Below are 72,089 nucleotides of genomic sequence, written 5' to 3'. Positions count from 1 at the left end.
TTTTAGGGTATTATCTCAGGATTAGATGCTTCAGTACCTTTGACATATAAATGTGCCTTGTGAGCCTCTTCTGAGCCAGGGACTCAGGCAAGAACTGTCCAGAAAAGATGGAGAGAGAGACCTAAAATGAGTAAGATATAACTGGAATTTTAAGATAAGTACTGTAGAAATAAATTTATTTCCAGAGAAACTACACTGTAGTATTCCACTAAGGTGTTCTGGTCATTGGGTCATTAGCATATTAATAGATAAAAGGAGAAATACTTTCAAAGGAACTGCAATTATGCCTGATGATCAGTTATACATGGAGTAACTGAGAGGTTCTTTTAAAGGCACCTGGACCAGACAAGAAAAGGAGGAGGTTCTGTTTGCTGTTCTTGTTACCCAGTCTTGCTGCCAGACTCCCCTATCTCTTTTGTGCTAGTTCTCATATGCAGTGGGTGGTCTTCTCTGATTTTAAATATTTAACTTTTAACAAAAATAAGGATTTTGTCTGGGTTTTTTGGATAATCCTCTGTTGGTCTGATGGGCTCGGAAAACAGTTCATCAACTACGAAAGCAGGACAAGGATGTGAGATTAGAAAGAGGGAAAGGGAGGAAGAAAGGATGTAAAACTGGGTCATTCTGTCTTGTGAACCATCACTGTTGTTTGATTTACCCTGGAAATAAAAGGGGAGTCATCCTAATCTAGTAGCTTAATGGGAACACAGTTTTCAAGAGCAGGGGGCTCTTTGGCCAAGAGTTTCTAAGAACTGTTTGAGCTAGGAAATCTCTTAATTTAAGACATGTGCTGCTTCTGCTGTAGAGGGCATTTGCTTATCTCACCAATACAATCAAATAAAAAAAAAATAAATTGAAGCTTCAGCCTACCCTTATGCTGACAAAAGGTGTAGGTTTTTAATCTAGAAATACTTTAGTAAATTGTGTGGATAGTAGCATGCAGTATATCCAGGTGGTTGGTAGTAGGTGACCACTTCTGTCTTAAAAATAGCCTTCTTTCCACTATAGTGAACATTAGTTTCATATTTTGGATTTTTGTTTTTTTAATTTAGCACTTATATTTAGGTATAGAAAAAAAATATGCTTCTCTAAAGTTTTAAAGCAAATTCTAGCAGATAGAAGAGTGCAGTCTCTGAATCAGCATCTGGAGAGGATGCTGAACAGGTGTTTAAGGCAGCTTCATGAGCCCTGATAGCTGGTGGTTATATTTGGGTGGTTCTTCTAGTGTGCTGAAACTGAAAAAGTGTGACTGAGAGTTGATTTTTTGCCCTTTTCATTCCTTACTTCAGCTCCTCATCTTGACAGAATTGCAGTTTATCTTTTCCAGCTCACAACTGTCTGTATTTCAAAGTAATCCAACCTTTCATTGATCGGTACAATACAGTACAAATTCTAAATGCTAGCAGTGGTCATTTCAGATGATGCTTCTCTGCAGAATATGAACATTCACTTTTTCTTCTTTTAACCAGGAGAAAAAACAAAACAAAACAAAAAAAAACAAAAAAAAAACCAAAACAAAAAAACCAAGAGGATCTTGAAATGTAGTCTTGTTTCTTCCCCCCCCCCGTCCTTTTTTTTTTTCTTAGAAGAAATTTTAAGTGGCTCTTGAGCTGTTACAAATTCTAAGAATCATAGAATACTACTTTCATTTTGCCATTTTAGTGTCTCCCACCCTGCCCTTTGTTCTTGTACCCACTGGCATGATATTAGAGTGCTTGATTAAGATAGACATTGAAGTGCTGTCTATTCACAGATCTATCAAAGCCAATACACTAAAAATCCCTGCACAGACAGAGATGGTTTTGTTTCTTTTGGTCTCCAGTTACAGCAGTGATAAAAAGTTACAAAAAGTTTAATTGTAAGAGTTAAATGTAACAGCAGTAGTCTAGACTATTTCATTTTCCTTACTCATGTAAAGATAAAAATCTCAAGACCTCTAATAGTAGAAGACCATATTCAGTTTCAGAAAATGCAACTCTTTCCACAAGAGTAGAAAGTTGCATACTGTTTCCTCAAGAGGGTTAAGACTGAATTCCAGGTGAAGAAATGTGAAAATTATATTAGTTACAGTTATTTCTTTTTTCTTCGACAAGATACGGTTAAAGTTAACTTGTAAAAGTACATATTTTTACATAGGCAGTTCTTAAAGAGCTGTGTTCCCTATAAATGCTTAGCTGATATCAGTTAGGTAGCCTTACTTAGATAACTCAAATTATCATCTAATGAGGTCTCTATTTCCCCCTTTCAAAAAAAAAACCCAACCAGCCTGCATCTTGGAAGTGTGAGTCACAACTGACAATGAGGAATGCATTAGTTAAAAGGTATATATGATTTATATATTCATGGAAGCACCTCCCCAGAAGAGCAGATGAAGGAAGTGAATGTTTCCACACTGTCCAAGGATGGGGTCTTTTTAGGTTGTGGTGCATGTCGTTACCTCCCCAAAGTGTGCTGTGATCCCATGAAGAGCTGATAGAATCCTGTAGGCTGGACAAGATTGTTACCAGTCCCACCTGCTGAAGTCTGTGCTGTCTCTTGGCTTTTTAGAGACTGGAATCAGAGTGCAAAAAAACAGAGCAAAGAAAGTACAATATAGAAATAGGTACATTGATACAACTTTACATCATCTTGCCTGATACATTAATTCCCCACAGTAACCACACATTAAAAGCAGCAAATTAAAACAAACAAACAAAAAAATCAGAATTAAATGTACTTGAATGTATTTTGTAGACATCAAGCATCCCTTCAGTGTAAATGTGGTTTCAAAATGTTTAAATTAATAAGCAGAGACTGACTAATGAAGTCGGGAATATTACATTATCTTTGTGCCAAACTGTTCTTATGTTCCCTATACAACCAGTTAAGAACTGAGCTCTTCTGTTGGTGACTGAAAGCAGAAGTCCATTCAGGAGTCTGAAACCCATTCTTTCCTCCCTGTCTCTGTAAAGCAGGAGCATGTGAGAGAGGAGTGGGTGGGCCTAATCTCAGTAGCCCAGTGTCTAATTTGGATGCCTAAAATTAAGTAGTTGTAAATACCCTATTGTTGCATTCTTGGAATAAGGAATTGTACCAATCCATTACAATAGCTGCACACAGAATATGTTTTCCTTTTTTTTTTTCCTTCTCTCTATCTAGAATGTTGAGGGATTTTTTTTTATTTTAATAAAGCAAAGGAAGACAACCCGAGTTACAGTCCAGCCCTCAAACTTCTTAGCAAAATGTTGAGGTTCTGTCCTCAGGTAATGGTAACAGTGCATTAAACTTTTTGGTCAAAATAATCCCGTTTTCTTTCCCAGTTCTAGAAGTCATGGAAATGTTGTAACTCTTTTCTTCTTACATTCAAATTTGACACATTCCATTTATGATAAACATATGTGAGGATTGAGATACACTAGAATGAAATGCATGAAATTTGAGGTGGGAAAAATCCACATCAGAAGTCGTCCAGTTTTCTAACATACAGGGAGTGATACAGAGACCACAGGGTATACAAGGTGTCTTGAGTAACAGTTATATTGATGAAGATGGTAACTTGAAGTACTGCTTGGTTCTGCCTGAATGAAGGAAAGGAAGATGGGAGAGTAATGGAAAAAACCCGTTAATATCTATGTTTATATAGTAGTTCTTTTCAAATTAATTTTGTCTGGTTATGAACTTGAAGCACATTGAATGCATACGTATTTTACATAGTGCTGTGAATCAACATGTCCTGAAAATCTATACTGTAGTTATTTGATATGCTGTATAGAAAGCTATATATAAATCAGTATCTATAGATCCACAGGCTATAGAGACAATTATACTTGCAAGATAAAGATAAAAGCTGGTAATTAACTTTTCTTTTCTTGGCTGGGAGGACTACCTGTCATTATTTTTTGAGTTTAAAGATGTCTTGGTCATCTTAAATTCTCATCTATTTAGTAATTTAAGAACTTCATAATGTTTAAGACTATAGGAAGGTTTGTCTTCCATATGCATGTCTGTATCTTGTCTTTTTTTCCCAAGTTAGTGAGGTAATGCAAAAATAAAATCTATGTATGCAGTAATGTATGTAAATTTCTCAGGTTGTAAAGCAACTGTTATTTTATAATAGACCACAAAACCTTTTTATAAAAAGGTTAATAGTGGAAAGAGACAATACAGGAGCAATATCCACTTGTATTTTTAAAGACCTTCTACAGAAGCAGTAATATCAAGTGCCCTTTCATTTGAGTACTCTATATGTTTAACTTAGAGCACTGAATGTTTTTTGGAAACAAGCCCCAACTGTCAATTTGAAAATTATTAAAATGTGAAAATGAAATACCTATAAAGAAGGGGGAAAATATTGTATTATTAAAAAAAAAACAAAACAAAACAACAAAAAAAAAAAAAAAGAAGATTTTACCTCTTTATGTGGTTTTTTTTTTCAAAAGACTGTCAAAAATTATATTACTTTTTCTCAATTCCATTTGAACTGCTTCCCAGGAGCAATGGCTGTATTGCTTATCTTTCAGGAAATTGGTGATTCTTTGAAAGTACTTTTTTATGCTGTATGTTGAGCTTTTTAGGATCCATGTTTTAAAACTGCTTGCCTTTGATTGTTCTTCTGACAAACATGTCTCCAGTTCTTCAATTTGATGATGAATTCCATTTTGGAAGTTCTCAATCTTGCTTGTATTCCAAACATCAACGGGAAGGTTTTTGCTAAATAGTTGGAAGACCTGTTGAAGGAACTCATAGGTGATCCTTATCATGTTCTTCTGTGTGACCTTGGTAATCTCCATGGGGAATCTGAATTCAGTTGTTTCACTGAGACATTGCTGAGGAAAATAACCACCCATTTCCCACAGAAAGCTCATTATATGGTAGTTCACTTTGTTTCCTTGGAAAAGACAAACTGAATGTGAGATTTTGATATACAATGCCAATATAATGCAAGTTTGCAGTAAACTTCTCTGTGCCATGATGGTCATGCTGATGAAGCAGTCAGCACTATTTTCCTTTCGTTTTTGCAGATCTGTAAGCTTGCAGTTTCTTGGTTGTCTTGTCTTCTCACATGTTTCTCTTTCACATCTCTGAATTTGTTTCATCTGTACTGCACACTGGGTATTACTCACTGTGTGGGAGTTGCTCTTTCTAACAACTATGGTCCTGCCAAAGTTTACTGTTTATTTCAGTTTCACGCAGTTGCAAAGATTTTGCTCATTTTTGCTCTTGTGTATTTAATTGAAAAATGAGTAAGTCAGTCTATCTAGTGATTCAGAGGATATTGACAGATTAGCAGGGTAGAATGTGGTAAGAGCATTTCATATTCTTTCGTTCTTACTAGAATAGGCAGTCCTGCTTGGGAAATTTTGTTTTTATGCTAAGTTGACAAAGACTGAAAAATAATCACATCCCTGGCTAACAGATATGTGATCAAAGGAAGATGTAATTTTATTGATTTAAGAAAAAAAATCTTTTTAGTAGGATAAATTGTTTTGTTTGTGCAGTGGTTTAAATTTTATTAGCAAAATAACCTTGATAAAAGCATTGACTAACTAGGGGCATGTATTGGTATGACTGTGTTGGCAAAAAAAGAGCAGTATATATATATAGCTCTTAAGATGGGTGCCTTTTTCTCCAAAATCTCTGGTAGTTCACTGTTCAGAGAAGCTTTGTTCTACTCCATCACTTGATGAATCAGCCTCAGTTTTTAGATCTGTTAAGGAAAGCATGCTTTTATTTGGGGGGGGGGGGGGGGGGGGGTGTGGACTATTAATTCCTTCCATTTCAGAGTAAGAAAACTCTTGTTCTGGAGCCTCCTCCCTTTTTCCCCAAAGTGCGTACTTTCACCTGTTGTATGAGAGAGTCTGGCTCTGCTCATCCACTGAAATGCAAAAGAAATAGTCTTTTAAATCTAAACCAGTCAAATAAGTATTTGTCCACCATTATTTGGTTTATTGCTCGTAAATCCTGCACCTGACTCTTGTTCCTCTGAGGTCTGGGTCATTAGTAAACAGATTCGAGCCTTCTATGCCTTTTCTTGTGAGATATATAGAGCTTTCTGACTCAAGCATTTAACTTACATAATAAATCTCATCCTGCAAAGGACAGGGACATTCTGGCATATAGAAACTCATGAGTAAGTTTAGTGTCTCCAATTGGCCACTCTGTGAGTCTGCTCCAAAAATCAGTGCTGTAACTTTACTTAACAATACAGATAGATTTTACTATCTGTAATACTTAAAAAAATATATGAATATAAAAAAATACTGATTATATTAAAAAAAAACATTGCTTCTCTGGTTTTACTGGAACTAGAGGGTCTCCTGGGGATTCCTTGATATTTTCACCTGGTCCCCTCACTCGTAAAAAACTCTCCAGCATCATAATGTTTCCATCTTTTCAATGACCCTTACTGCCTATAAATATCACATTGATTCAGGCCAAAAGTGTCTCTGTGTGTTTGTGCTGGGCATATAGGGGCCTTTCAGGCCCCAGGCCCTCTGCTTGTTTCTTTCACCTGTGTAATGCCAGTCTCTTTTCTTCCCACAGTGACATGGTAATCAGTCTAGCCTAAGTATGCTCCCAGTTAGGGTAACCGAACTGTTACATTAACAGTTTCCAAAAGCTGATACATTCCTTCAGGATTCTCTCAGCACAAACCAGCAGATCACTTCCAATTCAAAAAATATGAAATATGAAAAAGGACATCCATAAAACCTGGCAGATCCCCTTTACCTGTTTTTTAGATGCCTGTATCACAGGTTGATTATTTCCCTGAGTCTGGCCAGCAACAACACTAAAATTTTTACTTCCCATATGCACTTTATTTCGATCCATATTCTCTTCATCCATCTCCACTCCTATGTTATAAGGTGCCAAAAGACCATATAACACACATCATCTGCCTCATCCCCTCTGCAACACAAGATCTTTGCCTTTTTCTCCTTAGTACATGACTCTCCTCCCAGTATACGGTTTTTCTGAATACTTGGGTCTCTATCTAATGTCATAGAAGCATCAACATAAACAAAACCTGATCCCATTTACCAAGACAGCAACACTGACTCCAAAATAAAACTGCAAAAATCCATTTTCCCCATTCTCCAATTTATAAGGTGTCTACCACTGCTTACAATATGTATTCATTTTATCTTCACTCATTGGATCTTCCCCAGCTTACTCCAGCTTTTCAAAATAAAACCCCAAGAGCTACAGGGGTTAATAATTGCAGACTAGTTCACCCATACTCAATTGCCCAATTATTTTATCCTTAGGTCCAGACCTCTATACAAATAACTTTTTACTTTCTGCTCCAACTCCTTGTTGTCAGAGAAAGGAAAAGGGCTCTCTTCCATTGCACAGTTTTATGTGTGAAATTTTAAAGCCTAGGCATCCATCTGTTTCCCAGTTCTGATCCCCTGTTGTTAGTTACGCATTGCTCTGACCTTGTGTCAGCAGAGATAGGAGGATACCTCCCCTCTTTCATGCACTGATTTTGTTGCGTATGGTGACAGTCACTGTCCTGAATTCTCCTTACCCAATTTACACAAAGCTTGAGCTGCTAATCCCACTGGTCAGCCCAGGACTGGTCACACTGATCAGTTACAACAAAATGAAATTTGATACTTACCATTACAGAAATTCACACAATTTTTGCCCTTGCTCAAATACCTCTGGAGTTTTACACCACTGAGTTGCTCACCACTTTAATGCTGGAGAGGATTTGATGGAGTCTCCAATCAAACTGGTCCGAATCCTATCTGATCTGGTTCTCCATTACTGGTGGAAGCAAGGTGATTCAGGCAAGGTTAGGCTTTATGGCTTCCATTTGGGTCTCCAAGATTGTTGTCCCAAAATGGATTCTTTCACTGGTTAATGCAAGAGGCTGATCCATGCACTGAGCTGAGGTATGATTTATTTAGTGTTCTGCACAGAAGGGGATGCTGGGTGGCAAACCCACAAACCCAGCACACAGACTATCAAAACTTTTACTATTTCTATGTTTTAGCAAATATAGACATTAATGTTAATTTGTTGCAAGTTATATAAGTCTGTTGCTAATTAGTATTATGTCTTCTCTTGGTTAAATTATTCCCTTGCTTCTTAGTCTGCTTGCTCAGTCTTTCTCTTCTTTGAGTTAGTAGGTTTCTTGAGTTTGTGGTCATTATTTTCCTTTGCTAGAATTACCCTTTTCTCAGTTGAAGTGTTGGCTTTTTTACTTCTTTATCTTGGGAGTTCTGCCAAATGACCTTGTAGTCTGTAAATTCTGCATTCTTTGTGTCCACTCTCGGTGTTGCATCCTTCTCCCCCAGCTCTGCTAACCTCCTGCCAGGCCTGTGATCACTGAAGCATGACAAGCCCTAAACCTTAACAAGACTATTCCACGGACAAGTAATTCATCTTTCTAATACCTGCACATCACTCCCATGAAAACAAGGTCTCAAGGGGACTGATTTCACTTGTATTGGTAGCAAAATGTCCTATCTTCAGGACAACTCCTGTTGGTGTAATGCTGAAATTTTTCTCCCAGGGTCTGGCTGATGTACTTCTCTTGACAATCAGGTCTTTGGGCCAGGTTGTAGTAGGACTGCTGGTAGTCACCACTGGATAAATTGTAAGTGTATGAATCAAACTGAGCCTTTGATAATGACAGTTCTAAAAAAGTGCCACATAAGCACTGTGGCCTGAAATTGAAGTGCTTGATTGGTTCCTGAATATACATTAACGAATGTTTCTATGTATTACTGACTTCCTCTAGTGTGGTACCAGCTTTTTGAACTGGCTCCTGTAATCACAATGTAGGAGGTCACTAGTAGTTGAAAAGGAAGATGGAGTTGAACATTAGGGTAAACAAAAATTACTAAGTATTTAGCAGGCAGATTTGCTTTTCTTCTTATGGGAATCTTTATATATTGCTAATTCTAAAAATGAACCGAAGTGATTTATGTTATTCAGTCTGCAGGACTGAATTACAGGAATATTTGAAAAAGAGTATGGAAAGTGTATAAGATCGAAAACATTTTATGTTGTCCTGATTTTGTCTGGAATGGGGTTAGTTTTTTCCTAATTGCATGCTGTGTTTTAGATTCAGCAGGAGGGTAGTGTTGATAAAACACTAATCACTTGTCTGTTGCGATCAGGACTGTTGTTTCTTGTGCTCTGCCAATGAGCAAGTTCACAAGAAGCTGGAAGGGAGCCCAGCCAGGACAGCTGACCTGAAATGGTCAAAGGGGTCTTCCACACCATAGAACATCATGCCCAGTATATAAACTGAGGGGAGGAGCAGGAGCTGTGGATCTGTCGCTGGCGAGTGTGTGATGAGCAATTGTGTTGTGCATCACTTTCCTTTCTTGGATTTTATTCCTCTTTATCACTATGTCCTAGTTTGAAAGACAGGTATTTGCTAAGAAAGGCAGAAGCCTCCCTTTGAAATGGAGAATGTAATCCCCTCTCCCTCTCAATTTTTATAATTTTGAAATTAAGGGAGCTCTCCGGCAAAGATATGGGGATAGGAATAACAGTTCTTTACTAGTATAACTAACAAGACAAACAAGAACAACAACAGCTATGAAATTACCCACAAACAGAACAGTAACTCAGTCCCAGTGTTTTTTGGCTGCAGGCACCTTTTCCCTGAGCTGCAGTTCCCGGTGCTGGGGGCGGGCAGGTCCCGCAGAGCTGCAGGAGGGCTGGGGGTGATGGCAGCGCTGTCCCAGGGGGAGAGAGAGATGGAGAGAGAGCCCTCTGCTCACGGTGTGGGTCCCGTTGCTCAGCAGAGTGCTGGATGGTGGCAGGTTACAGTGAGAAGGGAGCAGGGCAGGGTCTGACAGCAGTGAGGATGGCTCCCGACGCTGGGATGGCAGGGATGGATCAGAGGCAGCGATCGTCCTTCTCGTCCGAACTCCGTGGGGAAATGGGCCCGAGCCAGAGCCTTCCGTCTGCTCTTCTGGATGTTTGGATATCGAGGGGTTTCCCTCTTCTCTCCCCTCCCCCTTGTCACCAGGGCCCAGTCAACAGGTATCTTAGCATGACAATGGGGAAAATTCCACAGAGGGAAAAAGGGAAAACCAGCCCTCAACACAGTATTTTTGTGGTTGTAATTTATCGTTGTTATGATGATACTACATTTTGTGTCACTTACTAAACTGTTCTTATTTAAACCTATGTGTTTTACTTTTCTTTCAGATGTTCCTTCCCACTCGGGAAGGGGGAGGAGTGAACGGGTGGCTATGTGGTTCTTGGTTGCCAGCTGGGTTAAACCATGACAGATGCAAGCAATGGAGGAATTCCACAATGACCTTGAGATAAGAAAGTATTTCGTTAAAAGAAAAACCTGTTACAGTCTGACAGAGTGAAAGATTGCTATGCATAAGCAGTTTCTTTAGCAAACCAGTGAATGACTTCAGTGGTTGCACAGTAGTATCTTAGTAATATAGGAATTCTCCCATGATTAGTCTTTTTTTGCTTCTGCTGATGCTAAGGCTGTAGTTATATTGTGGTATTGTCACAAGTTATCTACATTCAGAGGTCTTCAGAGAAGTTAGTTTATGAATTAAATTTGTGGTGGGGATGGCTTTGTGTTTGATAGACTGGACAGAGAATCAGGAGGGCTGTGGTGAATTTAGTGCATTCATTTGCCACAGAAGTATTTTTAATTTTAATTTGATGTGCATGTCTATGGGTCTTCTGCATTAAATGGAACTTGATTTAAGTCAAGTAAGGGCCAGTCCTTTAATCTACTAAAGCAACATGAGAAACAACTTAGTGCTACATGGCAAGGTAGATCTGATTCACTGTTCATTGGTTGAGTTCTTTTTGTACACTGTCATCCCTCTTTTCATTCCATTGTCATTTTATAGGAGACCCATGAAATATTTGATAGTTGTGAAAAAAAAAAAATTTCAAGGGGAGATTAAGCAGTATGAAGTGATTGCAAGTAATGAAGGAGAGAATATACTGTGTAAGAGCCTTCAGGTCAGGGTTAGGAATCAGATACCTTTTGGCTCTGTGCATGTTATCTAGGGACAAGTCAGGACAGTTGCTTCTCAGAGTAGCTCAGTTGTGTGTACCTAATATTATGCATAACCCTCCTAATCTGATGACATCCTAGCACCCACATGGAGATTACCATCTCCTAAATCAGAACTCTTCTTCCCTGAAAACAGAAGAGATACACACATTCTACCTTGTAGTAGATGCAAGTAGATGCAAGCCATCTACCTTGTGACCATGCACCTCACACAGGCCCTTTTCTTATGTCTTCCTGTAAATAAAGAAATACTTTTCCTGTGGGAATAAGAAGAATGACTTGAATGAGTAAGGCAGAAGCTATGCATCTGTGCTTTGGTTTCAGTGCTTCAGGATTTTGCATTTCATTGTGTTTTTGCCTCCTAAACACTTCTCTGAAATCTGGTGGATGAACCAAGAGTTGCTGAAAGAACAATTTTTTTGCCTAGTGAGATAGAATATGGTAGTTTGGTTTGGGTTTTTTGGTTGTTTTCTTCTGTGGTTTGTTTTTCTCAACAGCAACAACATAATAATAATTTTTAAAATCTCTCTGTCAAAGGGTTTGTATGTGTGCAACAAATGCAAGCATCAAAATGTATTGTTGTTATGCTTACATAGCCTGTCATGTTTCAGTGAAAGCTAAAGAACTTTTGGACTGAGGATCCCATTTTTTGCCAAAGCAAATGTTGATATGAATGTTTTATGGCTCAGGTGGGAGTTGAAAAGAAAATACAGAGGATAAAGCTGAAGGTCTAGTACAAAGGACTAAGAGTTAGCTGAAGGGAACTTAGATCCCAGATCTGAATTCACCTAAATGAATTTGCCTAGGTTCAAATTTACTGCATGTCTTGGGAGTGTTACACAGTTTTACCCAGGCTATTTGTCAAGATTTTCTAGTGAAAGAAAGCATTTTAAAGAATGCTGAAAAAACAGGAGGAAAAAAATGGCTGAGGCATGAAAATAAGTTTTGATTTTGGACAACTCTAAATTCTGAGAGAGATGCTCCTTTAGCTTCTGTATTGTCTTTGTTTCCCTCAGCGTTGCCCTTTTTTCCTGCTTAAGAAATAATAGTGATAAAAACTTGCTTGTGCTCCACAAGGCAGTGCAGAGAAACATTGGCATGTGTGGAGGAGCTTAGTAATCCTTTCTGTTGCTACTCCCAGCCCCATCACTGGATCCTGTCCCCTCAAACCCAGAGCAGCACAAGGGACAGTGGCAGGCAGAGGCACAAGGTAAGGATTTTGAGGAAGGGCCCCTTCCAGCATTGTCCTGGGGCAGCCTCATCCCCATGGCATGGGAAAGAAAGGCATCAACATGAGTCAGTCCTGGAGCACCTCACAGACTTCCTGTTTTTGCTGCCCAGAGATAGAGGGCACACTGCAGCGCAGAGAGGAAGACTGTTTCAGCATTACATAGGACTTATGATGGGATGCTCAGAGGAGAAACCGAAGGCAGGGAAAGGAATAGAACTGGGTTGTTTGGGAAGGAAAAAAAACATGAAAATAAAGGGATTAAAAGGACGGATTATGTTTAAACAGCAGCTGGTCAAAACACTTCTCTGTTGTGACCTGAAGAGCATTATGCCCTCCCAATAAATTCAGTTTCTAAGTACTTTTCTGCGTGAGGGACTGTTTGACTTTCCAAAGGAATTTCCAACTGGCTGTATTGTCTGACTCTTTGGATTAGATTTTTGTGACTAATGTTCTCATCTGCTTGCAATCAATCGTAATAAACAGTTAGACTAATGTTATTGTTCATCTGTCTGTAAGAAGGTCATCTTGGCAACTAGTAAAAGGGTGGTTATGAAAACATACCCCAGTAATAGGAGATACAGTTCTTAATATTTTCTCACTTCACAAGATAGTGCTGGTTAAAGTTGAGGTGTCTGGTGGTTACATAAGAAACCAAAATGCTAGACTAGATTTGCTTGGTTTTCCTGCTGAACAGTGTTTTTGTTTCTGGGAAGAGTGCATACATCACTTCATTTTTCCTCTGGAAAACCCTTAGTCCTGAATCACAGAATCCAATCAGCATGTTAGGGAAAGTCCACTGACTTGTTTACCCCCAGCTGCAGAGGAAGTGTTTCACACTGAATGTATTTTTAAGAGATCTCAATCAGCCAAATTACTCCTGGGAGCAAGCCTCTCTCAGGACATGAGTGATCCCAAGTTTAAGGTGAAGTTTTACTGCATGCAGCCAAATTGATCTAATGGTTAATTCCTACCCAGAGATCTGGTCCTTTTTCTCTCCTGTTTGGCCTTAATACTGTTTCAACTTGGAAAAATAGTGAAAGCTAATCGCCTTTCCTTTCTCTGGGCAGGAATGATGGTAATGACAACAATTTTTTTGCCTGTTTTTCTACACTGAACTGGCTAATCAGAATAAAGCTCATATGTGGTATGAGGGGATGATCAGTAGAAAATGTCTTGTTAGTATGGGAGCAGGATCTGTTTTTAAAGGAGACTTGACACTAAGAAGCTGGAAACCTGGAATTCTGAGTTGAGGAGCCTGTGCTGTGTAGAAGGCAACTTGAAGTAATCACGTGGTCTTGTCTTAATCGTGGCATCCACAGAGGGAAGTGTTAGCTGTATTGCAAAGTGTCTCAGTGCTTCATCTCTACTGTTTGGATATGAGACTGGTGACAGAAAGTAGATCAGATCAAATCCTTTTAAAATCAAACTAATGAATAGCTAAAAAGCATAACAATCTAACCTGAGATTCCTGGCTACTGTATATGTACTACAGACCTCTTTCTTAAAGAGTTGATGGCAGTTTATGTTGTACGTTAGCCTGTATGACTCTTACAGACTAGAAATATGCATCAATATTATTATATATGATTCCATATTAGCATCATTAACACAGCTTTATTCCACAATACATGTATGCAGTGATTCCATTTTATAGTCCTCATAATAAAAATTGCCAATCATTTCTAGTCACTCAGGTTGGGTGGACAGCAAATACTATACTGATATGATGAGAACATCTTTGTATTGCTGAAAAATCTTTTTTTATGACAGTTTTCTTGTGAGAAATGTTTTAATGCAGCATGGCTGTAAGAAAACCACTAACTAGTGATGCAGAATTGCTCTGTCATAATGAGGTGAAGACTCCATGATATGTGCCAGGTGTGTTTATAGATTTTAAAATTTTATTTTATGAACTAATGAAGCTTGGTTCCTGACCTCTTTCACTTTATTCTTCCAACATGTTTTCCTTGTGCATTGCCTCAAAGAAGGTAGGGCAGAGGACATAGTGTAACAAATTTCCTACTCCACATCCTTCTGTGGTGTTACAGCAGTGATGGATGAGAGAAAAGCAACAGACATCACCTCCCTGGGCTTGTGCAGAGCATTTCAGAGAAAGGTCATCCTTTTCTCTAAACTACAGAGACATGGATTTGACCCTGAGATTAGGTCAGTTGAGTAGAGCATGGTGCTAATAACTCCAAGGTCATGGTCCAGTCGCTGTGGGTCATTCACCTAAGAGCTGGATTTGATGATCCTTGTGGGTCACTTCCATCTCATAATATTCTGAGGTTCTGTGATTTCATGGATAGACCACTTGGTGGATAAAAAATTGGCTGTATAGGTCCTCTTAAAGAGTTGTGGTCAACAGCTCATGGTTCAAGTTGAAAGCGATGAAAGACATTCCTCAGAGTTTGTTATTGGGACAGCCACTTAATAATATTTTTGTTGGTTAGTCAAGAATGTGGGGTCAAGGGCACCCTCAGCATGTTTACTGACAAGCTGAGTGGTGCAGTTGACACACTGAAGGGAAGGGATATCATCCAGAGGGACCTTGATGGGGGTGGGGTGCTGCTTCAACCTTGTGAAGTTCCACAGGGACAAATGCAAGGTCCTGCACCCGAGTCAGGGCAGTCCCAAGCACAAATACAAGCTGGATGGAGAATGGATTGAATCTCCCTAGAGAGAAGGACTAAAAGGTGTTTGTTCCTAAAAAGCTCAACATGACCTGGCAATGTGCAAGTCATCAAATACATCTCAGAAAGCCAAATGTGTGTTGTGCTGAATCCAGAGCAGCATAGCCAGTAGGGTGAAGGGGTCAGTTCTGCCCTTCTTCTCTGGTGAGACCCCACCTGGAACACTGCATCCAGCTCTGGGGGCCTCAACACAAGGAAGGTGTGGACCTGTTGGAGCAAGTCAGGGGAAGAGCCACTAAGTCAATCAGACGGCTGGAGCACCTCTGCTATGAAGACAGGCTGAGACAGTTGGGGCTGTTCATTCTGGAGGGAAGAAGGCTCCATGGAGACCTTACACCTTCTAGTACCTAGAGGGGCCTTGCACAAAAGCATGTGGTGATAGGACAAGGGGGAACACCCTTAAGCTAGACAAAGGCTGGTTTAGACTAGATACTGAAAAAAACCTGTTTACTGTGAAGGTAGAACAGGTTGCCCAGAGATGTTATAGACTCCCCGTCCTTAGAGGTGTTCAAGACCAGGCTGGATGGGGCTCTTATGATCTAGTGGAAAGTTTCCTGCCCATAGAAGGAGGATTTGAACTGAATGGTCTGTAAGATCCCTCCCAATCCAAGCTATTCTATAATTCTGTGTGCTGAGTGATTCGGTTTTTCCTTTGATGTTCAGTAGGCTTGTTTTCAACCTCAGTCAGCTGCCAATTTTGTGTGCTCTGGAGGACTGAGTTTACTTTGATGGGATTTTTTTGAGGGGTTTTTGAGGCTCTTTCTAAGAAATTTGTAAAAAAATTGTAATAGATAATTAAATATTTCCCTTAAAAAGTTCTTAAAGTTAATAACATGCACAGAGAACTAAGCAAGTCTAAGCAATTCTCATCAAGTGTTGTTGTGGCTGTGGACATTTTGTGAAAAACTGTAAAATAAGATGGGAACCAAGAATATTTACATTGGCTTGGTTTGACAACAGGCATAATAACTGCCAAATTCCACTTATTTTTGGGGTTTTTTAGTTGCTGTTTTGTTTGTTTGGGGCTTTTGCATTTGATTGCTTTTTTCTTTCTTGTGTACTCATCTCATTGTATCATTTGCATCTGTGTCCTGCCCCTGCCTCAAATGTTATTGTTTCAGATTAGCTTTGTTTACCCTGGGGAACAGGTCACATATGGAAACGGATATTACCAGCAATTCTAAAAGCCTGCCTTGCTAATGATTTTGGCTAAAGGATGCTAAATGGTTGCAGTAACACTTCTCTCTGTGGTTGATTTATTACCAAGTAACAAAGTTGTTCTGAAGGCTCTCATAAACCTTGCCCAGAATGTGTGATCATATAGGTTCCTGTAACAGGATGCCTTCCAGGTTGGGAATAGCTCATGTAGCCCCATGAAAATATAACTGTATCTGTTCTCCCATGTTCAGAGAGGTGCCTACAGTGCCACCCATAATCTCGCAGGATCACAGAATGGATAGAGCTGGAAGGGACCACATGGGGTCCAACTTCCCCTTCACACTCTGTCAGAAACAGTTCGAATTTCCTGTTTGAGGACCCTCAGTGAACCCAGTGATATTCAGTTCATTTGCTGTGTAGATTGTAACTCCAGAGTGAGAACCACTAGTACTGTCCTGTTTGCTACTTAGAATTTTGCAGAAGTCTACCTGTGGAAAAACTTGCACAGAACCTAGGTGGGTTCCTAAGCCCTTTCTTAATCTCTGCTAAGAAAGCAGTTGGACTATATGGCAGAAGATCACTTTTGTAATTGGTGACTTGGCACAAGTCTTTTAATTCTGTGACACTAGTAACTGGTCGTTGGTGCCCATGCTTGTTTTGAGATTGCTTAGCCACACACAGCAGGCAACTGAAGAGGGTTGCACATGACAGATCAACGTTTTGGGCAGTTTCTGAGCATAGGAACTTTTGATGTGCTAAAGCATGAATCCATTTACTATAATGCTTATTTCGAAGTTTATTTGAAGGACAGCTTTAAAACCTTTGATGAATAAAGAATGTATGTGTAGAAGATGTCAAGTTTGTGCTATCCATTTTTCTGGCATCCTAAAGTTCAGATATTTCATTTCCACTGTGAACTTACTAGATGCCAGGGACTCCATTATCCAGTGGAAATTGGGATATTTGCTGTTTTGTTGGGGAGGTTCAAGCTGAGTTAAACAGATGGGCCAAATCTGTTTAAACAATGTGTTTGTGGAGTCCTGCTTTATGAACAGATGGCAACTCCAAATGAGACAACTCTGTTTTCCTTCCTTGGTCTGCTGTTGGCCTAGTGTGTGTGACCTTGGACAAATGACTTCCCCTCATATTTCTTGCTTTCATTTGATATTGCCCAAGTACTTGAGGAGAATATTTTTTACATTAGACAGTGGTTTTGATAAGAATTTTGTGGTCATATCTTACAGCAAAGAGAGCAGTACATGACTATATATCTAAGCAGCTTCTCTCTCTTATGAGGAGTCTGAAGGGTGCAGAACTTTCATTCTGTTTGCTTTAGTCAATCTTGAGTTCTGATGTGTGCTGCTTTACAAAATGCAATCACCCAAATGCAATCCCAGGTCACTTTTTTTTAGGCAGAATTGCAAATTATTCATTATCAATCTCTTAGCAGTACAACTGAAGCACAAGCTGGGAGATGCCTGTGGAACCTAGCTCTCCCACTCAACCAGCTAGGTTTCCTGCAGAATCTCCAGAGTCTTCAAAATTCTCAAGGCTTTTCCATTGAGACAGTCTGCAGAGTCCACATGGCATGAGGCATCAAAGTCTGCTCTGTATCTGGTGATAACCTCAGCAACAGATAACGTCCTTCCAATGTACTATATTCTGCATCATACTGTAAATAACATTTTAACAAAACAGAAGTTAGTGAATAAATAAAGGCCAGAGAGAAAACAGTGCATTACCAATACAGCTTCTGTTTTTCAAAGTCTGTCCTACTCATGTTCTTATCTAGCAACCTAGTTAGGTTTAAAAGATGGTGCCATGGGTCGGCCCTGGCCAGATGCTAGCTACACACCAAAGCCACTCACTCACTCCTTTCTGCAGCTGGACAGAGGAGAGAAAATTTAACAAAGGGTTCCTGAATTGAGATAAGGACCAGAAGACAGATCACTCATCAAATAATGTCACATGCCAAACAGGCTCAACTTATAGATATACGTTGAATTTACCCTGCTCTGATTTTGTTAGTAATAATGAGAAGTAAAATCAGCCCTCAACAACACCTTCCACCCACCCCTCTCTCTTTCCAGCTCTACCTCTTACCCCAGTGGCACAGGGAGACAGGGCATGGCAGTGATGGTCAGTTCATCACCCAAGCCTTCTCCTGCTGCTCAGGGAGAGGAATCACTCCCTTGCTGCACCCTCGGGTCCCTTGCACAGCAGACAGTTCTCAGTGAGCTTCTGGGATCAGCTCCATCTCATGGGCACCATCTCCCTGTGACCTGCTGCACCTGAATGCCTCCCACAGGCACCAGACCCCCTCAAACTGCTGTGGTATGGGTCACCTTTCCATGGGGTGCAGTCCTTTAAGGACAGGCTTCTCCAGCCTGGGAGCAGGGCCTCTCTCCCACAGGTCTACCTCAGGGTCACAGCCTCCTCCAGGAATCCACCTGCTCCAGCATGGGGCTTCTCCACGGGGTGCAGGTGGATTTCAGCAACCCCTATGGATCCTCGTGGGCTGTGGGTGGATCTCTGCATCCCTTGTGGATCCCCATGGGCTGTGGGTGGATCTCTGCATCCACCATGGATCCCCATGGGCTGTGGGTGGATCTCTGCATCCCTTGTGGATCCCCATGGGCTGTGGGTGGATCTCTGCATCCCCTGTGGATCCCCATGGGCTGTGGGTGGATCTCTGCATCCCCCGTGGATCCCCATGGGCTGTGGGTGGATCTCTGCATCCCCAGTGGATCCCCATGGGCTGCAGGGGCACACTGCTTCACCATGCTATGTCTGCACCATGGGCTGCAGGGGGATCTCAGCTCCAGGGCCTGGAGCATTTCCTGCCTCTCCTTCTCCACTGACCTTGGTGTTTGCAGCATTGTCCCTCTCATGATCTCAGTCTGCTCTTCTCTGGTCACAATTACAACTGCACAACCCCTTTTTGTTTTTATTTCTTCCTAAATATGTTAACATACATAATTTCTAATTGGTCCAGCCTTGACCAGAGGCAGATCTGGTCTTTGGAGCCACCAGGAACTGGCTCTGTAAGACACAGAAGAAGTGCTCATAATCTTCTCTCAAGATCCATCCCGGAATCCCTCCCTTTCCTTCCCTCCTGCCCCTGCCATTTCCGAAACCAGGCCATGGAAATCCAGTACAGATGGTCATAACTCAGTGTCTTATAAGACAAAGTGAGGTAGTGTAAGAAGTTTATTTACTGCATTCAACTAGTTAGAGCCTTTTAATTTAGTGCCTAGTGCCTCCTAGCAGCATATTCAATATAGTGAAAATAAAATAAGATGACTGATAGGAGCCCGTAATGGCACAAGTGGAAGTGGAAGCCATGTAAGATCGTTTCAAGCTGTTAATTGCCTTGGTTCTGTAACTCCCTGTATCTTACCCTTATCAATGCCTTATCCAACAAGAAATAAATACTCCAGGTTTATGCACTTTGCTACAAAAATAACCCACATAGCTTACATGAAAGCTTTAGCTTTTGCCATGTTCTAGTCATGGCAGTGGCAGCTGCACTTGGTCCTACTGTATTTGTGCAGAGGCACCAATGTTTTACATTATTCACATTGATTAGCTGGAACATACTGCTAGACCAGTGTGCTCCAAAGGGTCAGAAGGCTTCCCTGGTTTTCATGATTTGAGGAGAAAAATGTAGTGACACATTGAGAACTGGGCTGGGCTGGGCTCATAACCAGAAAGCCAATACATTTTTGTGTCTTGGGGTTGCAGTGATGAAGCATCAGTGCTTGCTAGGAGACTTGGCTTGGGTGATCAAGCTGTGTTCACTGTGGAATTGTCTACCTGGCTGGTAATGTTGTCCCTTCAAATCATACAATCAAAATTTGTTCAATCCTATGTCTTTTCAGAATTTAGTCCGTTTTAGACCATGTCAGTCCAGAGGCATAGTTGTCTTACTTTCTGTTCTTCATGAATGGTTTCCTGCTGATAGATAATTGAGAGTTTCTGGGGCTGTTTGTTAGGAGCTTCTTCATGCATTTATTTGTTGTGATATGTGTGATTGTTTATTATTCCTTGCAATTTGACAAATAGTCCAGAAAAATGGAGCTCCTAAGTTATTCTTTGTAATCATTATATTTCTAAGGAAGGACCATTAGCTGCTCATAATATAGACTTGTGTTCAGCAATGTGGTAAATTAAGATGATGTATACTACACTGTTGTGTTGTGCATATTGCCCTTTCATTTATAAATTGTGGGATTTAATTGTGTCATAATGATCGTTTTTATACAGATGCAGTAGTACTATCAGGCATTTGTACTATATTCACCACAAACTCAGTTTTTCATTATCAAAGCTAATTTTCTTTTTCCACAGGTCAGACTAGTTTTATTAGTTAATCTAGAGGAAGGGATGTGCAAAGGTCCAGTGTACTTCATCTGATGGGAAGAATGTTTTTTAAACATGTCTCAGACTCTTGAACTCCAAGATTTATTTCCAAAGCACTTCATGGGAAGCCCACAAAAAAATCAGATGCCCTAAAATACATTTTTACCATGATTTTTCATACTGGGAGGCCAAATCTTTGTTTTTCCTTCAAATTAGTATCTTGCCTCTTATGTTCAGTAGAAAGAAGATGGTAGAATTACCATTAGAGGACTGGTTTGGAATAATATTATAAAAAGAAGCAATTGTGAGCAATTCTGAAATATTAAATCCTCTTTGAGAACTGTTTCTTAAAGTGTCATGGTTAGGAAGTCCTTAACATCCATTACATGTCATGGTTGACAGGTAAAGTATTTCCAGAGCTGTTGTTTTTTTTTTTTCCTTAAGCAGAAATAGGTAAAAGGGACTGTTACTACTTACATTCCACAGGGTCATCAAGTCTTCCTCAGGAAATAATGTTCCACTGCTAGCAAATATTTTTTGAAGATCTGTAAACATGACAGAATGTATTATGGGTATGATAGCAGAAAAGACTGATACACAGTCTGCAAAAACAGACACAGAAAATTGATTTGAAATTTTACCTGATGTGGGAACATGTTTACCCAAAAAAGATATCTGCTTTACTTTCAGAAGGTGTTAACTGGGGCATAAGTTTAAGTTTTTGTGAGACAGTTTTGTGCTATTCTATGCTTCTCTTTGCCTCTGTCTTGGGGGAAAAAAGCTTACCTCAGTTCTTATTCTCTGCTTAAAGCACTTACAGCCTAAATAAATTGTCTTTATATACTCAAAGTTTATTCCTGATTATCTTTCTCTTGCATGCTAATGTTTCAACTCAAAAGTAGACAGTAGAATAATAGTAAGGATAATTTTAGTTTTTTGGGATACTGGGGCCTGGGTTAGTAAGACAATTGCTTGTATTCCCCATAGATGTCTCCTTTTCTCACTCTATTTCATTATACCTTCACACATAAAAATAAGTGCAGTTGAACCAATTCTCTTGTTTGGCTTGCTGCCTGCACTTTGATATATGTTCCATCAAAGTCTCATCTTTTGATGCTCCTGTGAACAGTAGTACAGCAGTGCACCATCTGCACCCGAGATTAATTCATCTGATAATGTCTCAGAAACCAAAATATTATGAAGTCTTAAGCACACAAGAAGCATGAAGCTTGACATAATGTTTCCTGCATTTTTTCAGTGAAGCTGTTCTGTAACATCTGCCTGATGCTGGAATAAACCATGCAATTAATCTAACAATTCTAATGACAAAGGGATGTGAGAGATCAGAAGCAAGTGTATAGGGTTACCCCTTATCCCTTAGCAGCTGTATGTTGAAATCTCTTTTGTGAAAGGCACAGTTCAGGCATGGAGTATGCAGTTTCACAGTCTAGGTATGGTATCTCTGCCACGGAGCTGAAATATGAGTCAGTTTATCCAAAGACTGCTGTCAACAGATACGTTTTATGTGTCCAACCTACCCCAGATGACGTCTGTTCTGTGGAATTTTTCAGGGTATTGTGTCGCTTGGCATTAGGGGTGTTGGATGCATACCTGTGTTAAGGTTTGTGTTCTATTTCCATACATGGGTCTCCTGAAAAACTGGAGATTGCATCAAATTTATAAGATTTGCATGAGATCTACAGAACTGAAAGGCACCTGCCATGTCTCTTTGGGACAGAACAGCTACATGCTGCATCAGTATGACTCTCTGTAAACAGAATCTGCTTCACTAAATTACCTTGGAATTATATGGTTTGCATGGGGCCTACGCATTTCCAGAAGCAGCCTTGCGTTACATTTTTATGGATTCACAAGAGTTATTAGTATGTTTATAATAAAGTAAATCTCATATAACCCATTAGATAGGTCTGAATGAACTTCTGAAAATGAGTTTTTGTTGAAATATAGACGTGATTATTTTGCTGCTGTGAGCCTTATTTGTCTTCTTCTGTTCAGTACTGTGATTGATATATATTTGAATCTGAATGTATATTTGCATTGCCAGTTAGGTCTTTATTTTTCCATATTTAGGACAAGTTTTGTCAGTGTTTTGCCTACTTTTTTTTTCAATAAGTAGTGGAAAATACAGTGTCAGTATCTATATTTGTTTTATAATAAAGAAGTTGGAGCTGAAATAAACAGAAGAATGATGATGCTTAGGAGGATTTGGAAAATCCTGATTTTCTGGCAATAGTAGATTTTTCCATTACAATTATAACTGGTATATTCAGTATTGAAAGCTTGTCCTGTATTTTATTGTGTTCCTTTATAGTGACCATGTTTTCTAAATTCACATATCACTTATACCATATTTTTCATGCCATTTTAGGCAGATATATTAAAGAATTAATAACAGAATGAGTAATGTTTTTTATCTGGAATTCATATGTATGCCACATCAGTATGGCTCTGACCTAAATTGAGCTAATGTCCTTTTATTTTAAACCAAGCACGTGAAGAATTGCATGACAGGTTCTGATCTGACAGGCTGTCTAACTAGTATGTTGTCCTGTTGTTAAAACAGGAAGTCCACAAGAAGAATTATCTTCTAACTGCATGTACTCCCACATAGATGCAATAATTTAATAATTGAACCTGTCTGAACATGATTGTGTAAAGGGCAGCAAATGTAGGTGGTTTACACTATCTTTGTGTATATGACTGATTGTTTTCCATAGTTGAACCTAGGGTTACAAATTCAATAGAGACAAAGTGGTCTGTGGCCAACAGCCTTTACTTTAGTGTCTGCATGTCATTCTTCTGAACTGCCATTTAGCTGACACTTAAACCAAAGCCAGATGCAGTTCCTGGATGAGTGAAGAAGAGGAGAAAGGGAAAAAAATGGTATTAAGGCATTGAAGACAGTGTTTTGAAATGAAAAAAGGAATAGAAGGTGTAGAAGTTCTTTACAAAGAACAATAGAGGAAAACATTTCAGAATTTGGCCTGATCTTACAGCATCAGTGAGATGTGTGTTTTCTGGGTGTGAAGCAGTATGTCTATTCATTACCATCCAGTTGGCTATAATCATGACAACTGCAGATCTACCTCCCACATTTTGCATCTTGGTACTCAGGTGTTATTGGTGGCTCCTAAAGAAATGCCCATCTTTGAAGCTTCCAGTCTTGCTCACACCAGACTGTTGGTCTTCAAGGCAGTAACAGAGGCTCAAGAAACTTCTTGCTTAGAAACTTGGTTTTGTGGCTTCTTATACTGGATTCTCACTCATTTTTCTAAAGAAAATTTGGACTTCAGTCCCTGCTGGACTGGGGTGGGGATTCAGTTTTCTCACTTAGTCAGCTGGGTGACATTCTTTTCAGGGAACAGATGTGTTATTATTTGGGAGTACTCTTGGGATACGTGGTGATTGCTGCCCCAAAAATTCTGATGGCATCTGCCTCTCTAATAGCAGATCTTGAGTGATACAGCTGGGTATACTCAAATAATTTGGGACTGAATCAAAACCGTAAATGTCTTAGAATGTATGAGTGGCAAAAGATGTAATTGAAATGGGATACAGAATAGCAAGGTAGGAATGCCATTTCCTAACCATTTGTAATGTAGCAATTAGAATGATGAAAGCATCCTAGAGGGAAGTAGGTCTAAGGTTGTTTTTGGGTTTGTGCCAATTCAGGAGTAAATTACAAGTGCTATAATCTGTGTGAATTTAATCAGTATCCTCAGTGTTGTTAAAGATTCCACCAAATTCTAATAGATAAAATAAAATGTCAGAATAAATATAATACAGCTATGTAACAGAAGTGCTAAATATATAGTGAAAAAAGATCTAGCATCATTATTTTTATGTGTTGAAGAATATGTATTTCTGGCAGGAAGCAGGAGAGGGAAGGAGATAAATGAACCTGGGCATGGGGACATTCTTTTTACTGTTATGATGTGAGAGAGGGCATGGCATCTAGGCCATGGTCTGGATGAATGGGTGAAAAACTGATCCAAGTGCTTCCCATTTGGAACAATGCACAGAAGTGAGGAGAGGACTTCAATAAGGTAAACCTCAGGCACTAATCAAGCAACAAGTGATGTTTTGGGAGGATATTCTTTGTTTTTGTTTTTCTATGGTTAAACACAATTAAATTGAATGTATGAATTATTATTTATATAAGGTTCTCCAAATTATCTGCAGAAGTTGTATTTTGAAACCAGCCTGGCTGTTCTTTTAACTCAATGTTTCACTGGTGTGGAATATTCACCAGTGGAATATTGACTCATAATAAAGTGCCATATATTCAGATTCTCAAACTGGGGACGACCTGTTGAAAGAATAAAATAGAAGATTCAGACTGAGTCCAGGTAGTACAAATAGTACAGGGCTATTTACCCCAATGTCTTCTCCACCACTGTGTGGCTTTTCCTGCTGATCTCACAAATAGTACAGGGCTATTTACCCCAATGTCTTCTCCACCACTTTGTGGCTTTTCCTACTCATCTTCAATGATCTTCTACCTTTTGGACTTTTTTTGGGTTGGGGCTTTTATTTGTTTTTTGTTGGGGGTCGGGGAGTGGGGAGACAATGTCTTGGATGGATGGTTTTGTTTGTCAATTTGATTTTAGTGGTGGTGGTTTGGGATTTTTTTTTGCTATGATTACTTTTAACCAACCTCTTCTTCTGATGTCTTTAAGTGTCATGTGAGTGTGCCAGTCTTACAAAATCTTACTTTGAGACAATAGTAATCTTACTGGTGAATCAGTTATATGCATAGTTTAGTGATATACTGAAGATGCTGCGAATTTCTCCACTGCTATAATCACAGTAATCACCTTTTAGTTTGGCTGTGCCTTTCATAAGACAGCCTGTCCTGCAGTATATTTTCCCTGTATCTACATCTGTCTTAGAAAGTGCCAAGATTTCAATGCTTTTAACAGTTCCCACTAAAATTATTCTGTAAAGCCACGGGATGAGATATGGTGGAAAGTGGCCTTAAGGTTTCAAGGGTTCCTGAAGGAACATCACCACAGAAACTCCCAATGACCTTTTAATTAGAGCAGCAAATAAAAGTTTGTAATGGCGTGCTCTGATTGGGATCTGAGACAAACAAAGACCTTCCTGTTGAGTCACAGCATGTGCTACACACAAATGTACAAGTAGGTATGGGAAGCTACCAGGTTTTTCTTTTTCTTGGTCAGAAATTGTTGGGGACATAGTGTGGGAAACATGCTGCATAAATGAATTCTGTAGGAGAAAACTTAGCCAACTGTCAACTCCTGCATTCAAACTGTGAATTGCCCTTACAGTCAATTATTGATAAAAATTGGCAAGTGACTTTTGTTTAGAGCTAAACTGAGCACTGCTGGGCTGTAGTGCAGTGCAGAAGATGGCACCTTGCCGAGCTTGTCAGCTGTGCTTTCCCTGTGTGCTGGCATCTGTGGCCATGCAGGTGACAAGGAGCATTCATTTATTTTGCTTCAGAGTAAACTGCTTGCTATGGTCATAAGAGAAAGAACTCAACCCTTCTTGCTGGTTATATTTGTATGCTGTATGAATAATTGGTTTGAAAAGCAAGATCCTTGCAGTAAAGGTAGTATACCTCTGTACCTTTTAAGAGCTTGGTGCTATAGCTCTGTTAAAATAAATATTTTGTGTGCATGGTTAGAAGGAGAGCTTGTACTACTTGAGAGCTGCTCTCACTGCAAACTGTAAAGAGTAATCAAATACTGTACTTCTGTCTATAAAGCACTTTACCACAGGGATAAATTCATATAAAATACTACTCAAACTGTTCTTCCAGATCAGTTTCTGGTTTGTTTTGTTTGCTTTGTTAAATTCCCTCTGAAGCACACCATGGGTTAAGCAGTATGCAGAAAAGTCTTTCAAAGTAGTTTATTTTACTAGAAAGGTATAGCATAAACTGGGAAGTTACTTTTCAGTGTGTAGGGGGAACGAGGCAATTCCACAGCTGTTCCCTGGAGGCAATGCTAGGCAATGCCTGCTAGGGCATTGCTCCTCTAGTGCTGGTACTTTATGGTCTGTGCAGAGCTATGCAGTCAATACAATGCTGGCTAGTTACTATCTGCCCAACTTCATTAAAGGGCAGCACATTTTTGCTATCCTAAAATCTCCCCTGGTGAAAAATCCTTGTTACAGCAACAGTTAGTTTTATTGTCATTGGAGGGGCTGGCATTCCTCACAGGAGGTAGTTACAATGTGTTCTTTCTAATACTGTTTTTTGATAAATGATGTCTCTGACTTCTGTACTTGCTTTCATATTTCACATATCACCAAGGATATGCGAAAGAAAAACATGTGAAATGTCAAAAAATACATCCTTGCAACCAAGGATGGCAAGGAAAGCAGTTTTTTTCCTCCAAGTGAGTCCTTCAAGACTGCTGATTTAGAGCTCTGGGAAACACAACTATCCACACCCATCTAGCAGATTCTCTTTTATTTCCCCTATGCATGGTAGTAGGTCTTTTTTGCCAAATGGTAAGTTTGAATGTGCTAAAGGTTACATGGTGGGGATCAGAATTATTCTCCAGAGAAAAAATTCTTCAGCCATCAAGTCAGTTCAGTCCTGCAAGTTAAGACCAGTGTAGACATCAACCCTGTGGATGATTTGTTTCTTTGAATTTTGAAATCACAAAACCCACAACTAGACAATTATGATCCCCACCACCACTTGCAGAGGTTATGTGACTGCATGCTGCTGAAGCGTCATATCACTTGCCAAATTGCAGATTATGACTATGCCATGCTCTTGCCCTGTGAAACTGTGAAGTCATAAATCTGTGAAATCTTCTTCAAAAGACACCTGTACAAATACCTTTCCTTTGTCACCTTGATGTAAGTTTGAAAATGTCCATCCTAGGATGCATCAGGCAGTGAGCATCGCCAAATGGGCAAGAGAAGGGATTGTCCTGCTCTGCTCTGGGACAGCCTCACCTCCAGTGCTGGGGGCAGGTCTGGGTGCCACAACACAAAAAAGACATTGAGCTGTTAGAGAGTGTCCAAAGGAGGGCCATGAGGATGGTGAAGGGTTTGGAGGGGAAGCCGTGTGAGGAGTGGCTGAGGTCACTTGGTCTGTTCAGGCTGGAGGAGACTGAGGACAGACCTCACTGCAGTTACAGCTTCCATGTGAGGGGAACAGGAGGGGCAGGCACTGATCCCTGCTCTGGGGTGACAGTGACAGGACCCGAGGGAATGGCCTGAAACTGTGTCAGGGGAGGTTTAGGTTGGATATCAGAAGAAGGTTTTTCACCCAAAAGGTGGTTGGGCACTGGAACAGGCTCCCCAAGGAGGTTGTCACAACACCCAGACAGACACAGCTCAAGACGTGTTTAGACAGTACTTCCAGGGTCATGCTGTGACTCTTCAGGATCTCCTGTGCAGGGCCAGGAACTGGACTTGATCCTGATGAGTGCCATCCTACTCAAGTGATTTGTGATAATCCACTGTAGTTGCTGCCACTCTGTATTGCCATTTTGAGTGCCTTGATCCAAACCATGGAAAGTAGACTTCTGCTGTTATTTCATAGACAAAGCTTCTCTGATGATCATACAGAGCAATATTTTAAAGTTAATGGGTTGGGTCCTACAGCTGCTGGAGGTCCATTTCAGGACAAGATTATAGATTTATGGTATAAATAATTGGAAGGTATTCACAATTAAATTATTTCTTTTGAGTTATTTGCAGTTAATTTGGGGGGCTGCACTGACTCCCTCATGATTTTCGGTGAGTTTTTTCTCTTAGCAACATGGAGTTAATTTTTTTGTAACTGAAAATCATGATGTTCAGATTTATCAGTATTAAGATATCAAGGTTAAGAAAGGGTGCAGTGCTCCAACTAAGGATGTCATGGTCTCCTTGCAGATCATTACTTTGAAAAATGCTTCTGATATAATGAATTACTTAGGACAGTTGCTGAAGGCACTGTGTCCAGTGTGTCTCTGCTGTCTATCCTGCCACATTAACCTGAGCTTTTGGTAGGAGAAGCCAGACTAAAGCTAATGCATCTGAATGGGTGTCAGCTGAACTTTTTACATCCTGTTTTCAGTGTGTTTGCTTGTGGGAAGTTTTGTTTTCACCATGGAGCGTTAGCTATTTGTCTCTGCCAGCTTAGTGTTGGTAACTTGATTCTGCCATTGTATCCCTGAGTTTTTTGCATGTTTTGCTTGGACAAGAAAATGAGTGGCTATAATTGAAATGTCACTGAGATACAACATATGATTTAGACATTTCTCTTAAAGCAGAACACATACATGGTTTCCTAAAGCTAAGATTTAGACCAAAAATAAAACTTGAATTTGGCCAGGGCATGCAGACTAGAGCACTGAAGTTCTAGGGCATATGAACTACTGGCTTCTAGCAGATAGGCCTTGTACAGAAAGGCTCTGACATGAGGTCCCAGATCACATTTTTGTGCGTGCATGTTTTTCTGTTCCCTATAGCTCTTATCAACTGACTAGCATATTTTCAACGAAATTATGTGGACTTCATTTAGGCTTTCATATGGGAATTGCGTGGACAATCTGATAGTGTTGGAGAGGGCAGGAAATAATATTTTAACTCTCTCAGAGTTTACTCAGTTGTGCCAGTGCTTTTAAAAGCCAGAATGTAGATTTAGGATTGAAGCTGAACAAAACAGAGAGATTTTTTTTTTTTTTTTAAGTTCAACCACAGTTTGGTAAGGACATCTTATTGTTCTGCAAAGGAGAGTTTTCAGAGTGTAACAGTAAAATTTTAGCTTTGTTTTCTGAATTAATTATCACAGCTCCCACTGAATGCAGCTTAGTCAACATTTCATCATCAGGAATAGCTTGGAATCAGAAATTAAGCAAGCTGGGGGAAACAAATGTTATATCATAATAGAGAATCAAAATGTAATTTAATTTGTGTACTCTTCTTCTTCAAGTCTATTAAAGTACTCTTACTCCTTTCACCTGATCTTAGCATGTTGATTTTAAAGGAATGAAGTATGACTGTTCTCTGTTGTAGCAAATGCAATATGAGTACTACAAAGGCCTAACAACCATCCACTGTGGTCGTGAAGTCTCTGTCCACAGGGACCAAGAGATTTTGGCAGAAGCAGGGTTAGTGAGCTGATTCTATTGGTCTTTACACTGCAGTTAGTAAGCTGACCCACCCAGTCCAACAGTATGGTCAGTTGTGTACAAGAGCAGTGATTGTAACAGCAGCTGGTGAAACAAGTCACTTGCAACTTTAAAGGCTTCGCTTTATTGGGGGTAGAAGGTTGTAGCAGGTAACAGGGGCTTGACAACTGAAAGCAGAGGCTGCTTGTTTACTTTAGGGAATGTGATTCAGGATTAGTGGCACGGGATTCACTGTGCTTGCACGTGTGCTACCAACAGCTCAGACCAGTAAAAAAGCCTGTGAACCAGAGAGAGAGAGAGCTGGAAAAACCTTTGTGCAATTAAAAAAAAACAGCATTCAAAGGGAATGTCAGAACTATGTGTTTCACTGTGATCCGCCACTCTGTCAGTAGCTGCCTGAGCTAAAGGGAGTTCCCAATCTGCTTGAAATTTGGGAGGTATGAAATTGTCATGGCAAACACTGTAATTCACTTAAGTGGCCGTGGCTAAATAACCACTCCCATGGGTTTTTTTTTTTAGTCCATCTGTCTCATCCTCTGCCTTCCACTCACCTTTGCTTATGTTGGCCTTTTCCCTGTTCTGTGCGACCAAACATGATCAAAGAAGTTGATTTGGATAAAAAAATACGTGGGTTTTTTTTCATTATTACACTTTACTTGTGAGTCTCATACAGCTGTCTGCAAGGGGCTGTATAAATGCCTGGGCCAAGCATCACTGGGGAGATGTCAAGGAGGTAGGAACACAAAAGGAGAGCAGAGGAAGCAGGACTGAATTTTTGGAAAAATATATATGTAGCCATAAACACCCCTGAATGACTGTTAGTCTGTAATGGGTCAAGACCTCGTATTCCTAGATAACAGGGGAGCATAAGCTGTATTTCACTGTTATCTAAGTCATGTATTTTTTGTAGTTTCTTATGATACTGTGTTTAAGGGCATTATTATAAAGATCACTACAAACGTCATGTATTGTGTGCTGACCTAAGTCCAAGCCATTCCTACTCAATCATATTCTTTAGCCAATTATAATTTTTTAATTTTATCCCTGTGAAAACCTCAGTATTTTTGCAGAATCATAAATCATAATTTATTTCAGGCTGATCCAATTTAGCCACTGTTTATCTCATGCTACATAGCTGCATTCATTTTTAAAGCACACAGTTTTATAGACAGCTATCCATTGTATTTTGCTTTCCCCTTCCAGTCTTTTACCTTAGAAAAATATTGAAGATTATTTGTATTTGCTCCATTGGGCCTTAACACTTTGGTTATGGTAACTGTGTTGATTCCTGTGATTGTTTACAATTGTGGATTTTTTTAAGTCTTGCACAATCATATACTCCTTTTTTTTTTCCCATGCCCAAACAAAGCAAAGGGTATTGCATGTCAAATGAATGCATATCATTATATGTCAGAAGTGTTTCTGACTGTGAGAAGGCTTCTAATACGCCTGGGTGTCTTGAGTCTGCAGTGTGGTTACTGCGGTTACTACCGTAAAGTAATCCCAGCAGCTTTAGAGGAAAAGAAATTGCCACTCAGTCAGTATCATTCCTGAAAGGATGAGGAATGGAGACTAAGATTTTGAAAAGAAAAATATAAAAAATGTAGAAGTCAGCTGACGCAGAGTTGGTTTTCATATTGTGTATCATTGGATAGACATCTCTGTATGTTTTTTATTAGAGAAGTCATGTTTCCACACTGTTAGATTTAATGAAACAGGATTTATATCAGCTACCTTCCCACCAGATCCCTAAAGTTTGTGTAGCTCTCCCTAGAATATGATGATGAAAGGTATGTGTCTATAAACCGTATGCGCCATTTAACATTCTTGTTACCTGTGATTTAATAGAAAATACTCAGGGAAATTATATAGTGTGCTTTTAACTCAGCAGTTACTGTGATACGATGCTGGTCATGGTGCATGGTTTGTTGTGGGTGGTTTTTAATGGTATCTGCATGGGTATGACTGGGTTATTCTTTCCAGATGTTGGTATAGCTGATTTTAGGCCAAGTTTCTGTCTCTCTGCATGAGCTGGAGGACAGTATTGGTCACTGTGGTGCTGATACCATGGATGAAGCTTTTGAGCTCTGGTTGTCCTGAGATCATCTCCATATCTGTGGTTACCATTCTCAGTCATGATTCTGCCAGCAAGGGAATTCACCTAGCTGCATTATACATGCTGTGGAATAGTCCATCAGGAAAATGTGTCGGTGACTGTCCCAAAAATGCATTGCTCTAAAAAAAACAAAGAGAAACTGAATCATTGGAAGGAATTACCTGTCTGAGATGCCTATACCAGGACAGTCATTTAGTTCAGAGGGACATGCAGAACACTCTCCCAGTATACTGTTGAGCCAAATACCATGAATGATTACATTATTCTTTATGCCTCTATGTATAGTCAGAAGCCATCATAAAAGATTAGAAGGTAGTTTCTATCACTTTTGACAAAAGTATAACCAGGAGCAGTTCTGCTGGAATTACTATAACAGTAAACTGCAAAGTATTTCTGCTGGAATTACTATAACAGTAAACTGCAAAGTATCTCTTATCAAGAGGCAATTTTAGTTTTATGTGGAATGAGGGTGGGTGCTACTATACCACAGGTTTCAAGGACCTGAAAGGTTTCAGTCTGACCCATACCAGATTATTCAGTGTTTTAGCTCTGAAGCAATTCTCCCAAGACTAACTGAGATAATGGAACTGCAAGCATTTTTCATTCTTGTAAGGTGAAAACTGTCATAGAAGTGATTGTGATGACTGGCAAGGCAAGTTACATTCTCAGCGCTTTAAAAATGGTGAGAATTAGTTTATTATTTGCTGTTGAAGCTATTTGATGAGTTTTCATGTTGCTAATGTTAAGCAATTTTGAAGCAATAGCTTTGATTTTTAAGTTCCCCCATACAACGTTTTAATTGACAGAATGTGATTTGGGATGAAATGAAAAACCTCTTGTCATGACTGTTGGTTCAGACACAGTACAGGAAGTGCTGGAAGTCAAAAGGCAGTTGGGTTCCTGCAGGGGATTAGTGATTCAGGCCTAAGCAAAGGAGTGGCCCATCCTATCATTAACACCTGGCACTTTATTGCCTCAACAGAAAAGATTCTCCTGGAGCCCAACAAAAGCTGTTGGGCCTAGAGCTCTCCCATTACCATCAGCCTCTGAAGGATCCTGACCTAAAATGTCTGTGTTTGATCTCTACTGAAAATAAGGTGAGCCTATTCCTTTGTCTCCTCTGACTAAGGGGGAAACTTCTTTATTCCAAGGAAGTAGTGGTGATGTTGTTTGTAAATGTTTAGAAAAGCCTAAATTTGTATTTCTTTGTTAATTTCTGTTAGCTTTTGAGTAAAGACAGTGGTTAATTGATATCTAATACCATCAAGAACCAGGATGCAAAAAAAGTACTTCATAGGGCTGGTTCACTGCAGTATTTTTGTGAAGGTCAGGTCTTACACTTTTCATTCTTCAATATCACAATACATGAGAAAGCAAGTCTGTTCATCACCTAGCATTGCATAGCCTTCAGTCACATTTTCAAATAGAGAAAGAGGGAAAAAATAAGCTCTTAGCAGAGCTGTATCTCTTAAGGGAAGTTAAGAAGTGAGCTACAAGCCAGCTTTGTATTTATGTATTTTTGCAAATACTAAAGTTGCAGAAAGTTGAAAGAGGAACAGCCTTGGCTTTTATTGCAGGACACTGAACAGAAGATTCTCCAGACCCAAAATGTATAGGAAATTCTTGCTTGCTGTGATTCTGCCCTAGTGAGCTAAAGAACAGTTTCATCTGGCTGCACAATAGAGTAATCTTTTGGATGAGTCATTGAGGTGAATTTGACAAGAGCATATGTGTGCTTCAATGGAGACCTGCAGCATCAACACAAGACTTCAGATAATGAGTTATTTGCTGAATGTTTTGGTTGAATTTTCTCTTAATGAATTGATTTTATGCAGATTTCCTGAATATATGCAGAGGAGTTGGAAACATTATTTAATGTGTTTAACTTTGTTTGCATATTTAGTAGAAAACAGCTTATAAAATATAGCGTGTTCTGTTTTTCATGAAGGAGCTTTAATTGCAGTGAGTACTGTGCTTCAAAATGTCTCTTTTGAAGATGAGTTTTATTTGGTGCTCAGCTTGTTTCAAATAAAACTTCTTGCATGTTCTGGTGAATATTTGCAGATAATGAAGGGAGTTAGATCACATAAGAGCACCAGGTGTATTAATGTAGGGAAGAAAGTAATTACCTGAGCTATAAAATTCTAGACTTAACCTGCTTGTTATTGCAAACCAGGACATTGGCTCCATGCCATCTCCAAGTGTGTCAGTCACAGGCTCAGTCTGTGCAGCAGTACTCACCTATGTTTTTAAGGACTTCTAAATAAACAGGTGGCTGCCACAGAGCATTTGAGAACTGGAAGTTTTGGGTCTTGGTAGCAAACAACAAATTATGGGGCAAAGTTGACTATTTAAAAGTACCTTCATTTCCTGCCAATGACACTTAACTGTTCCAAGGCTACTTTTGTTTAAAGTCTCCTTTCCCTGACCTTTTTTCAGGGAAAGAATTTCTGGACTGGAATATTCAGGATCTCAGTCTTTGACTATTACTCAAGGGGCATGTCAGATATGACAATAATCTCCCTGGAGTTCGTTCCAAAACTTGAATTTTGCAGATATGGAAAAAAATGATGGTTTATAAAGTAATGATTGGAATATCCCTCCATCATGCCATCAGAAAAAGTTAAAGCAAGCACTTTGCTGACTCTGTGTGACTGTTGATTGCCAGCATATTAGCTTGCATGTTAGTCTTTCACATATTTGGAAGAGGATGTTTTATGGCACTTACATCCTATTATGTGGACACAGAGTCTAGAACGCCAGATTTCTCTTTGCTAAGGTTGGTGTTGCTTTCTTGTGGTTATTAACAAGAAAGCAACATCTTTTTCTCTTTGCTTTTGCTCCTCAACAAAGCCTCAGGCAACTGTCTTAAGAAGAATTTAGGTCTAGGCACACACTGCCAAGTAAAATTTTCATGGACATGATTTCTCTTAAGGGAAACAATGGAACACAGATAATCCCACAAAAATTGATCACTGATAGGGGAGGATTTGGGTATTGCTGTGCAGGTTTAACACCTGTTATGTTAATTAAGTATTGCACCAAATGAAATGTTTATTCTCTATATTTATTAATAAAATCTTCAGTTCAAAAACAAAAGTCTAATTGAAACAGCATGTATCTATCCTGTCACTCTTAAGTGTATACGTTTAGTGATAATACACTATTTTTCATGTGTGTATATGTATATATATATATATATATATATATATATATATATATATATATATATATATGTATGTGAGAGCAAACAAACTGTAATGCTGTAAGTTCCTTGTTCAGTCAGGCTTACTGTTGAAACCATTCCATTGCCAGCTTAGGTTAGATGGAATAACACCAAGTCCATGCTGTTGCTTTCATAAGAACAATGCCAAGTATTCCCCTGTAAAGAAGATTAATAGAGCTATAAAAAGTGGCCACTTCACAATTAATAGTTCTACACAATCCAATAGACATCTAAGTCAACTACTGAATTTTCAAAGGTGGGTCAATGAAAGTAGCAATCTCCATCCAGTTTTGTGGGAAACAGGAATTATTTCTGTGCAATACTGTAGTTATCTTTCTTAATAGGTTCTATGCGGTTTGCAAAAGCAAACACCCCATTAATTTAAAACAAAGAACAAATATGGGTCAGTTTTGCTTGTTGATTTCTTTCTCCCACAGAGATGAGTGCTGAATCTATGTCAAATGCTTAGAGGCCCCATTGATAGCTTTAGGAGCAGTTAGATAAAGATTCTAAATTGTCACAAAGTATTTTTTCTACTGAACTAATATGAACATTTTTAATGTTATGCAATGACTGTAAAAATGTAGCAAAGTGAAAAAGCTGGTTTTAAAATTTGAAAATCATACAAGATTTCTTGAATTCCCATCTTTATAACTTAAGAGCCTCTATTTGGGCACATATTTAAAAAAGAACAGAGAAGTTAATTCCTTAATACTTAAAAAAATGAGGCACTTTTAAAAAAATTGAATCTTCAGGTTAGAGGTTGGGCACTTTTTAAAGCTAATAATTGCTGGAAAATTCAGGTAAAGCAGTAGCAAACTGAAAGAACCAGACTTGAGCTTGCCATTGATGTGTGTTGTTTTTATATCTTTAGGGAAATGAAGCCTTTCAGGGAGGCTTTCAAGAGGAAGAGCTAATAAATTGCTCTGAAGTTGATACAAGTTTCTCTGGGAAAAAAGAGTGGGGTCTGGAAAGCCTGTGATAGAGAGCAGCTGTTTTCAGATACTTATAATAAATCTCAGACGTGCTTTCCTGCCAGCTGCTGCAGTGCAGAAGATTAGCAGACATGTCCATAGCACTCAAGCAAGTCTTTAGTAAAGACAAGACTTTCCGCCCAAAGCGCAAGTTTGAACCTGGAACCCAGAGGTTTGAACTTCACAAACGAGCGCAAGCATCTCTCAACTCAGGCGTGGACTTGAAAGCAGCTGTGCAGTTGCCCAATGGAGAAGATCAGAATGACTGGGTGGCTGTTCACGTTGTTGACTTCTTCAATAGGATCAACCTCATTTATGGAACTATCTGTGAGTTCTGCACGGAGAGGACCTGTCCAGTGATGTCTGGAGGCCCCAAGTATGAGTACCGGTGGCAAGATGACCTGAAGTACAAGAAACCCACAGCATTGCCAGCACCCCAATATATGAATCTTCTCATGGACTGGATCGAGGTGCAAATCAACAATGAAGATATATTTCCTACAAGTGTAGGTAAGTGTAAGGAAGAAGTCCTAAAGCATAAACTCCCTTTCATTCTTGTACTATGCATGTTCTCTTACCAAGTATTCAGGGACATTAAAGCTGTTGAACAGCAGGTGGGGAGGAGGAGGGAACAGAAATATTACGCAGTGTATGAAATGTTAACTGTGGTTGCTAGGGTACGATAGTGTTTGTTAGCCTTAAATGTTTGTGCCTGATGAGCCTCTCAGGTTAATCACTGAGGGTGATCAACATTGTATTGATACCTTCTTGAAAGCTAATCAAATTTGTATGGCTTTGCACTTTTTCTGGCTACTTAGATACAGAATGGATGGAAAGCAGAGTGCTCTCATAGTGTATACATCTCTGTACAAGACAGTGGACAGTCAGGAACGCAGTGAACTTAGCCCTCCCACCCTCTCTTGATTTCTTGTCCAAAACTTACAACTTGTAAAGTGAATTATTCTCCAAAGTACTGTTTTCAGTGCTACATATAACTAATAAGCATTGCTATTGTTTAAGCAGACAGCCCAGATGAGAGAGCTTTTAACAGCTTCACAAATCTCCTTTTATAATATTCTCTCTGAAGAGTGGCACAGTAGGTTGAAGTCCTTGCTGAAAGTGGAAGAGTGCATTGTGTAGTGTAGACAGCATAAATATTTAGCTGTGGCTGTGTACAACAGCAAAAAAGTGATACTTTAAAAATATTATGTACTTGCATGATTTTCAGCAGTTTTAATTAATGGGTCCTTATTTACTGCTTTCACGTGGAAGAGCTAGGAGCTTGCTGTAAGAAATGTAAGTTGTTGTATATTAGTTGGCCCAAATGAATAACAAACAAGAAGAATGTCATATATTTAGATTAGCTCAGCCCAATATTTCAGAGTTCATAGGCAGCTGGGGCCTATGACTAATTGGTAGATGATACCTCAAGAGGCTGTGTCTAAGAGTCTTTCCAGACTTTTGAAATACCTTACTCTTGGACTTGATGGCTATTTATCTGAACGAACCTGTGGTTCATTTCATAGTTTCTATCAATTTTCTGTTCTACTCTAATAGGTACAAAGTATGTATTGACTACATTTTTAATCTGGATTTTGACAACACTACCAGCAGGAGGATATCAGAGTAAGCAGTATCATATATTTTGTGCATTGAAAAATGGATTTGATTCCTCAAGCATTTGTTGCTTTTTGTTTCTTCCGGGTAAATAGTTTTTGGAGTCCAAGATTGGTTGAAGGTGCAGAGAAATAGGTGATTTTGCTTCCACTAGTATTTCTACAGGCTTTTGTTATACCAAGTTTCCACCTTGGATTATTCCAATATTGTTCTATTTTATTGTGGTTTGCATATGTAGGAAGTGTTTTCTGTCAGCAGATATAGGGAGCAGGCAGCACACTGGTGTGCTGATGGGTTTTCCTGAACCAACTAATAATCTCTAACACACAAGAATTTAGCTCTAGATGCACCCCCATTATATTTGTAAAAAGATAGCTCTGAAGGAACTTTGATGGTTTACCTGTTGTAAGCTAAGAACAAAATCAGTAAATATTCTCCATCTACTTCTCCTCCCAGCAGCTTCTGCTGTTGTTGATTAAATCAAACATGAAGAAACTGAAGAAGGGGAAAGAATTCTGGTCTCTAAAGAGGTGCTGGACTCTGGTAAAAGTCCAAACAGGAAATCTTGATTCCATGAAAATCTTTGCTCTGCTCTGAATTGACTACTGACTGTGCCATATTCATATCACAGACTGAGATGATTGGATGGTCCTATAAAGAGATTCTACAGATACCTTTAGAGCAATATTAGAGCCGCACTTGTAGCCCTATTCCTTTCTCACCTCCTCTTCAGCCTTTGTTGCAGATACTGTGCTGGCACCCTGCATACTTCTTGTTATCTTTTTGATTTGCCACTTTTTGTATGGCACTGTTGATAAAATTGTTTGGGATGCTTTAGATCTTTCAATTCAGGAGCAGATATATACTGTGTTGAATTTTGGGTATCTCTTATGTGGGCAAGTCTCTTCTTAGGGACTCAGAACAGTCAGAGGGAAGTTTGGATCTGTTCCTGGGGTACATTGCCTTTCAAAATAATCTTTTTGGTTGATTTTCACATCAGTTCCCATATTTGGATGTGATACTACCTCTCAACCTATCTCAGCACTGCTTATAAATCTTTGAATGACATGCTGTCACTGAGCTGATGTATTGTTACCTGTTCTGCATGTCACAGGTGATCAGAGAGGGAACCTTTGTTGCTGTGTTAGTTACTGTTTGCTTCTACCTGTTCTGCAGCAGCCTTTGGTTAGATGTACTATAGGCATAGTATACCAATTACAATCTCTATTTCCATTCATTCAAATTAATGGCAATGAATATCACAGTTGTTTGTTCTTCAAAGCAGCTGAAATAAATCTTGAAAGATTATATACTTAGAAAACAAAACAGGCTTATGTACGACCTTGCTAATACGTCAGCAGTTTTAAAGTGTTGAGTGATTGTAACTTAAAAATAGTTTAATTGCTTTGAATCTTTCTAGTCTAAAGATAATTGTTCTGGAAAAGAAAAATACATGTGGAGTGAATGGTATTTGGGATGACTTTTCCATTAGCAAGGAAGTTTGATGATGAGATTATATTAATAAGAGCTGTTCACAGAAACACTAAACACAGTTTTCTCAGCTTAATCCTATTAAACTTTTCTTCTTTTATTTGTCATATCTCATGCAAGCTATCTAGAAGGATTTCAAGAACTATGATTAAGTGCAGCTTTCACTGAGGAATTAGTTTCAAGGGAAATAATTTCAGAGTAGGGATAGCCCAGTTTGGTGGGATCTTCATTTTGTTGTGGTGGTGTTCCTCTGTGGTTTAAAAAAAAACAAACAAACCAAAACAAAAAATAAAAAAAAGAAAAAAACCACCACACACACAAAAGCAAAAACAAAAAAAAAAAAAAAACCAGATGCAATTGAGTTATAAACTGTTATAAATGTTATATTTAACCTTGTCAGTGTTTATACAGGCACAGAGGCCTCTGGCCTCTTACCAGTCAACCTGTGGTCTGGTATTTCCCCTCTGCTTTCCCCTGTCCTTCTGGTTTATTCATTTTCTGGCAAAGAGCCTCTTCCCTTAACCACTCTAGCACTTATAGGAAGCTGATAGTATGGAAACAGAGCTGTCAAAAATTGTGTGCAGGTGATAAAATGGTTGCTGAATATCAAGACCACTTCCTTGTATAGCAAAACTTGAAGGAATGTTTTTTTAAAATGGCCTCACAGTCTGTAAAGGATTGCAGACACGATTATGTTATTTATATTATTTCCATTATTATCAATTTCTTTATCTATTTAAGTGGGTTAAGTGGCTGACAGCTCTGGAAACAAGCTCTGTAGGTAACCACATAGAGATCTGTCTCAGTTCTGAGCGGGTGAGAATGCAGTAATAGAACAGAAGAGAGTCTGTATGCCTGCTCAGCCACTACAGTGAAGCTATCCATCCCCAGTATGAATTCTTTAATGTGCTTGTGGTTTATGTAGCTTTAGAGTAAATTCTTTGATAAATACTAGTTGCTCCTTAGGGACTAAGGGGACTTAAGGGACTAGTCTCACTGTTTAACACTTTTCAAGGAATATATTTCTCACATTTGAGTATACAGTCTGAAGAAATAATTTGGAGTGGAAAGCAGTAGATCCTTGGAACAGATGCACTTTTTGTTGAACTGTAATTGGCAGCTTTCACCATATGAGTTTTGGCAATGTCAAAAAAGGAGCTAAGAAAGAAAGCAGCTCTATGCTTCTGTGCTCCCTTTAAATCATGATTCCCAAACATGATAAATTAATTTACTTAAGGTTCTTTCCTGTACTCACTGGAGCCTTAAAATGAGAGTAATTATGTCTTCTTTGGATTTTCAGTGAATGGAATGCTGAGGGGTTTTCTGTTATAAGAGTAACTGGGAAAGAGATGAGAAATTTAAGACCACAGGGCATTATGTCACTTATTCTAATCTCAGCTCCAGCATAACACAGGCCAATTAACATCAACACAATTACTTCATCAGGTCCACAGATTGAAATGAGAAGATGGTCAAACAATAGAAAATGTTGATGAAATTAACAGAAATTTGATTTCTTTTCTGGCTTGACATATTTTTTTTTTCCCAGTGAAGAAAATAAAGTAGTTGAGAGAGAACGCTGGTTGTGCCATCTCCATCCTTCAGGGTTTTCAAGACCAGGCAGAATAAAGCCCTGAGCAATCTGATCTGATGGGATGCAGGATTCCCAAAATCAGTGCTAGCCTTAATTATTCTGTGATTCTTAATTCCAATTTCAGCACTGCCAGGCTGTCTAAGGAACTAAAAAAGCTAAATTGATTAAAATCTGATTAAATAGTTTAGGAAACCACAGCTTAACATTTAAAGGAAGTACAAAATCACTTTTAAGCTATGAGAGTTTTTGTATAGGAGGATCTAAGAAGTTATTATTGTAATCAAATAGCCTAGTTGTGGCTGATCAAAAAAAAAAATTCTTAGAACATATTTAAAGACTAGGGCTTCAGCTGAAAAATTAATGTGTCTTTATCAATACTTCAGCTGTTCTATGTTTGACTAGTAAATTTTGGTAGCTAGCAGCTTCACTTTTTGCACAGAGCATGTGTGTGACGCTGCTTTCAAAGAAAGGAGCCAAGTATGTCACCACAATGCCCCTAAAACCGAAGACCAAAATTCTGGAGGGCCCCTGTGGACATGATTAAAATTTTTCTATGGTTTCCTACCAGTACTTTGGTAGAATTTTTCTAGATCTGTATCCAATAACAGTAGTTACTGCTTGAGACACTTTTCTGAAGCAACAGGAGAGCAGATGACTGGTGGATGTGAATAGACAATGCTCAACTACTTTTTCTGAGCAAAGGTCCCTTCACAATACAGCCTGTAGAAATGTGGGGAGCATATTTGACATCACTAACCTTTTCTTACAGTTATGTCTGTCTTATTCCTCTTCTGAAGTATGAGGAAGTGTCCATAGTGTGGGCAAAGTAGAGTATGCTGGCATTTCCTGCATATACTTGTTTTTCTTTTTTTTTTCTGCAGCTGTTGCAATTGTACTATCTAGGAACTGCCATTGTTTCATGACACCCACCCTGCAATAAAAAATACACAATCCCTATAGCTGGTTTGTTTCCTTCTTTTAAAGACAAAGCTTTGCCAAGGACCAAAAGGAGGGGTAAGATTGCTGGCTGTTCCAGTGTTGGATGCGTACAGCTGTAGTCTACCACCTGAAGACTAATGCAAAATCCAAACAATCCTTTCTGATTGATCTTTGCACCAGTCCCACTATTGATGAATTTGGTCCATAGGAGGTTTTATTTTGTAAAGCTTACCTGCTTGTCCCTGTTGCTTCCCTTTCCTGATCACTCCTTCAACATGGATATGCCTGCCAAGAGCTTTGAATTAATCTTTGTGTCAATGAAATAAAGAAAATTCTGCAAGACACACCCTGTTCTATGGCTGCAGCTTTTATCCAGTCATTAAACTTTATGAATTCTATACTTATGTGTATGTTACAGCACCAGCACAGCTATCCTCTTAGAGAATTTGGTGTCTTGAAACATATGTACTTGGAAAATATTGGGTAGATATTTTAGTGCTATATTACACATCTGAGCTTCCTCCTCCTTGCACCTTTTTCCTGTCCCTTTGGTTCAGGGTCTAACAGGTGATTCCAAGTAACCTAAGCTGGCAAATGAACCAGCCCACAAACCTGCATGCTTCAAGAGCATCATCACAAGAGACTGATGAAAGTTGAATTAAGTCCATCTGGATGGTAGATGATGCAGTTTAGAAGCTAGGTATCTGGTCTTCTTAGTATTGCATTACTTTCTTGCTGACTGATTATGTCTTGGAGAAATTTGACTCCCTATTTGTATCTGATATTTAAAATGCCTTGATTAGTTTAGGTATTCTACTTATACAAGAACAGGAGCTGAAGCTTGGGAGTAGTCTAGACAGTCCCCAAGCCATATCATTGTTATATTTTCCACATGCCTTCCTCAGTGTACCCTTTTGGTCTGTTGCTACATTTGAGGTGCATAAAGGTCCGCTACCAGCTCATATGAATTATGCCATTCTTCAGTCTAGTTCTGACGATAGAAGAAAATGTGCAGTAGAAAGTAAGTGTAAATCAATTAGTGTATTCCCTGCTTTTCCATGAGAAGGATTTGGCACTGCTGGCACGAAGGAATGCTGTCTCACCTGGAGAATGTGTACTGGGATTCTGATGCCCTGTGTGATGTATTTTCAGTATTATGGTAGTCATTAGGGGCTTTTTTAAAAGCACTTTTGCTAACAGACTATAAAAGCAAGTCTCAGTGGCTTTCTTCCTCCGTTCTCCATTTCTCAAACTTGAGGGAATAAAAAATGAAATCAACTGAAGTGGTGGCATGAATGGTGGTGGAGGGAAAACTTGAGAGGAGAGGGATGTGTTTTCTGGCTCTGGAAAGGTTTCAGTATCTCTGGTCAGTCTGATGCTGTTTTTGGAGGAAGAAAGAAGTACATATACTTGCCAGAAGTGGTGTGCCATGTGGGAAGTGGGGTGGTTTTTCCAGTATCTGCCATCTCCCTTGTTCTTGAGGGATTCAGCTTTCCAGCACATTGTCATTACATATATTGTGGGACACTCCTTAAATTAATCTCTCAGAGAATCAGCAATGCCATGACCACAATTTCTACCCTAACTGAACTTGTGACCTCTTCTCTTTACCCACCTTCACAGCACAGCCAATATCTACAGTGTTTAAGTAGGCATTCTGGGGTTGAGCTTTTGCCCAGCTCAAAAAGTTAGGAAATATGATACCTGGAACATGCTTTACCTTGGAAAGTGAGTTTTTGTGAACTGAGTACTCTGCATTCTGCAGTGATGTGTGAATTCCTTCCTCTGAGGAACAAGAACAATAGCTTCTTATGTGAAACCTTATAAAAAAAGACTTTGTGTCACAGGCCGCAAGGCAGAATGTGTGTAGGAGAAGAATTTGCATATTATAATGACTTTGCTGATTCCTTGTTTGTAACACAAACAAAATAAGATTCACAGGAATAAATTTTCTTAGCGATTACTTTTTGTTTATGTTTTTCTTGCCAAATTGAAGTTATTGTTTAAGCTCAGAAATATTGTAGAAAATTCATGGTAATTTCCTACTTTGAGAAATGTATTTTCATCCTTAAGGTCAGTCTTCTGAGGACAACACTGTTACTTTTGGGGGCATGTTTTATGCACAGTCTGGACAAGGGAAGAGATGTAGGAAAGGGCATCATCAGCTGTACCAGATATATGGTAATCATCATTACAATGAAGTGTGGTCATAGAGACATGAAGATAAAATAATTTAGTCCTAATTTGCTTAAACTACAACCTCAATTTGACTTCACTGTTGAATGGCTGGAGTCCCACTTAGTTGGCTCTTAGGGAACTTTTGGAAGGCCTAAATCCAGGAGAAGACCTTTGCTTCAGACAGAAACATCCATACTATTTTTAAATTTCTACATCCTCTTTCAAACAGAATTTTTCTAAATTCACTTACAGTATGAAAATGGAGCAAAATCAGAAACTTTAGGCAGGAGAAAGCTTATTAATTGTTTTTAAATTAAGTTCTCATGTCCTTTATTGTAGAAAATACAGGGATAAAAAAAAGCACTGTGCAGCTAAAAGCCATGTGTGAGTCTTTGTATCAAAACTGGTGTGGCCAGCAGGACCAGGGCACTGGTGAGGCCCACCTTGAGTCCTGTCCCTGGTTCTGGATCCCTCCCTACAAGAAGGACACTGAGGTGCTGGAGCGATTTCAGAGAAGGGCAACAAGGCTGGTGAAGATTCTGGAGTGTAGGTCTTATGTGGAGGGCTGAGGGAGCTGGGAGTGTTTACTCTGGAGAAAAGGAGTCTGAGAGGGGCATTGCTCCCTACAGCCACCTGACAGGAGATTGTAGCCAGCCGAAGGTCAGCCTCTGCTCCCAGGTAGTCAGTGACTGGACAAGAGAAAATAGCCTTATGTCGTGTTAGGAGGAGTTTCGAGTGGATATTGGGAAAAATTATTCCATTAAAAGCATTGTTAAGCATTAGAACAGGCTGCCCAGAGAAATGGTTGAGTCATCTGGAGATATTTAAATGACAAGTAGATGCCATGTAGTCTCTTTGGCACATGTCTTAGTGATGGACTTCACAGTGTTAGGTTTATGATGACTTGGGGGTCAACTTGGGGTTTGAAAAGACTTAAGGGTCTTTTCAAACATAAATAATTTCATTATTCTTTTATCTTTAAACACAAGACCAAGAATTATATACTCAGATAACCTGAAACATTTGTAAGTACAGTGTTCATTCTGATAATGCCACAGAGAAAAACCACCAAACTTTTTAAACATAATTATTTATAAGAGTGATGAAGTCACTTGTGTGTTTGCCATTAAAATATAACTGTATTAGTACATTTCTGTGCCTAGCTCTGCAGAAGTTCTCTGCCTTGAGGAGCTTTACATGCTTATAGGAAAAAAGTCAGCAAGAGATTACAGGAAGAAAAATAATTTCAAGAGAAAAGCTTTTTTGGTATGGTCTCTGCTAGGATAGTTTTTTGTTCATCATATTAGTATGGTCAGTGTTTTCAGCTGAACACTCACTTGTAGTGCTGCACATAGCATGATTAGTCCTTGTTGACATGACTGCATCTTATGTATTTCTTTTCTTCATGACTGTGTTTGCATGTGTTAAGGCTATACCAAAAGATGGGGGTCATTCTGAAAGGGAGTTTATTTCAAAGATTCTGAGTGGCTTCCCTTTAGATCTGTAGTTGTTGTATTCACAATTTTTGTGGTATGTGGGCCGCTGTAGTCCCTCATGCAGAGGATTGTCAGTACTCTGTTCCTTAGTTACTCAGTATTTTGAGGCAGACAACTTGAAATCTTGACTATGATGTGATCTTAAGAAATGTAGCTGTATTTCTTCTAGTGTATTGATTATTAAGGGTTGTGAGAGGCCTGGGACCTTAACAGATAACTTTAATGGGAAGGACAACAGTTGCCATTTTGTTTTTGTAAAATGTAAATGCATGCAACCCTGAATATGAGCATATAAAGTTGCTTAGGAGCTAGAAGAAAAGAAAAAGCAGACGTCAGTCTTGCAGCACTGTCAGTCTTTGAACTGTTGAGGACAATGTTCATTTTGGTAGAAAACTTCTCTACAGTACACCCAAACCTCCTCCTTATTCACTGTCCCATTGTCCTTAGCAAGGGGGGCAAGGCTTGCCATATATTTCCATGAGACTGTGATGGAGTATTTCAGCCTTTCATTAAAATTGAACAGATTTTAGTTTATGTGCTACATTCAGGAATAGCTGAATTACTCTTGAAAGAAGGCTTGAGTCATCATTGCTTCACTAATGGAGAAGACCTTGCTTGTGCCTTTGTCATAGGTGCCAAACTGTTAGGACCACACAGGATTCACAGCTGGTGCTGTGTACACAAATACTAGTGGCACTGCTGTAAAACACATTTCTTCATTTAATGTTCCTGTAATGAGCAAATGGACATTTGTTTTCCTGTCAAAAATAGGGTTTGAGTATAGAATTGTTCACATTAGGTGGTTGTACTATAATACTCCCAAGACATGTTTTCTACAACAACCTAGCTAATGGAATCTTCACATATAAATAGCAGAAAAGTTTTTGAAGTATACATAGATCCACACTGAGTGGTAGAAAATAAAATAAATGAAAACACTAGAACAACTCAACAAAAATGGATGTTGGCCAGCTTATACTCCATGCTTTGATAGGGCAAATTTGTGCTCTAGTTCTAGCATGAAAACCTGTTGTGTGCTGGGGTACTGCCTGACTTCAGAAAACCTCAACCAAATGTAGAAGCTTTGGTAGGTTATTCCTTCCTGTTTCTATGGGTCTATCCAAGAAAGCATAAAATGTTCTCATAAACATTTTCAATGTCCTGGAAAAATCAAAGTGGAAGCCTTGGATTTTCAGAGCTGCAATGCAAACACTTTTATAAATATGACCAATATAAAGCATGTCTGCAGGTAGTGAGTGTTAACTGTTGGTGAGTCCTTGATAATTGTGAGTTGTGTTTTCTCAGTCCACTGGTGCTGGCCTTTATATGTGACTTGTTTTCTTGGTCCTTAAACAACCGTCCTGTGGCTGCTCATGGCATGTGTACAACTTCACAGGTCATGGTATCTAAGCCCTGTAGAAGTTCATTTGCAGTCTCCAGTCTGCCTGCAAGTTGCCTCCACGCAGAGCTGTTACCCACCAAAAATCTAGAAAATCTATTTTCTATTTGACTGTAATTGCACAGATGTACAACATAATCTGGAATTTAATCATTCTCTTTCATTTTCTTCTTAACATTGTAACTGGCTGTAAGCTGAGCAGTTTTGACTGAAACCCATCAACCAACCCATTCCAGAAACTGCTTGCAGTGCAACAGGAAACAAAATGTGCATCCTGAATGCCTTTTGGCATTCAAGCCCAAAAGATGAAGGCCAGTCTTTTAGATGTATCTGTGACAGGACAAGTGCTTGAACTACAAAACAGATCTGACGTGTAAAAGGAGTTATGTAAATAGTTGCCTTCTCTGTTACCTTACCTGGATAGGTCTGCGCAAGCTGTATCGAAGCAATAAACTTTATTTCTCCTACCCAAATATTCAGTGCAGGCTCCATGTACCTAAGCAGTGACTGAGAGATGGCAGGCAGCTGTTGTTGTGCTTTAACTCACATGAATGACAGGCTCCCCAGAGAAAGGCTCTGCAGACTGATAGTCATTCTTGGGCTCAGTTGTGAGCTCTGTGTCACAGGAAAAAAACAACCCTTACAGTACAAATTCTTCAGTTACAGTGCAACAAAACTTACATATGCATATTAATGACAGTGGAAATAAAAAATAATTTTCAGTGCCTGACACTGTTTATATGAAAACCCAAGTCATTACATATTTTTTTATTACACATTTAGCCTAAAAGAATTGTTTCCAAGTAGAGTAAAACCACAAAAGCCAAGGCTTAAATTGTTCCCTTTTTCTTGAAGACTCACTCAAGATGCTGTCCAGCAGATTATTTACCATGGCAATTGGTTCCTTCATGTGCAAATGGTTATAGGAATTTCCTAGAAACACAGATCTCTGTAGCGTTTCCAGAAGTCTGCTTCACTTGGAAAATCCTCTGTGTCATGCTTAGAATCCTTGGAATAGGGGGCATATGTGATACCTGTTCAGTGACTGTTTTGTATGACTAAGCAGAAAATAACATTCGCAGGAAACTCAAAGATTAGAAGAGACCTGACAAATGCTCAGAACATCTCAGCAACAGTATGGACTGTAACAGGCTTTACCGACAGTGCTGATACTGGGGATTTTTTATTTCTTTCCATCTCACAGTGAATCATGTCTAGGAATTCAGGAAGGTAGTTGCATTTCATATGCTTGAAAATATACAGCAGAAACTTGTATTTTCTTCTCTTAAATGTGAATCAGTGGCACTCTGGCTTATTTAGAAACAAAAGGATGATTGCTAAGTAATCAGCAGGAATCAGATAATCAAGAAGGGAATAATCAAAGTCAAGTAATAGTTGGAGAGGAGAAGGGAAGAAAATGAACAGCATGTCTTTGATAGACTAACCTCCCATCTGGATATGGAAAGAAGTATCTTTTCTTTTAAAAAGCTGATGTTCAGGTGAACTGAGAAACATAGTTTACCAATAAATGTATACTGTCAACATTAGTGTAGTGAAATAATAATGATTGTTATTTGTACAGCATTGACTCTAACCAGAAGTAACAGAGAAGTACTTAGTCCTCTAATAGACAAATCCCTGAAGCTGGCTATAATGCTCAGCAGCAGAAACATATCCAAACCACATGTTGGATGACATAATATCTTTTAGAAAAGTGGCGATGAATATTTAGGCATTATAAAAATACATCTGTTTAGAATTTATATGCTTTAAAACTAGTTGTGTACCGTGACTGCCTTTCTTCTGGAATTTTAGGGCTTGGTTTTGTTTGCTTTTTTTAATGAGATGTAGCTGCTCAAGAGCTCTGTAAGGCATGATAAATGTTACTATTTCACTTGTCAAATTGAAGGCCAGATCTCATGTGCTCAAAGTAGTCTACATAGTGTATAAGTAGCTGTTCAGGTAGGAAATTCTAAGTAAAAAATATTTTTCTTGAATTGCATGGTGGTTTGATTGTGGATCCAGAAACAGGTCACAAACACATGGTAGTGTCAGTGATACAAAGGGTACCATTAATCTGCTCTTAAACTCCTAGCTCTCTATATACATTTAGAGCAAAGAGAATGAAAACTGAAAGGCTTTAGAAAGATTCCCAATTCCATGCATTTCTAGCCCTCCAGGAGAATGCTTTATGAAGTTTCTGGGGGAATTAAAATTGAAGATCAAACAGAAAGATCTCGTCTAGCTGTTTGTTTACTCAGAACCTACAAGATTATACTTCCTTGTACATTTGATTCCAGATCCCTGGCTTTTAAATGCAGAATCTGCTGAAGGAAGGGTGTAAAGGTCAAAGCAAGGGTCCCTTCAGCCAAACAGGGGACGTTCATTGGAGAAGAATGTAAGAAAAGGGAAAGATGCTATTTCCCAGTTTCCAGCAATTCACATGATAGACATTGTCTCATAGGTGTCAAAATATTCTCTGGCTTGGAAGATTCTGGTAAGAATGAAAATCTCACAAATTATAATCTTGCTGTTTTATCTTCACAGTGACTCCCTGTTATATGCATTTCAATTTTATACTGTTTTGGGCTGCATTGAGAATTTCTGCCCATGAATTTTCCTGGCAAAGAAAAGAGCAGTTGATAACTTGTCTTTGGACAGGCATATGTTGAAAACGTTTTATGTCACAGTAGCAGTCACATCCAGACCCAAAATTTTTGAGCAAAAAACAATGCTGATTTAGTACTGAGGTTGTGCTTTGCCTGGCATTGAGTATGAGTTAACTAACAAGATACATTTTTGCCGCAGAGATTGCATACATTTGTAAATGTCCCGAGGCACAGCAAAAAGTATCAAGAAACTAAAAATTAAAAGAAAAAAAAAAGAATAAAAAGAAATACATAGTTATATAATTGTCTTCTGAGAAACCGACAGCAGAAAGAGAAAATCAGAGAAAAACCCAAACACAGCTGAAATTTGTTGACTCAAAAAGCTAAAGTTATTCACTTGTGTGGACATTTGCCACCAGCATTGTGATAAAGTTTAGGGTTTTTGTAGTTTGTGTCTCTGCAGATAGGACAGGACACTGAGGACATCTTTCTAAAGATTCAGCTGCTTGGGTGTGAGCTGAGAAGTTTGACAGTACCACAAGTGATGTATATATTCAAGATGCAAAAATTATCACATAGACTATAGCCTTAGCTAAAAGAAGGTTTTCCTTGTTCATCTCTCCTGTCATCTGCCCAAGCTTGCCCTATCATGTCTCATATTATAAGGCCTCAGCTGTTAAAACACACAAAACTTCTTTTCATTCCATTTACAATATGTCTTTACAGTTGCTCTTTAAATAAACTGTAAAAATCTTTTAATTCTCAAAGTTAATGCTGGTGACAACAGGACCTTCCTTGAATTTTTCATCAGGCTTTTCTGTATGTGTGTTTTTATAGGGCTAATTAACAAAAGCTATATTTATTGTCTCAGGATCCTGTTTTGTTGGTAGTGCAATTTCTGACATTTTTTATCATCAGGCCTGGTTTCATAAACATGAGGGAAGCAGAGTCAGGCTCTAAATATCATTGACTTCCAGTGAAATTTTTGAATCTAAAACCTGAATATTTTATAAAACCTAAGACAGGCTGATTCTTTATGGCATAAGTGGGAGCATTAAACTAATGATTTCTGTCATTGGAAGTATTTCAGAGTGTGTCGGCCAAAACAAAAAATAGGTGAAAAAACACAAAGCAGTTCTTTCTACCACTTGCAGTTAGTGGAAGCCAAAACTGTCCTAAAGGTCACAGAAAATTTCTTGAGCGGGTGGGATCCTCAGACATACACCAGTACTACTATAGTGCACCAAACTCTGTTGGGACAACAAAATTGGATTTCTGCTTTGACAAAAAGTTCTGTGTCAGGCAGCTGCAGAGATCATGGAAAAATAGTACTGCCACTTTTGAAAGGTATTTCAACTCTTGCTTTATCCTGGAGTTAAACACATAAAAGCTCACTGGAAATAGCAACAACTAATGAGCTGTAGCTCCTTTCAGCATCATGGGGATATATAGCCATGGAGGCCACAAATGGATTTAAAGGTCTTATTAGAATACTGTTCCTTTAGAGAATTCAGAGTCCCCATTTCTCTTATTAGTTTGATTTTTGGAATATGAAATTTTTGAACTAAAGTCCTTTTCAATCTTATTATGTGTTACATGTTTTAATAATGTAAACTGTCACCTGCTAGATTTCTGGCCCCAGACTACAAGATAGATATTTACAAATGTTTCCAGTAATAACTAGCTTTTGCTCTTCCAGCAATGAGAAAACAAACTATTGGGTGTCAGACATATTCTGCCTTCACCTAGGTACCGGGTTGAGTATGTACCTAAGCTGTGTCCCTGAATCTGTTTCCAGTCTCTAGGCTGTGCTGTTGGATGGAAGTGCAAGTGTGCATCCGTTCCTCTCTTGCTCTTGGGGAAGGGATTGCTCTGTCAACCTGTCAAGATACCTGCAATCAGTAGCATTTGGTCTAGGTCTGGTACCTAAGTTACGCTGTCAAAGTACTCCTACAGCTGTACAAGTCCAGATGGGAGCTGTACAGTACAAATCCAGGCTGATGGGAACAGGCCTCCTCACCTCCTAGAGTGATCATGTTTAAATCACAGCCTAGCAGCTCTAGTGTGAAGGTGCTCCTTAAAGGCTGTGAGTGCAGAGTGGTAAAGCAGTGAGCTTTCTGATACTAATCCTCACATTTGGGACTATTAGACAAAATTAGAGAGTCACAGAATAATTTGGGCTGGAAAAGACCTCTTGAGATCATCTGGTCCAACTTCCCTGCTCAAAGTAGGTCCCTGTAGAGCCAGTTGTTCAGTACATGGATGAAGATTCCACAACCTTTATGGGCAACCTGTTCCAGTTCTTGACTACCTTCAGAGCAAAAAATCATTTTGTTGTGATCAAGTGGTATTTCATGTCTTAATTTGTGCCAGTTGTCTCTTGTCGTGTTGGCTGGACTATGGAGAAGAATCGGCCTCCTTGTCTTCATTCTTTCTCATCAGGTACTCATACACATAGATAAGATCCCTAGAATGTTCTATTTTCAAAGTGAGGAGTCCTGCCTCTGAGCCTCTCTACATACAAGAGATGTTATAGCTACTTCATCCATTATCTCTGGGGTCCTGCACTTGACACTTTCCAATTAAATCCATGCCTTTCTTCTACTGAGGAACCCAGAACAGGACCAAGTATTCAGGTGTAGCCTCACCAGGGCAGAGTAGAGGGAAGGATCACCTCCTTTGTCCTGCTGCTAACGTTCTTCTTAATGCAGCCGAGGACTCTATTGGCCTTTTTCACTCTGAGAGCATACTGTTCACTTATGGTCAGCTTGATCTGCCAGAACCCAAATATCCTCCTCAACAAAACTGCTTTCCAGCTACTCAGCTGCCAGAATGTACTGTGCCTCAGTTGTTCCTCCCCAGGAGTAATACTGTGCATTTACCCATGATGAACTTAAATGAGATTTCTCTCTGCCTATTTTTCCAACCTGTTTAGGTCCCTCTGAACAACACTGCACCATATGATTAATCAGTCACTCCTCCCAGAATTATGTCATCTGCAAACTTTCTGAGGGTGTACTCTGACCCAGTATCCCAGGTCACTAATGGAGAGGTTAAACAGTATTGGCCCCAGTACTGAGCCTTGAGATACACAGGTACTGACTTGCCTCCAACTGGATTGCAAGCCACTGGTAGTAACTCTTTGGGCCCAGCAGCTCAGCCCATTTTCAATCCATGTCATTGTCCACTTTTCTAACCCTCACTTTGTCAGCTTATCTGTGATGGCAGAGACAGATTTTGCTGGAGTCAAGTAAACAATACCAGCTGATCTCCCCATTTTATCAGCCTAGCTAGTGACCTCATTGTAAAAGCTATCAAGTTGGAGAAGTGTGTTTTCTCCTCATACTGACTGCTCTCAATAAACTTCTTGTCCTTCATGTATTTGATAATGTGTTTAAGGAAGAATTTCTTCCAGCAGCTTCCCAGAGACTGAGGTGAGGCTCTGTGTCCTGGAGTTCCCCACATTTCCAACTCATCCTTCTTAAAGATGGAAGTGGTCTTCGCTTTCTCCCTGTTTCTAGGATCATCCCTCAACCACTGTGACCTTTCAAAGGGAATCAAGAGTGGCCTTGCAGTAACAGTTCCCTCAGCACTTTTCAGGTGCATCCCTTCAGGCCCCATGAATTTATGCATATCAAATATGCTTAACCTTCTGCTAAGTCTGTTCTCCTCCACAGAGGGTAATTATTCTTTTTTCCATATTTTCCCTGTGGTCTTAGATGCCTTGAATTTCTAAAGGCCAGTCTTATTAGAAAAGACTGAGCCTAGGAAGGCTCTGGCTTTTCTGTGCCATTTGTCACTAGTTCCCATGCTCCATTAAGCAACAGACTCATACTTTCCTTTGGGTTTTTTTTGCAGTTTGTTTACTTGTAAAATCCTTTATTGTTGCTGTTCATGTACCTTGCTAGATTCAGCTCCTGTTAGGAGTGATATGCTCATTGCACATCCATGCAGGCCTCCTGGAAGATCATCCTGCTTGATTTCATACTCGTCTGGACAGACCTTTCTTGAGCTCCAGGAGGTGATCCTTTCATATCAGCCAGCCCTACTGGAACCTTCTTCTACACAGGATTTTATCTCTTGGCATTCTTCCAAGCAGACCCCTAAAGAGATGGAAATGTCCTTTTGTGTAAACCAAGGCTGTAGTCTTGATTTTTGCCTTCCTATCACCTTTTAGGGTCTCCCCTCCACCACTTTTTAGTCACTGCAGCCAAGGCAGCCTCTAACTTCCGTGTTTCCCAACATTCTTCCATCTTTTTAAGTATCAGACTTGGCTGAGCACCTTTCATTCGTGGCTCCTCCACTGTGTATTCTCAAAGGTTGCAATGCACTCAAGAAGTATCCTGGATTACTTGAGTCCTGCTGCACTGTAGTTCCAGTAGATCTTAAGGGTGTTAAGGCTTCCCTTGAGGACCAGAGGCTGTTACTCTTAAACTTTCACTTATTTGCTGAAGGCATTACCAACATTTTCCTGAGTCGGCCAACCATAGCACGTTCCCACCAAAGCAGTGCCCATGTTGGTCTGCCCACTAATCTTGATGCAGAAGCTCTTCACTGACTCCTGTACTGCCCCAAGGCAGAGCTGCATTTCAAATGCTCTCATGCAGCAGGTTATTATCCACATCACCGTGCCTGCCTCTCCTTCCTTAAAAGCCTGTGTCCCTTCATTTGCAGTCATCCAACCATTCCATCAATATTTATAATACTATCACTTAGAACAAGTGTTACAATTTCTGATGTGCATTTTGAATTGCATTTTGTGGTATAACCCTAGATAGCAAACTAGCTTGAATCTGACCTGCTGAAATGTTCTCTGCTGTATCTGGTAGATGTCAACCCCCTTCTTCCAAAACCCCTTGAGGCAGTGTAGCCGACAGCTGCTGGGAGACACAGGTAGGTGGCTCTGGGGAGGGATGACAGAAGGTGTGGCAAGCAAAAACTGTTTCTGTAAAACCTCTCAGAGTATAGATACTTGTGCACACTTACTTGTTCAGAAAATACATTTGGATGATATGTCCTGTAGGCAAAGAGAAAAAGATAGGATGGAAATACAGATTATGAATCAAATCACAGATAAATTTTAAATTATTTAAAACTGAAAATTGCCTTCATTGTAATAGACTAAGAAAACTAGAATATTGAAGATCAGGCTTGCTAGTTACAGATTATTTTTACTTTTCTTTTTCTTCACAATATTTTCTTCTAGAATAGAGCAAATGATATATTTCTCTTGTTTATGTTTTCTCTCCTCTTGGCTGCTATATGTTCCCAGCATTCTCCTCTATGGTGTATATATTCATCTGATCTAGATTTATTCAGCCAGATAAGAATTCAAAGCTGTTATCTTCCACTACCAATTCTGTTACCCAATGACTAAAGTTTTGACAATCAATCTATGGATCAGAATATGATCCCAAAAAGGCAAGTAGTTTGCCTTCCTGGGGGAACTTCCAATACTCTTTCCAGAGCAAAATGGACACTGCTTTATTTTTTAAACTTCCTGTTGTTAATTCCTGTTGATTGAGATGGAAATAGACATAAGTGTGAAGTCTCTCAGCTGCAGACCCCGGCCACTAATTCAACCAGACAGCCTCTGCAGGCTTTGGCAGGTGGTTCTTTCTTAGTACTGCATCTTTAATGGCCCATTTCCCCTTGTGGGCCAGGGACAAGCTGTAAAATTACCTAATGGTGCTTAAAGATGCCCATTAAACTTATCATCTGCATACCACATTTGAACTCCACACTGTTTTTGGTTTTTTCTAATGTGGCTATTCAAGAGAGATAGACACAAAGCTTCCAGTTTCTATTTCACTTGCTTTTTAACATCAGCAGCATTTTGAATCGGGCAGTTGGGTTTTTCCTTTTTATTTGTTAATCTTTTTTTTTTTTTTTAACAGAAGCATGAAACTCTATTAATGTTCACTTTTAATGTTGGTGGTCTTAAAGGAAAAGTTTGGAGTAGCTTTTAAATTTTCAGAAGTTATTAATTATTTTATCGTGTGACTATGTGAATGACAGAAACACAAGATTCTTTTGGATAAGCCTTACAGTGGATGCTGGGAACGTATAAGAGGCAGCACATGATTCAGAGCAATGGACAATCTCAATCTAAAGCCATATACAGCATTAGCTCCCAGGAGTGTGGTGAAACTTTACTGCCTGAAGGAATAAAGGGCAGTAGGAAAGTTTTAAGAGTTTTCTGTGATCTTGAAAGTGGGAGGAGATGTTTACAAAAGTTACACACCAGGGGCACCAGATGATTCTTTACACCTGAGCACTAAGTTGAACTAGCAGAAAATGGCTAAACTGCCAAATGAATGCCTGCAAGAGAAAGTCAAGCAGGCCAAGGTGTTATGAGTGGGTGAGCTAAAAGAATGAAGAGCAAGAACCCAGAAAATGCTGAAATAGATTTTATTCCAGCTTCAGAGGCCACTGAAATTGATCAACCAAGAAAAATCTAAGCATTCACATTAATGAGGTGCTACTGCAGGGAATGGAACAATTAACTTTCTTATTGATGCCTTGTTTTAGAATTGCATGGTGGGTGTCAACTTAGGGAAGGACTCAGTTTGTATTAACCCTGTAATTAATCCCTAAAAGAGAAAAATTTACTCCATTGAAATCAGGGCGTCTCCCTTTTTCAGCTGAATTTGATGATAGACCAAATCAACTTATTTTTTGGCTAAAATAACCCTTGTCTTAAAAGAATCCTTTTATTTGTTCTCTTACAAAACTTTTGGTCCAGTTGTGGATTTGATATTTTTTGACTTATTTTTCTTCAAGATTTTATTGAGCCCTGAATATATCTTACAGAAGTCATTGGTGTAGGTCAAGTTATTGCATCTTTTGAGATTGTTTCTGTAACTGTCCTTTGCTAATGACATTAATATACTATTCTGCTTAGGTTTTTTTTTTCTTTGAAAGAGGTAAGATACTTTTGCTTATTGGTTTTCCAGACTCATTATCAATTAAATGAGGCTAAGCTTTCTTTGATTTCCAGGTACCAGATGGAACCCCTGGCATCTGAAGAGTCAGGTCTTATCTGTTAATGACATACTTGGATAATCTGTTTAAATGATAGTAGCTCCTTTTGCACAGACAATAGTAGGTTTTGAGTGCCTTGTAAATCCAAGCATATTTGGCCTATACTTTAACAGTAAATATAGGCTTTATGGGGCATATGCAGTAAAAATATTCAAATTCTCTTTATATCGTTTTGTTCCTGGTTTGGAATTATGCTTGCATCCAAAACCTGTCAGTCAGTGATAGCTTTTCCTCAGCCTTCCCTGCATGCCTGTGTGTGAATTTCTGTGTGTGTGTATATGTGTGTCCATATGTGCTTGCCTGCTGATATAACCTGGAATTTCTTTGAAAGTGTTCTCACCTCTCTTACCTCTGAGTGTAAAGTCCTGTGTACTCTGGTTCCTTTTCCAGAATAATCTGAGATTGCTTTTCTTTTATGAATAATCTCTTGATATGCACTGAGAATATTCTCATACATATATAAGCTTCGTAAGTCAGCACACCTTGCATTGGAGGGCATAAGGACTGCGGTGTGAGGAGTTAAGTTGCCTGACTATTTCTTCTAATGGCCCACTAAAAATGAATTTAGCATGGTAATCATGGTAAGAACAAAGTTTTCTTTTGTGATATTCACCTGTCAACTACAGCTGCTTGTTAATGTCATGGTGAATTTTGTAAAATATGGGGCCTCTGTTTTTTAGTTAACTGTGGAATATCTGTGTGCTGCAGACGGGAGATCTGGTTCTGAGTGCACCATCAAGACTGTGCTGCTTGCTGCTTCTGATAATGCTTCATTCTGCTGCCTCTTGCAGCCCTTCTGGAGAGGTGCCCTTAGAACAGCATGTCCCTATGAAATTCATGGGCAACTAGAATGTTTGTTACTGAAGACATCAGGAGTTAAGGAAAGTAAAAGCTGTGCTGTGGTGCATTCAGCATAGAAAGCCAAAACCACATAATTTCCCAGAAATTGTCAGTTCATGGTATGTATGAACACGGCTATTAACAAGTAGGGAGGAATACTTTTCCATTGATAACTTGGCCAGGCTCCAGTGTTGTACAAATGTACATACATTTTCCTTATGTTCATTCAATGAGTTAATAAACTCTCTTTTCTGTTCCTAAGTTGTTACACTGCCAAACGCCTGCTATATCTTCTGTCCCAGAAGAGGCTGCATTTTGTTCACCTGCACTATGGTTTCTGCTCTCTGAATATTCTAATGGTTTTCCAAGCTAATTTAGAATATATATATATATATATACACACACACACATATATATGTATATATCTAACATATATATATAAAAACATATATCTGTATGTTAATGCCATACAGACTTGCTCAAATGCAGTGATCCAGCAAACATAATTTTGTTACTATGGTGAAAATGGATCTTCCATTGCAGATTAATTATACTAACACATAATCATGACTCTGCAGCTTTTTATGGCAGTGTTCTCTTTACCTTGAAGAGTTACAGAGCTCTTCTAATGGGTTTATCAGGCTGATTATTGTCTGGAATAAAACTACCTTTACTTGGAACAAGCAGCAAGAGTGTTGTGCTCTGTGGCATTGCAGAATTTGTCTTCTGTTCCTCTGAAGCAGCAGCAGCAGAAGTAATCAGTAAAGGGGAGAAGGTAAGATTGCAGTCATGTAACAGCCACTGTAAATTTGCTTAAAGTGCAAGGGATCTGTCTTATGCAGTGCAGGTATTTAGGTCTCTGTACTCTGATTTCAGGGAGAGTTTATTTTGATGCTTTGCATACTGTTTCATAGTATTTGCATTATAAGACTGGTCTTGTGGTGAAATTGACAATTAAATGGCAAATTTTAGTGCCCACATATTTCCTGAAATAGAGCAGCAGAGAGAGCTGTTAGGGATGTTCAAATGCTGCAATGCTTCCAACAATTTTCTGATTTGTAACCTGTTGCCTTTAGAATTCTCTCCAGGACAGCGCACGAATACTTTTGTTGAAGAGGTGACAGTGGACCTGCCTGCTCTTTTATGTTACTGAAGAGTAACACTGTTAAGGTATTCCCATTTAAAAAGAAAGTAGTATACCACTTTGCTGAGAAAACCACATAATCTCAAGAGTGTTTTCCTTTCCTCTGCTCCCTCTGATTTGACAGCAGAGGGGAGGGCAGTATCATGACGATGAAGGTACATGGTAGTGTAGATTATCCCTAATATTTTGCAGCTATCTACTTATTTATTTGAGTAACAAAGTACTGCAAAACTAACATTATTTTCATTGTTCTTTGAGACAGACACTTCCTTGGCTAACACACCGTGATAACATTACACGTTGGCTTATCTCAGGATAGATGTTTTTGCAGCAAAGGGCATCGTTTGCAAATTGTTTTGGGTACATGGGAGGAGGAAGAGTGGAAAGGTTTGGTTCAGCTGACTTCTCAACATTGTTAGATTCTTGGTAACATTGTTTTCTTGCTAGTTATAAAATCAAAAACAGTTCTTATTTTACCAGGTTGTTACATTTTTAAGCTGTGTTTGCAATAGAATAGTTTCAATGCTTTTGACAAAAGAGAATTCAATCTCATTTTCCTCCACATGTGTTTTTAAATAAAGAATGAATTATGATTGTGGCCTGTAAAAGGATTTTCAAATGCCTATCAAAATTTCTGTGCACAATTGCCAAAGGATTTAACAGCTGCTCTTGAGTGGAGCAAGACTTCAAACCATACACCTGCAGGAGGTAAGATTGGTCATGTGCCGAGCTTTTCATGGGTCTGGGTCTTCAAAGAGGTGAGCAGTCGTTGGTTGCTGTAAAGTTGTTTATTGCAGGAATGCATCAGTCTCAAAGGCAAAGAGAGAGTCCTGAGAAGAAGCAGCAATAGCAACAGTCCTCCTCCTCCTCTTTTTTTCTCACCTAAATACAGGGGATTTTATTCATAAATTATCCAATCATCTAAAAACATGATTCTAAAACATTCTTCCTACACCTATCAGAACTCAATTCTAAAGTACAAAAGTAGTATCAGTCCTTACACGTAATATATTTATATAGTTCTATCTGTTCATGTAAATGGTTCTGCCTGTTCTACCTAGAAATGCAAGCAATGTTCTGCTATGTTTTTGTTATGTCTGGAGCCAAGTTACTGAACTTTTAACTAGGCTTTAGAACTTTTTACTCTCTTAAGGCACTTAAATATACTTACTTTAAAAGTTACACTTCTGCTTTATGTCTGTGTGTCTTAATATATTTTAATTTCTTTAAAGGCTTTAACTCAATCCCTGCTTTCTTTTCTCTCTCTGAGGGACTCAGATGATCTTCTATATTATATTCTCCAACAGGTCATGCTTCTGGATCACTCTAGGTTTAACTAGGCAGTCATTTTCCTTGCTTGTTACAGACAGGAGTGTGGGCCAGTTGAGAACTGCAGGTAGTCTGGAAGACAAAATTCCAGGTTATTCTCTCTGGCTCCTCAGCATTGTCTTTCTGCGACCTTATGCATTCTGATTCTTGTGAAGACAAAATCAGGCAACAAAGACCAGCTTAATAATGACTCTTCTTCTGTTTCCTCTCTAACCTCTGCACTTGGCCCACTCCAGGAACATTATGGTGCATATTGAAGTAAGAAGATTCAAGATTTATGCCTGTGGCATTGCCATCTCAGACCTTTACCGTCCTTTATCTCCACCTAATTTAATTTCTTTAACTTTTAATCCCTCTTTCTTAATCAATTTTTTCCATTATGCAAGAAAAATTTTGGTATCATCAGGATTTAAATTAGGACCTTCACCATGATATTAAAACATCTGTGTTTTAAAACAGCAGACCATTATCTTACTGGTAATCACTGCACAAGATGCTCAGCATATATTTCCATGTGATTGTGACCAGCTTTTGGAGCAGATAGGAGTTGTAATTGTGCCTTTGGAGAGTGAGTCATGAGAGGAAGGCCATGACACTCTCTGCAGTTATGCAGGTGGAATATGCAAAGAAATAACACAAAAGATCAATGTCATTATTCGCTTTTTTTAGCATTGTGCTGTATGTCTGTTTGATGATGGATAGAGTAGATCGGGATCCTCACTCCAGCACAGGAGCAGACTACCTGACAGCAAATTAAGAAAATGTAAGGATTGAAGTTGATAGCCACAGAGAGCCATGGGTATATGGCTGATTTCAAAAAGAAAAGGAAAATCCCTCTACTTTCTGATGACTTAAGAAGACTTAAGGTCTTTCTTAAGACCTTCAAAAATGAGTCGGGCCAGTTGAGTTTTCTAAGTTGTAGAGAGTCCTGCTTTATGTGAGAAGTAGCCTTTTCAGCAAGTCAACAGAAGCAAAAAGATCAAAGGAGTATGGGGAGATTGGCACTCAGGGGAAACAGCATGGTTGTTCTACCATGCTGCTGTGGTGCGCAAACAGATATGGTGCTTTAAAGGCTTTATATGTCCATGAACAAAGCCAACAAGGAGAATCTCACCAGCAGCACTTTTCTGTGAAAGGAAACATGTAATTGTAATGGGTGACTCTCTGTTAAGAGGCACTGAGTAGTACATTTGCCAGCCTAATAGACAGTCATAAGGGGTATCCTTCCATCCAGGAACTGGGATCCATGGTGTTGGCAAGAGAATACACTGGCCTGTCATAGACCACTACCCCCATGACTTTTTCTTATGGGTACAAATAATGCCACAAGCCAAAATATAGGTGGGATCAAGGAAGACAGTAAAGCCCTGGTGAGGCAGGTGAAAACCATCCCAAGTCTTTCCCATGCCCAAGTCACCTCCTCACCTCTCCTCCCTGTTAGAGGGACTGGGACAGCCAGAGGCAGACACATCATGCAAATCAATGTCTGAGTTTGTGCCTGGTGCTATCGAGAAGGTTTTGACTTTTATAACAGTGGGTTGTGGTTTTATGACTTTTAGCCTGTTAAAGGGGAGTGGGATCCCCCTGGCTAAAAAGGGCAGAGAGTCTTTGGCAGCAGATTGGCAAGTTTGGTGCAATGGGCTTTAAACTGAAGGACTCAAGGAGTGGGGTCCAAAGGGCAACAACTGAGCCATTGCTTCCTCCTGGAGAGCAGGTCATAGCAACCAGTGCAGAGACAGATGTTCCTTGGCTGCCCTTGGAGTAGAGGATCAAACCACATGTTTATGGTTACAGTGAATCTTCTTATGCCCCTCCTGGGGAATGTGGTTGTTTAATTCTATTATTTTATATATATAAGATACATATATATATAGTGCCTGCATACAAATGGATATACAATATACATACAATAAGAAGCACTGGAAATGTATATGTTTGCAGGGCCATGAACTCATTGCAATTGCTGAGACGTGATGAGATCGCACATATGACTGGAATATCGCCATGGATGGGTATGATGGAAATCTGCTTTTTAGTAAGGACAGGTCAGAGGGGTGAGATAGTAGAGTTGCTCTTTATGTGAGAGAGTAACTGGAATGTATCAATCTCTACCCAGCTGAGAATTTATGGGCAAGAATTGAGGAACAGGCACAGTTTGGGTGGCACTCTTGTGGGTGTTCATCATAGGATGCATGATCAGAAGGAGGAAGTTGATGAGGCTTTCTGTGAGCTGTTAGAAATAGCTTTGTGGTCACAGGCAGTTGTTCTCCTGCGGGACTTCAACCACCATGATATTTGCTGGAGGGATGACACAGCCCAGCACAGTCTCCAGTAAACTCTAGGAAGTTCCTGCAATTTATTGAAGATAACTTTTTTTATGCAAGTGGTGGAGGAGCCAGCGAGGAAAGGTGTGTTGCTGGACCTTGTATTAACAAACAAGGAGGTACCAGTTGAAAACATAAAGGTTGGGGGCAGCCAACCCTAACAATTCTGTGATTCTGTGATCTGTCACCAGAGCACATGGGTGCAGCTTTCCCACAGGCGTACATCATCCCCAAGTACAAAAATGGCATGTATGGCCCACATTCCTGAGAGCTACAGGTATACAGTCATATTCACTGTGTGTGTTACTGGATAATACCATGCCTATCTAAGCCCCACTGTATTATTTCCCAATTGCATATGTAATTCTGAATTGAAGGAACTTCTGCAGTATGACTGAAATATTTAAAAGCTGCTTGCACTTTCTTTGGACATATTGGGGAACTCCAGGCTTTCAAATGCCAGCTTAATCAAAAGGATCCTTTTGTTACTTTCTTCCATTAGGACAGCACTGAATCAAGGCTGCTGTTTCACTCATGTAGAAACACTTCTTTCAGAAAGAATAAGCTAGCTCAAAAATTTCAGTAACATCTTTGTTTGTCTTTTAATAAACATAACTGAGCAGTCTAGTTTGATGAGTTTACGTTCTGCCTCTTTACAGTATCACATTGCAGATAGTAATACAGTCAGTCTTTTAACTGGGTTAGAAGGGGGAAGAGGATAAGACCAGGCTCTCTAGAGATGAGCCTGAGGGTGACATGCCTGATTTGGGGGTGCAATGGACAGCCCAGCTGAAGTGCACCTACTCCAATGCATGTGGATAACAAACAGGAGAAACCGGAAACCATTTTGGAGCAGGAAAGCTGTAATATATTTGCCATCACAGAAACTTGGTGGAATGACTCCCATGACTGGAGTGCTGCAATAGTTGTCTATAAATTCTTCAGAGTGGATGGCCAAAGCAGCAGAGGGGGTGGGGTAGCACTGAACATTCGGGAGTGTTTTGATTACATTGAAAGTGATGATGATGACAAGGTTGAGTGCCTATATGTGAAGATCAGGGCAGAGATCAGTAGGGCAGGTGGTGGGAGTCTGTTAAACCACCCAGCCAGGATGAACAGACTGATGAGGCATTCTACAAGCACTGGCAGAAGTCTCTCAGTCTCCAGCCTAATACTTGTGGGCAACTTAAGCTTGTCAAGTGTCTGCTGGAAATATAACATGAGAGAAAGCAATCTAGAAGGTTCCTGAAGTGTGTGGAAGGCAACTTCCTTACACAGCTGGTAAATGAGCCTACTAGAGGAGGTGCCCTGCTAGACTGGTTGACTGTGAACAGAGAAGGACTAGTGGGTGATATGGTGGTCAGTGGCTGTCCTGGGCACAGTGGCCATGAAATGTTAGTTTTCAATACTGGGTAAAGTAAGGAGGGGCACCAGCAGAACTTTCACCTTGGTCTTCCAGCAGGCAGACTTTGGCATGTCTAGGAGATTGATTGACAAGAGTTTCTTGAGACTCAGCCCTGAAGAGCAAAGGAGTCCAGGAAGGCTGGATGTATTTTAGAAAGGAATTGTTAAATATTCAGAAGCAGGCTGTCCCCACATGTAGAAAGACAAGTTGTCAGGAGTAAGACTGATCTGGTTAAACAGAGAACTTCAGGTGGAACTTGGGGAAAAAAGAAATATGTTGTCTCTGGAAGAAGGACCAGGTAATTTCACAGAACTATCAGGATTCAATGAGGCCATGGAGGGAGAAGATTAGAAGGGCCAAAGATCAGCTAGAACTTGATTTGGCCTCAAGTTAAAGACAGTGAAAAAACTTTCTATTAATACATTGGCAGCAAAAAAAGGGCCAAAGAGAGTCTCCATCACTTGTTGAATACAGAGGGCAGTGTAGTGACAAAGGATGAGGAAAAGGCTGATGTATTTAATGCCTTTTTTGCCTAAGTCTTTAATATCAAGATCAGTTGTCCTCAGGACATACAGCCTCCAGAGCTGGAAGTTAGGGATGGGGAGCTGAGTGAAGCCCAAATAATCCAGCTGGAGGTTAGTGACCTGCTCTGCTGGTTAGACACAAGTCTATGGCACTTGATGGGGTTCACCTCATAGTAGTGAGGGAACTGGCAGAAGAGCTTGCCAAACCCCTCTCAATCTTCTGTCAGCAGTCCTGGTTAACTGGAGAAGTTCCAGCTGACTGGAGGTGGGGACTGTTTGCTCCTGCTGTGCCTGCAATGAGAGGACAAAAGGAAATGGCCTTAAACTTAGATGGAAGATTCAGATCAGTAATTAGAAAAAAAAATATTGCTGCCAGGTGGTCAGGCACTGGAATAGGTTGCCTGGGGTAGGTGGTGGAGTTGCCATCCCTGGAAGTGTTCAAGAGGCACCTGAGTCTGGGGCTGATGATGTGGTTTAGTGTTTTAGGGACTACAGTCATAGTTTTGGGGGGACAGCTGGACTGGATGGTCTTGTAGGTCTCTTCCAGCTTTGATGATTCTAAGGCAAAGTCTGCTGTGGCTGAGAAAAAGGACAGAGAACAGACTTCTTAACAAATCAAATGTTCTAAGTTAGTCCAGTCCCAAGAGCCACTTGTAATTACTCTGTTCTGTGGCTGATTTATTTATAACTGTAGCATTGCAATGGGAACAAAACATTAGGCCAAATTCTGACCTCAGAATATAAATCTAGAATCATTTTGCTCTGATTTTTTTCAATTTTGATGGCATTACTTTGAGTTCATTCTGTTGTAATTGAGGTCAGAATCTGTTCTCTTTTTTCTAATTTTGAGCACAAAGAGCAGCAGGGTGTATGTTCAAAATAGGGCTGCAGGCACCTCAATATGTGCATTTGTACCAGAGGCTGACCAGATTTTGAGCCTCTTCTGTGTGCCAGGGACAAACAGACAGGCTGGCAGGTTCTTCAAGGCTGAGGAGTGTAACTATCTCACTACACAGTTATCAGTTGCTTTCAGTGATACTAGGAGATGCTTTTTAACTCTTTAGAATACTGTGTTAGTTTGTAAATCATTTTTGTCAGAATCAGAAAAAAGTCACAGAGCTACTACCAATTCTGCTATTCCCAAATTATATATTTGTGATAGCAGCAATGCTTCACTGTTCATCTAAGAGTAAATAAAATTTACTCTACAAAATAGCAGAAATTCTGCAACAGTCTGAAATCTTGATTCACGTGAGCAGCAAGGAGAAACACTGCAAGTTTATTATGAATCCTAAGCTGTTCTGTAGCAGCCATCTTTTTAATATGTTGTTTACATGTTCTCAGATTGACTGTACAATGCATCTAAAAAACTGTCAGATGAAAGTCCTCTCTTGCAGCAGAAACAGTGCTCTGTGGCTTTTTGCACTTACTGCTTATAAGTGTGAAGTGGTAACATGGCCTGAAGAAAAGTTAAAGGATTTTTCAGCTTAGTTTATTCACATTGTCTTAGTTAATACAGAAGTAGGAATGTCTTCATTACAGCAACATTCTTCAGTAACACTTATGTGTCAGCCCTTGGAGGACAAAACTAATTATTTTCCATTTTGGAACATATCTGTTCTGGATTAGAAAATACAGTGCTTTCAAGAATTCATCTCTCTCAGCTTGCAGTGAAAAGTGCCAGTTATTCCCCTTCCCTTTTTTTTAAGTGTTGACATTTTTTGGGGTATATTTTAAAATTTCTGGTATGGCTATATTGTACAGAAGGGTAAATCAGGTTGCTGCTGTAATTATTCCTGAATTTAGCCATGCTCTGAGGGAATGTGAATGTGATCTGGTTAATGAGTAGCTACTTGGGGTTTCTATTATGTTTTTGATAGATCATGTTTATTTGCCCTTACAACAATTGTTATAATCTAGGTGCTTGGCTAATTGTGCGGAGTTGCAATTTAAACATTGCCAAGACATCTGTACATACTGTAATTTCTGTAATTTAATCATGTCTCATTTCATGTCTTGAGCATTCAAGCCTTCTCCTTTGTTAGCTTCCATAATAACTTTGGCATTTAAATGAGTGGATTTGACAACAAAAAGCAAACATTTCTTAAGGAGATAAAGTAGCTAGGTGCAACTATTTTTTGATAGATGTAACTATTTTTCTGATCCTTAGTTTGTACATTAGGAATAAGGGCAGCACTGCATCTCTACAAGCTACTTAAAATTATTTCAAAAGGATTTTGAAATATCTGATGAACCCAGTATAGGCCAAAAAAACTCAAGACATTTCCCAACTTTATCTGCACCTCAGCAATGGCAAATATAGAAGCAGTTCAGGGATACTTCTGCAGGCTGATGTGCTTCCCTACTCACATTCTGATGGACATGCCAGTGTTCATATCCACAGTGGATATATTCTGGTACCTCCTTGGCCAGGGATTCCAAAATAAGATGCATGCGTATATTGATCAGATGCAGACTGGTTACAGCCACTGTTGATAATTTATGCCATCTGTAATCAAAAATCTGGTTTTGGTATGGAAATTCTGTTTGTATGTCCTCACATCACCCTCAGTGAAACTGGGAAATTTGACCATTAATTCACCACTCTTATGAGTGCTGAGCAATAGTTAACAAGAGACTAAAATTTGAAAACTAGAAAGCTTGCAAAAGTGTTAATTTCTGCCAATAATAAGTGGGTTTTTTTGTTCAGAGCATGAACTGAGGTTTTAGGCAATATGGCTGTTTTAGGCTTGGCTGTGGTTTTAGGCTTGGCTGTGAGGTGGCTTTTTTTTTTTTTCAAGAAGCAATAGCTGCATTTATGTCATTCAAATCCAACTAAAACATGAATTATATAACTAACAAATCAGGTGACTGCACAACAGAGCAAAGTAATAGTAAAGTTCCAAGCATGAGACTAAAGTCATTATGTCTGAGAGACAATCATAGGAGAGGATATTTTAGGATTTTAGGGACAGTTTAGTGACACATAACTCCGTGCAAGAGGAGTCCTTAATGGAGACCAGTTCTGAAAAAATTATTCGTACCCCATTATTGATGCCTGACTGTTGATTAGCAAATGGTGCTTTTGCAGCTGCTTTGGAGTGTCCAGCCACAAAGCAGTGTAACATTAAAAGTTTTTTGGCAGAGCCATTCCTGTATCTCTTCAAGAGATTTTCTATTAAAGGACCAATGAGGTTGGTACATGCAACTGGGAGGAAGTTGAAAGCAAAGGGATCCTTCTGTCAGTTATTTCAAATTTGCTATTAAATTTGGTGCTGTGAAATGCCACTGTTGAGTAATATGAGCAGGAAGACTGTGTTACTTCTAAGAAATGCTCTGCATGTATCACTTTGAGGAACAGTTATTGCATGATGTAAATCCATTGATGTTAATAGGTTGGTGTGCACTGCAGTGAAAATTGCCTTTCTGAATGTTACAATACTGGATGTATTCATTAAATTATACTCAGGAGGAAAAGAATTTGTTCCTGTCAGTCTTGATCTATTAAAGTTGTTTAAGAATTTGGCTATCTTTGGTGCTAGCTGTCAAAGAAATGTAACCATAAAGTGATCTTCTGGATTGGAAAGGAGGCCTAAGAAGTCATAACCTAATTTGCAGTTACAATCTCACACTTGGAAGTAAAGCTTTTGTCCTGGGAGGATGACAGGGTGATTATGACAACCTTGCCTTCTCTATTCACAGGTGTTCCCTTTCCAAAGAACTTTCTCCAGATCTGCAAGAAGATACTCTGTCGGCTTTTTCGAGTGTTCGTCCATGTCTACATCCATCACTTCGACCGTATCGTCCTGATGGGGGCTGAGGCCCATGTCAACACCTGTTACAAGCATTTTTATTATTTTGTGACAGAGCTCAACCTCATAGACCGCAAAGAACTAGAGCCTTTGGTAAGTGTGGGGTCTGGGTGAAAGCTCTAGGAAATTTTCCTCCTCCCTTCATCAAGAATTTGTCATCCTTGTTGAAGTGAATTTCCTTTAGGAACAAGGCCTGTTGTTCAACATAAACAATCTAAAGGGATTAACTCTGCCTCTCTGCATTGACCCAGTCCTTCTGCTGCAGTATTTGTGAAATCCTCAGTAGGCTCTGTAGAAAGAGAAAAGTGCAATGTATGTTGTATGGAAAAATACAAGGTAGAAAATCCTGGCATTTGAATTTAGAAGTTTTCTGTTTCTGTCTTCTGTTTCTTCCTGTACTATATATTTAGTATATAATTTTATTTTGTCTGTTTTCACTGCTCAGTAACAGCATGGCAGTCATTTAAATGCATGTAAAGGGAACAGTTATCTATATAAAGGTGAATTTAGAGGTTTTTTTAAGTCTTTAAGTAGGTGTTCTTGAAGATACTGAGTGTGTTAGATCCAGAGCACACTCTGAATCTAGGTGAGATAGATGAAGTGAGATGGAGGTTCAGATAATTATCAGTATAACAAAACCAGGCACTTCCTTGTGGACTGAAATGGATTTAAATTAAAATCATTGTTTCCAGAAGCAAGGCCCCGGGAATCGTTGCAAATACAAATTTTAAAAGTACAAGCAGAGAAGGAAAAGTAAGGGACAATTCAGAAAGCAGTTCAAATCCTCACAGTGGGTGTTTAGCCAGCTTTAAAAGGGATCAGAGAGACATTTCTCCATAAGTCAGAGTTTGGAATATTCTGTACCATTCAGCCAGTTAGGAATCGCTGGGTTTTATTTTTTCTCTTTTTTTACACAGAATCACAGGACAGCTGAGGTATTGGCATGTGGATATCATGTAGTCCAAATCCCTGTGTCACCTAGAAAGGGTACCCAGGACCACATCATGTTTTAGTTGTTTCACATAAAGGCATATTGCAAAGCCATGTATAGCATAGTTGATTATGAAACAATTCTCCAAGTGTGGCAAAGTGATATCTGCCTGCATTTCTCCAGGAATTTGAGTTGTTGCAGGTGTAGCTCTTGTATATACTTACACTGATAGGAGGAGAGTCTGTGAAGTAAGACAAAATGTGTCATTGTGTTTTCAACAGTTTGCAAGGCATACTGAAAGACACTTCTTTTGGCATGTATTGATAAGCTGAAATGTGTCTTATGTTTTTTTCTGCATAGGAGAATTTAATATGCTGTATAAGTATGTCCTAAGGGATAGAAGGCAGCCTTGCTAAAGAGAGCTTTTCTGCCAGACCTGTGATGCTAGGTTAGCATAGCTATTAAATACTGTAGCTATTAAATACTGAAGTTGAATCATAAGCAAGATACAAACCAGAATATCTCAGACATAGGAATAGAGTTGATCTTAAGTCTGTTACAAGAGCTTTAGAATACAAAGGGGACAAAAATGGTTTAGTGCTGCTGTTAGTGGGTATCAGTACACCTGCACAAAGTTGACACATGAAGGTTTGGGGCCAGAGTGTACAGGAGGTCACTCAAGTCCAGCAGCAGAGCTATATGGGGATGTGCTCCAATTGGTGAGTGCTTTCCTTTGGTATTCCTTCCTTCACAAAATTATTCTTTGGATCATAGTATGATTATTAATTTTGCTGGCATTCGCCATCTCCCAAGTAAATATTTCACCTGCTTCCCTCTTCCTGTCCTTGGGTGGGTGTCAGCAGTGTGGAAATGCAGGGAAAAAAACCACCTCATGCCTGCATTTTTCCCTTCAGCTGAGCAAGGAGAAGGGAGGGAATTGCCAAACAAAGCAGGCATTACAAATAGTCTTGAATTTTAATGTGGTAGTTGAGGACAACCTGTGGACTGCTAGGTTCATCACTGACAGGAAATGAGCCTGCATTATCTCCCTTAATTAGAAAAAGGGCCAAGAGATGATTAAGTAAACAGAATGCCACATGATTTAATAAATGGGAAGATGACTGATTTATCAACAGAACTTTAAGAAGGGAGAATAACTGGAAAAGTTGGCAGTAGATGAATCATAATATTAGTCTGTAGGACTTATGCTCTATGTTTAAAATAGATTTTATCAGTCTTTTGCAACCCAGTGCAGCAGTTATAAAATCAAAGGAAGCAAACAGTTCAAACAGGGTTCTCCCTCCCATCTGTGAGTTGCAAAACTTGTCCTTTCTGCATTCACAGAGGTGGTTATGGTTTAAAATGCTGCATCAGCAGGTTGACAGATTCTTGAGTCTTCCATAGAGCTGTTTTATGTGGAGACAAAAGAGGAAACCAACATGGTCACTGACCCAACAGCGGGTCCTGAGTAAGAAACACATGTCCAATTGGTTAATTTAGGGAAAAAGAAGTGTATGATTTATTTTCTGCAGCCAACAGACAGACAAGGCAGCCCCAGGAGAGTTCTTAAGAGGACCTTTAAAGTATGCCTCCATGGGGAGGTTATGGAGAAACATACTTGGCTTTAATATGTGTTATTTTATTTTTTGTGCCATTTTCCTGTGTGGCCAGCTTTATTTCCCACTGTCAGTAGTTCACCTTAATTCACTACTGAGCCTCTTCCAATGACCAGAACACCATAGGCATTGGGCTGCCTATTACTTCCATCCCACCCTCAGCCTTTGTAGGAGAGTTTGTCAAACTTCAAACACAGCATCTAAACATACTTTTTGGTGAGAATCTTTATGCAGCTGCCTCGGCACATCAATTTGTTTTTCAAATGTTAGTAGAGCTACAGCAAGTATAATAACCCCTCTACTTCTTATGGTGATCCCTTTCCTCTGGCATTGAACTCTACAGTATATAGGACTTAAGAAATATACCATGTAGCTTTATAAGCACATCATAAGCAAAACAATCTTGGTTCATGGAATTTACTCAATTTGTTGTCCATTAACAAAACTTTTGATTACTGATCTGAGAATTGAGGAGAAAAAAGATAATTAAACAAAACAGTTGGCAAAGAAACACCTTTCTTCCCTGGGCTCTAATTCAGTAAAAAACTTCTCCCTCCTTGCAGGTCTGCACTTGCCTTGAGTTTTCTAGGTTACATTCAGATAGTCCTTATCCCTTTGTGAAGTGAGGGACAATGCAGGAGACTGGGAAGGTGTTTGTTGCTTCTTGCTTTTTACTTGCGTTCCTGCACCCCAGAGTGGGTGTACTGTGGGATACAGTCCTTCCACAGTGTCCCTGCTCTGGTGTGCACCTGTGACCCACAGTCCCTTCAGGGCTGTGTCTGCTCTGTGTCTGCTCTGACACACTGCCCTTCCTTCCAAGAATATGTCTCCAACCACACCCCAACAGTGACACTACTTGTCTTCTCCTCTTAATAGATGCTGCTTTCTTAAATATCTGTGAGCAGAGGCACCATGTGCTTCTCTAGCAGAAAATCTGGCACAAGGTGGGTTTATTGCAGTGGTGTTAGGGACAGATGGAAGTAGCTGGCTGGCACAGGACAGTCATGACCTCCTGCCACCATAACCCACTCTGCTAGCCCCCTGCCACCAAAACCCTTCCAGTAAGGCCCAGTAAAAAGCTTCTTCTCTAATGAAGTCACATATCATCTGTTGGTTAAAGACTTACCCTCTGTTTCCAATTTTGTTTTAGGGTTTTTGCCTGTCTGTGGATAATATGTCTCTTCATCAGTCTGCTTATGGGAAATACAAAAGTATTTAGCATTTGACAGAAGTCTTGTGAGCCTGAATTTAACAGTGTTTGCAGAGTACTCTGGTGCCACAAATTAAGAGCTGTACCAAGAGAAGAGCTCCTAGTTCTACCTCCTACCTTCAGCAGCAAACTGGATCCTTCCCACATACAAAAGAAATGGGAAGACCAAGGTTTTCTGTGTTCCTTGTCTTGGTGTTTGCTTATTTGCTTTGCTGTTGCTCTAGGAGTTATACTGGAGGAAATGGGAAGTGAGCAAGCTTTTAGGAACCTGGTCTGCTGGGGGCTGATGGGTCCATCTATCAGAAGAGGGGAAGAGCATCTTCAGCCATAGGCTTGCCAAGCTGGTGAGGAGGCCTTTAAACTAAAGGTGCCAGTGGAAGGGGAACCTCAGTACATCCATATCAGTTTGATAGCAGTGCAAATCAGTTAGTTTCCAGCAGATTCCTAAATAACTGGAAGCTATTGATGGTAGCAAAATTTTCTTCTGACATCAGGGATAATAGACAGCAGAATACAGTAATCTGCTTTGCTTATTCTTCTCAATATTTTTTTTAATAAATCATATCCTGTGAAAATATTGAGCTTTTTTTCAAAGTAATTTTTATAAACATTTTTTTATAAGAACAGAAAGTAGTAATTACATTTGAATGAAAAAGGTAGAGAAAGATATTGCTTACATGCACTGTCCTGCATATTTTGA

The 72,089-nt window shown here is 39.4% G+C and overlaps 2 protein-coding genes across 2 annotated transcripts; one reads left to right on the top strand and one right to left on the bottom strand.

Annotated features, from left to right (window-relative positions):
• Positions 1-4,252: 4,252 nt before the first annotated feature.
• LOC134056762 (interferon beta-like) lies at positions 4,253-4,958 on the bottom strand. The gene has a single exon (XM_062513647.1). It carries the CDS (start codon positions 4,956-4,958, stop codon positions 4,395-4,397), a length of 564 nt encoding a protein of 187 aa, XP_062369631.1. The 3' UTR covers positions 4,253-4,394.
• Positions 4,959-35,979: 31,021 nt separating this feature from the next.
• Positions 35,980-71,720, top strand: MOB3B (MOB kinase activator 3B). The gene is made up of 3 exons (XM_062513884.1): positions 35,980-36,397; positions 67,523-67,729; positions 71,617-71,720. The coding sequence occupies exons 1-3, from the start codon at positions 35,980-35,982 to the stop codon at positions 71,718-71,720; spliced, it is 729 nt and encodes a 242-aa protein (XP_062369868.1).
• Positions 71,721-72,089: the final 369 nt, after the last annotated feature.

This window comes from Cinclus cinclus, chromosome Z, assembly GCF_963662255.1.
Source record: "Cinclus cinclus chromosome Z, bCinCin1.1, whole genome shotgun sequence".
NCBI classification, from domain to species: Eukaryota; Metazoa; Chordata; class Aves; order Passeriformes; family Cinclidae; genus Cinclus; species Cinclus cinclus.
Note: the sequence above shows the minus strand (reverse complement) of the source record. Positions and strands in the feature narration are given on the sequence as shown.

Excerpts from the sequence above, each read along its gene's own strand:
- MOB3B (XM_062513884.1), top strand. The coding sequence starts at position 35,980 with ATGTCCATAGCACTCAAGCAAGTCTTTAGTAAAGACAAGACTTTCCGC. Across the intron at positions 36,398-67,522 it reads TATATTTCCTACAAGTGTAG|GTGTTCCCTTTCCAAAGAAC; the intron begins GTAAGTGTAAGG and ends CTCTATTCACAG. Across the intron at positions 67,730-71,616 it reads AGAACTAGAGCCTTTGGTAA|TTATACTGGAGGAAATGGGA; the intron begins GTGTGGGGTCTG and ends TTGCTCTAGGAG.
- LOC134056762 (XM_062513647.1), bottom strand. The coding sequence starts at position 4,958 with ATGACCATCATGGCACAGAGAAGTTTACTGCAAACTTGCATTATATTG.